The following is a 62,613-nucleotide window of genomic DNA, read 5'->3' on the forward strand; positions in this document are numbered from 1 at the left end:
CTTAACCATTCAGTGCTTTATATGCTAGTAAGAGAATTTTGAAGTCTATTCTCTGAGAGACAGGGAGCCAGTGTAGAGACCTCAGAACTGGACTGATGTGGTCCACTCTCTTGGTCTTAGTGAGGATTCGAGCAGCAGCATTTGACCCTGTTCACACTGCATGTAAAGTGGCCCAAACCTTTTATTATTGATTATTAGTGACTCAGCACAACAGCACGGACTTGATTTTGTCAAATCAGACCCAGGTTCTAAATTGGATCCATATCTAATGTTTTGCAATGTGACTTCAGTCTGAACGGTCATGTCGCATTTCATCTGAATTTTACATCACTGAAATGCAACAGACGTCACAATCCTGTGCTGGAGGAGGTGGGACCTGGAAAGATCCACATTTACTTCTATAAACACGTGATGCTGCGTCTTCTTTGGCACATGCGAGTCACTTCAGGATCATAGACTGTTGTGAAGAATGAACATGAACAGTCAAAAAAAAAAAAAAAAAAAAGGATTTCGTTAGATTGCAGTGTGAACATAGCCTTAGCTGAATTTGATCAGTAATTACCATGGTTATTATTGTTAACAAAAACTAACGAAATGATGAAAACTAGAATTGAAAACAAATTTTCGTTAACTGAAATAAATAAAAACTATAATTAAAAGACAAAACGAGAACTGAAACTGTATTGTGTGCTTACAAAACTAAAACATATAAAAATTATGGATAAAATTTCCTTTGTTTTCGTCTTTGTCAATGTCAGATTGATACAAAATTGATTTATTTCGCTCTAGCAATTTTAGCTAGCGGCACTATACGGAACTTCACAGTCTGTCACTTCTCTTCACTTGTCGTTTAGAGTCGTCTTCTGGTCCCCACTCTACCTGGAAACATGGAGACTAAAGTTGGGCGAAAGCAACAGAGTCCTGTGCGAGATTTCTTTGAATATGATGGCGAGGAAGATAAAAGATACGACAAAACTAAAACTAATACTAAAAACTAAACTAAAACTGAGCATTTAGAAAAAAAAATTTAAAAATATGACGGCGAGGAAGATAAAAGATATGACAAAACTAAAACTAATAGTAAAAACTAAACTAAAACTAAGCATTTAGAAAAAAAAAAATTAAAAATATGACGGCGAGGAAGATAAAAGATATGACAAAACTAAAACTAATACTAAAAACTAAACTAAAACTAAGCATTTAGAAAAAATGTTTTAAAAATATGACGGCGAGGAAGATAAAAGATATGACAAAACTAAAACTAATACTAAAAACTAAACTAAAACTGAGCATTTAGAAAAAAAATTTAAAAATATGACGGCAAGGAAGATAAAGGATATGACAAAACTAAAACTAATACTAAAAACTAAACTAAAACTGAGCATTTAGAAAAAAAATTTAAAAATATGACGGCAAGGAAGATAAAAGATATGACAAAACTAAAACTAATACTAAGACCTAAACTAAAACTGAGCATTTAGAAAAAAAAAATTTAAAATATGACAGCGAGGAAGATAAAAGATATGACAAAACTAAAACTATTACTAAAAACTAAACTAAAACTGAGCATTTAGAAAAAAAAATTAAAAATATGACAGCGAGGAAGATAAAAGATATGACAAAACTAATACTAAAAACTAAACTAAAACTGAGCATTTAGAAACAAAATTTAAAAAATATGACGGTGAGGAAGATAAAAGATATGACAAAACTAAAACTAATACTAAAAACTAAACTAAAACTAAGCATTTAGAAAAATTTTTTTAAAAAATATGACGGCGAGGAAGATAAAAGATACGACAAAACTAAAACTAATACTAAAAACTAAACTAAAACTGAGCATTTAGACAAAAAAATTTAAAAATATGACAGCGAGGAAGATAAAAGATATGACAAAACTAAAACTAATACTAAAAACTAAACTAAAACTGAGCATTTAGAAAAAAAAATTAAAAATATGACAGCGAGGAAGATAAAAGATATGACAAAACTAATACCAAAAACTAAACTAAAACTGAGCATTTAGAAAAAAAAATTTAAAAATATGACAGCGAGGAAGATAAAAGATATGACAAAACTAAAACGAACACTAAAAAATAAACTAAAACTGAGCATTTAGAAAAAAAATTAAAACTAATAAAAAACTAGGAAACCTGCTCTAAAAACTAATTAAAACTAACTGACTTAGAGAAAAAAAGTCAAAACTAAATAAAACTAAACTATAATGAAAAATCCAAAACTATTATAACCTTGGTAATTACAGCTGTCAATCATGTATTTCCGCCTCCTACCTGTCTGATTAGCTTAAGTCTGCATCATAGGGTGATTTTCTACTGCCTAAAACAATCCACAGATGATTTCTTGTTTCCATTCAGACCACTCAAATTACAAAATTCCGAAAGATAATGATGGTACTTTTGCCCAGTGATCCCAAAAATATAAAAAAACCCCTTAACTTTAAATGTTGGAGGGGCCTCTAGCACTTCAATGCTAATGTTTAAAATGATAATGTGACGATTTCATCCACATACACTAATATTATGAGCACAGCTTCGATGAAAAATCCTCCTCAAGGTAAGACGAGATATGTCCTTCACTGTAACCGATTTCAAATGGTGCTAGAAACACAAGAAGACTCTGAACACCAAAAGAAATCAGTCAACCTTGGAAAGAGGACAAAGATCTTGAGCTGTTGCAACATCACTGTGGCCAACGGAGTGACGTTTCATGTAGCGAGGTTTATTTCCAGGTGAAATTGCAACTCCTTCCGACTCCGCAGACACTTCTTCTATTTTACACTTAACTGAAACACACTTCCTACCCCAAGAACACTGATTTCAAATGGTGCTAGATTGATGACAATACTCTAAGCCACCATCTGAAACCAGCTTCCTGAGGAGGCACAAGTGATAAAAGGGCATCCGTCTGTAACATGAACCGCACACAAACCTTGAAACCTAAAAGAAAACAACATTAATTTTTGCTGATTATGCTGTAAAATATGTCTGAATAAAAGTTACACATTTGAAAATAAAAAAAAAGGATAAAATGGATTGTATAGAGAATTAGGTACAGGGAGAACTACACAGTCGACTCTGGGGAATTTCAAAGATATTTCAGCTACAGAAAGCATATTTTAGAGAACAAAAGAGTGGTTCAGATGCAGCGGTAGATACTCGGAGCTCGACAGGAGCATGTGCTCTTATGCAGAAATTGAGAAAGATACTGAAGATGTGAAACAGTTATTCATTTCTTGCTTTTCTCGTCTCATTTTTTTTAGTGGGATATTTTCATTTTCAACACTATCAGGGCACGGACTTTACAGATACACATAGTCTGCTATTTCTGACCAGGTACTTCTGTTGAATTCTACACTCAGAAACATACAGGAAGAGCTTAACTCCTAGGTTACAGTACAGTAAAGAATAATAATATCCTCTTTTGCATGTTAAGCTTACTCATTTGAATTCATTAACCATACACCCACAATAATATGACACAAATATGCATGGCATTTACCACGACATCTCGGTCTTATGGGAAAATTTACTTAGATGTGTTGATTTCTACCATTAACCCTGTAAAGCCTGAACCATTAAATCACTGACATTAAATTCCAGTTCTTTGAAACTGGAGCCTTTATTGGTCCTTCTGAACAACCAAAAAAAACCCAGACTCCACCCTGTTATTGGTGCAGCCATGGCTCAGATGGTAGAGCGGGTCGTTGAATAACCGAGGGGTTGGCGGTTTGAATCCCGCTCTGTCCATGTGCTGTTGTGTCCTTGGGCAAGACACTTCACCCCCCTTGCCTCCAGTGCTGCTACTCACACTGGTGTATGAATGTGTGTGAATGTTCGGTGGTGGTTGGAGGGGCCATAGGCGCAGATTGGCAGCCACGCTTCCGTCAGTCTGCCCCAGGGCAACTGTGGCTACAGATGTAGTTTACCACCACCAGAGGGAGAATGTGAGCGCAAATGAATAATGGATCCTCTGTACGCGCTTTGAGTATGCGTTCATAGAAAAGCGCTATATAAATCTAATCCATTATAATTATTATTATTATTGACGAATCTATTACTGTTTAACCCATAAAGACCCAGTGCTACTTTTGTGGCAGTTTCCAAATTCATTTTTTCTTAACTGATTCATCACCAATTTTTTATTTGAATATTATCCTCTGTATTTTGCATTTTTTGGTGTAAATCATGTATTTTCCTATATTTAACCTTGTAAAGCCTGAACTATTAAATCATTGACAGAAAATTCCAGTTGTTTGAAACTGGAGCCTTTATTGGTCCTTCTGAACAACCAAAAAAAATTTTTTTTCAAATATCAATTTCCATGTATGAGTTTCAATTTTGTACCATACTTGATACATCGGGTCTCAGTGCTCTGCAATTATTATTTTTGAACAAACAAAAACATAATATAATACAAACATGTCTAACAAATTGGCAATTCCATTTCAAAATTAGCTAAGTTCTGCCTCTTGACAATCTTGTAGTGTCACCGGATAGGCCTCTGGTGAATGAATTCCTGCCCCTTGGTGGATTATCCGTGTATTGCATGTATCTAATTGTATACATCAGGTTTTTCAAGACAAAAAACATTACACTGATCATCTAGAAGGCTTCAAAACTCATGTATCAAATATGATACGTTCAGCATTATAGGGTTAAACAGGTGATGGGAAAAGTCAGCAGTAAATCACATTTCTCTACCTTGGTTTAGAAGCCTTGTCTGACCAATATGGGTTTCCAGAGAAGACTCACATCATCACTATGAGGCACATCATACGTAATGGCCTCTGGCGTGATCATGGCTCTCCACCTTATGCCCAAAACAAAGTTTGATTCAGTGCTTTGGCCTGGAGGATGAAAGCTGATGAAGAGAGAATAAGAGAGAGATGAAATGGAAAACCACTGAGAAAGCACCAGAGCACCTCACTCACTTTCTCTCTCTCTCTCTCTCTCTCTCTCTCTCTAACACGCCCACATGACTGATCTGATACTTGATCCAAGCTGCGTGGATGTGCGAAGGGCCAAACAAGAACAGACACATTAAACACTGCCACTGTACATTTTAACACACACTGGCTCACCTGTAGTTCCATGCAGACAAACACATACCCGACTGCCTCGTTCAGTCCTCGCCTCTCCATTGCTTGGTAGAATAGTGAGGATGTTAGTGTGTATGAGTCCAGCCACTGAAAGAAAAAAAAACCAAGGAAGTGGCAGTCAGTGGCTGGCAATGAAAGTCATGACGCAGACACACTCACTGAAAGGGTGGGGCAACGACAGGTAGTGGCCAGTTCACTGACTTGTTGCTAAGTGCTCAAAAGAACTAAACTACCCAACTATTCATAATATCCTTTTATTTTCCTCTGGCTGTTTCTACTTTTTCCATGCAGGTAAAAAAAACAGACCAGTGACAACTTATTATCATGCTCCAAACTGCTCCCATCCCTCCAGAACACACACCCACATGCAATCTTTCTACATGTTTACACTGAAAATTCCCACAAATAAGACCTGTCTTGAAACTGATTAAAGCCAAATCAGAGACGCCAGGCATCTGCTTCAAAGCATCTGATGGAATTTGCTTTGTTTTTCACAAAAAGAGGAAGGACAAAATCTCTTAAGGCTCTTTAGAAGTCCTTATCAGGCTTCAGATGGACCAGACCAAGCCTATTTATGCCAAGGTTGTTTGTGTGTGAGGGAGTGTAAGGCTATATATGCGTGTGTTTGCTAGGTAGCCACAGTTACGGCTCTGATCAGAGGTCCTGTCTGTCCGTAGGTGTCTGGTTCCTTCGCCTGGCTGGCTGGCTCAACCCAACCCCATCAGTTTTCTTTTTCGGGTTGTTTGTTGCTTGTGTGCCCTGGACCTGTTGTGTAACACTTATAAAAGATTTAAAGGGACAGGAGGCGTTTAGAGAATGGTCAATGACAGAATCAGGATGGAACAGTGAAGCACCCTTGGGATACTTATAAACGAAAACATTCTCCATGCAGTCGTTATTTAGAGTGAAATAACAAAACAATCCCAGTAGTAGAAAGCAGAGTGGGTAAACTGGAATGAAACATGCTTGACAAGCAATTTGTAAGCTTACAGTTGCACATTTTCATATTTTTATACAATACTTTAGGTTAAAATACATCTTTCTGACCTTAGTACTAAACAGAATGTTGTTTTGAAGTTTGTGACACTACTGGCTGGACGCCTTATTCTGTTAAACTGGAAGAACAAACATCCTCCAACTCATCAGGCTCTGTTGAAAGACATTACGCAACACTTACATTTGGAGAAAAACAAATTTTCACTAAAAGATATTGTAAAGTTATTTTATTCAATTTGGCAGCCCTTTATAGATTACTTTAATATGAACTAAGTAGACAGACCCCTGCCCCCACCCTTTTTTGTGTGTGTGTACATGTGAGTGCAGGTGTAGTATTCTTGTTTCGACACATATATATTGGATACTACATAAAACGCGCCCAAATTTTAAAATCTTCCTGTTGGAATTTGAAAATTATATTAAATCTTTAGAATTTATCCATAATAATAAAAAAAGCTCTAACACATTGGCTATTTATAAACAATTATTTAATATTGACTGAACTCTCTGTTGTATTTATTTATTTATATTTGCTAGATCTGTTATTTTTATTTATTTATTTACTTTTTTAATACTATTATTTGTATATTACGCTTCGTATCTTTCATTATTTTCTTAAACTTATATGTTCAAATGCATTTTTCCCTTTTGACGTCTTGTTGTTTATTTAAATTTTTGTACTGTATACTTAAATGTTTTCAATAAAGTTGAAAAAAAAATTGGATACAACATATGACTTTTTAAAATATTGTCATTGTTCTAATTTCAATAAAAAGACTTTAAAAACTGAATAAATAAATAAAAAATACATCATTCTAATTTAATACCCATAGTATTGCAGGTCTGCTGAAATACTGTTCTTGTGTCTCGATCTGACTATGCCACACAATTATGCCATGTGTTGATGTGTAGCCCACACCTACACAAACTGGTAGACTTACTAATATTGACTCATTCATAAGGACTGACCCCCTCCCCCCCACGCAGTTGTGAAGCGATGGAAAGAGCACCAGCCACAGCCTTGATGCTTAAGATCTTCTTCCTTCCTCTTTATGACCACCTTTACTAGAGGTAAAACAGGGAGCGGATATATACCATCAGCACATTTACAGGAGAGGGCCAAAGAGAGAGACGCTGAGTGGAGAAGCAGGACCTGCAATGCAGACCACGCTAAACCACACACACTCTTACATCATCTCAGAAATATGACATCTTCAGGGAAACGTTAAAACTTCTATTGTATTTAGTTTTAAATCCCTCCTGTGGTCACTTCCCTCCACATGAACACACAAGCAGGAATACTACGCGCATGATACCGAGCAGCTTGTCACAGTGATAAGGAAGGTCTGGATGTCTTATGGGCCAATAGTTTTCTGTAATTTCACTAGAGAAGAATAGATATGCAGTATGTACGCTCTAGGAAAGCTTTGACACGGACTGTAAAATTTGATATTAATTGAAGGGAAAAAGATGGTTCAGTTAGCACTTTCAATTATTCATTCATTCATTGATTCATTTTCTGTAACAGCTTGATCCTCTGGGGGGTCGTAGGAGGGTTGGAGCCTATCCCATCTAACATCGGTCAAAGGCAGAATACGCCCAGTTTGTCAAAGAGCTGCTCTTAATGAGTTAAACCCAATTAACTGCTATTGTTAGTAACATACAGCTGCATATTAGGTTAGATCAGGGGTGTCCGACCCTGGTTCTCGAGAGCCAGTATCCTGCATGTTTTAGATCAGGGGTCACCAATCCTAGTCCTCGAGGGTCGGAATCCTGCATGTTTTAGATGTATCCCTCTTCCAACACACCTGATTCAAATGCTAAACCTATCATCAAGCTCTGCAGAAGCTCCATAACGACCGTCAGGTGTGCTGGAAGAGGGAAACATCTAAAACATGCAGGATACCGGCCCTCGAGGACCAGGTTTGGTGACCCCTGTTTTAGATGTTTCCCTCTTCCAGCACACCTGATGGTCGTTATGGAGCTTCTGCAGAGCTTGATGATAGGCTTATCATTTGAATCAGGTGTGTTGGAAGAGGGAAGCATCTAAAACAGGGGTGGGCAATCCTGGTCCTCGAGGGCTGGTATCTTGCATGTTTTAGATGTTTCCCTCTTCCAACACACCTGGTTCACATGATAAGCCTATCATCAAGCTCTGCAAAAGCCTGATAATGACCTTCAGGTGTGCTGGAAGAGGAAAACATCTAAAACATGCAGGATACCGGCCCTTGAGGACCAGGATTGCCCACCCCTGGGTTAGACGCTCTTACAAAAATGTGAAACCTGTCAACGGAGAGGAAAATTATTCTACTCTGTTAATTGATTTCCATGAAATACCTGTGAATTCACTTCATCTTTTATCAGTTTTGTTTATCAAGTCTTTAGGATTGAAGAAGTTGTTTGAAATTTAAAAATGATGGGATCTGTAAAGCAAGGAGTTACTAGCACCACCCTCAGAGGTCTAAGCATTGACTGAAAAACTATCCACACATTATTATCCACTTTTTTTTGCACAGAAAATCTATAACGGACAATATTTCATCAGTTAAACCCATAAAAACCTGAACAGTACTCCTAGATAGAATTGTTGCCGCAATGTATGTAAAACCTTTGTATTAGGCATCAGTGCGTTTTAACCAATCAGATGTTGAACTCCAGCTGCTTGCTTATCTTGAGCCAATAAGCACTGCTGTGCTGTTCATTGAGCCAAGGGACCTCCTCCCATCCAATGAAAATCCAGCATTGGCACGATGGCCTGTGATGCAGCAGCTTTAGGAAGTCCAGTGCATGTGAACTGGAGAAAAGCCAAAGCAGAGTCACCAAGAGAGCAAGGTAAACAACTTCTCTCCCCCTCACTCTCACTCTGTGTCTCCATCTCAGTTGATCTCTCCCTTTTTTTCATGTCTTCCTCTCTTTCTGATCCTGAGTCATGACATTTAGCCCTTTCTGTTGCTCTCTTTCTGCAGCAGTGGTAGATAAATAGATTAAGATAGACAAAGACAGGGAGAGAGATACAAGCTGTGAAGTAGTAAAGTCCAGCCCAGAAAGGACTGCGTCACCGTCTCTGTCTCCTAACTACGCAGAAACAAATGTATCTTAGAAAAATTTTTTGACAAATCCCAGTGGCTCTGGGGGGTGAAAATAAATCACATGAGAAAACCACCAATAGCCACAGACTCAGAGCTGATCTTTTGTCTGATAGAAACATTCAGCTGGATCTCAACTAGTCTCTGCCTTTGTACATGGCTGCCTCTCCCTCTTCATCCTCATTCTTTCCTTCATCAGGAGTAACAACAACAAGTAGGCCGACAGTCAGCAGTCAAAGCACAAGAACATATAGGATTATATATAGGTAGGTGGATATATAGCGGCAGAAAACATCTTTATCTTGGCCGAATTCATCGTCAAACTCATCCTGCAACTGCATCCGACGGCTGCTCTAATGTCCACCTGCCTGCATCTATACACATTCCCATGTAATGGTGTATCAGACATAGAATACTGGTTTAGAACGGTCCGATGGCACCGTCCGTGACAGCATTCACCTATTCCAATTAGTGAAATCATATGGATGCTTTGCAGCGAGGATGCAAAAAGCAGTGTTTGAAAAACCTTTATAATTCTGGGCTAAACAATCCTGGCTAAGCTTCACTGTGATATTAAAGAGTCATCCAGAATATTCTTTTAACCCTTTTAGCGCACCTCTGTCCACCCAGCATACACACCTTACCATGCTATCAAAACAAGACCTAGAGAAACTGTGTCACATCTTCAGCATCCATGTTGAAACTCCCGATTGCAGCTCACAGGAACTACACAGCACACACACCGACTCACACACACATAGTAGCAATAGGCAGTGGCGATCAAAACTACCAGGGAGGAAGAGGAAGAGGAGGAGAAAGCCATGGGTGTCCGAAACCACTGTGTCCACTTCAGGTGGAAAACTCGATGACTCTGGGCTTCTGTCATCTCAGCTTCTGTTTCTCCCGACATGAAAAAGTGACGTAGCAACTAATCCAAAATCTCTCTTTCTCTCTCTCTCACTGATTTGCTCTCCCTCCCTCCCTCTCTCTTTTTGCTTGCCTCTAAAATACACAGTCTTTATTTTCATCTTTTTTGAAAAAGCAGAACTGCTACCAGACAGCTACTTCGAACTAACACATATACACAGAAACAGATCAGACCCAACACAAATGCTCAAATACGTGCGCAGTCACGCACACATACGCAGAACCGTGCACACGCGCGCATGAGCACGCTATTCCTCTTCCTGAATGTGACGCAGCACTTAATTCTCTGTGCTTTTACACCACTGTTGTGGCTACATAACGAAGCTTCTTGATCAAACTGAGACAGAAGCACACTTGCTAGCTGCCACACAAGCCGAGAGAGCATGAGCAGACTGCAGTTAAAGGGACCCTGCTACCATGGCTCCTTGTCCCCCCACTGTATGACGCTGCTGTGTCCCCATTTCCCCCCGTGTCCCCATATAATTTGCTCTCTCTCTCTTTCTCCCTCTCTCTCTCTCTCTCTCTCTCCCTCCGCTGCCCTCCTCACTGGCGCTCTCCTCTCTGCTCTCGGCTAGAGACACACTCTGGCTCCTCTGTCTGTGAGACTGAGCTGACTGATCCTCCACGATCACCTGACAACCCACTGGTTTTAAAGGCACATCACCACCACCAATAGATCTTTCTTTTAAGCACTTAAATGGTCCTCCTGGCCTTTTCAAAACTGCCTAATGACTCTACTTGTCTCTGGGTCTGCAATAAAGGAAATATTCACGTAGTACTTCAGTTTATGTCATTCTGTCATCCATTTGTAGTACTTTTACTGTGGTTATTTCTATTTGTATTTCTTTCTTATATTACATTTTACTCTCTTTTTTAACCCACAAATGCCTGTTTGTGGCTGTGAGTGTGTGGTGAATGACTTTCATTTTACTATTATCATCCATATCATACCTACCATATAAACTTCCTCTTTCACGCCTTCTATCACAGCTCTGTGCTTTAGGGAAATGCACTTTTGTCTCCTTTTTAATACTTACTTTTACTTACTTGACACTTACTTTTTAATACTGTCCACTTCAACTAGGATAAATGTCTGAATAATTAAATAATGCTTCAGTAAATTGTACCAATGGTGCGGCTGTATCTTTAAATGGTTTGTCGTCCTGTCTTAAAAATAGTTTTAGTTCAAGCAAACATTAGTAGAGTTTATTTTGAGAAATAAGAGCTTTGCCGTTTTCAGTCTGATTGTTCACGTACCTTGATCAGTTGACACTTGAATCCTAGTGTAAATTATACAACAAAGCTGTGGAAAGACAAAAGGAGGAAAATACTTTTAGTGCGGAACACACGCAGGACAACATGAAAATGGACTTCAAGTTAATATTGTAAGGCATAAACAAACAGGAAACTTCCAAGACGATCAATACTTTTTACAGGCACTTTATGAACATGCAATGGCAGTAGGTCGACAAATGTCAGAATAGTCTATTTGTTTATTGTAGCTACCACTGCAAACTACAAACAATGTGAAGCAGGGCAATATGAGGAACAAGCTTGGTTCTGTCTCTTTTATTAGCTCTTCTGTTCTCAACAAGGCTGTGCCTATTAGGTCTGTCTGCGTTTCCGAGACATAGAGTCTCCTTTATATGCTAAGCTGAAATAAAAGCTTTGTCTCAGTTAACAAAAGGTAAACAGTTTCTGCCTGTGTCAGCTTGCTACCACACCTATTTATGAGAGAGATACTGTATATGACAATGCATGCATTCAACAAGTGCCCTCATAAAAAAAAACTACATATTTTTTAAAACTTGGAAGAATGCTTTCACATGGGAAAATGTTTATTCCTGGCATCAGACATGTTAGCTCGAACTCAAGTCCTGAGCTGCAGTTAACTATGTTTTAGGAGTATTTTGTCATTTGTAAGGCGCAGTGCAGCCTCACTGAATGTTTAATCCGAGTTGTTTTGCTTTATATGTTTAAAAGGCTCGGCTGTTCAACTGAAGTACAAACTATCCCTTTTTTTTTTTTTTTTTTTTTTGTGAAATTTTCCGTTACCCTTCTGTTTAAATTTCATTCTGCAACTCATAAGGCTGTAAATTTTCCTCCAAAACAGAACTCGTAACTTGTGGTGTCCTCATTCCCCACTGGAGCCAGAGGATACGGAGCCCACAGCTTCACCTTACAGGACTGAGAAAGGCGAGCATTGGTAAAAGAATCAGTTTTCACCCTCCAGCTATATGGGAAATGTAAGGGATCTGAGGGATCAAAGCATGTTTGCTCAGAGGAGCCTGGGAGATGCTCGGGGTATTGATCTGAGGATTGAGGTCTATCTGCTTCTCTAGAATAAAGACATCTTCAGTCTATATGTGCATCATGTGCAGGATAGCTGCAAGACGTACTGTATGTATGCACGCTGAATAACTGACTCTTTTTAGTTCTACTCTCCCTGTTACTTGCAGGTACACAGAGTAAACCATTCGCATCCCACATACTGCATTCGCCACTTTTTAAGGAGAATAGGGTTTTACTGTGACACTGGTTTATGTTTGTGCTGACAGAGACATACTACAGATTAAGAGACACATCCAAGCACTGCCCCTTCCTGTCTGCTATTTATGTTCCTCATTCAGTGGGCAGTGTGTTAATTTTAGCCTTGTCATCTATCAGCTATGCCTGTTCCACTTCCTAAACCTTAATCTCTCCCTTGGAAATATGCCCAGTCAGCTCCATTGACATTGTTTTGAACTCTATTGGTAATAATGAGAGCAAAGTCTGAATGTACTCACACGTACACGTATGTTATGATGGAAATTAAGACATATACAGTATATTCTCATCTGATATTACCTGGTTTGCAGTTACCACTTGGTAGTCTGTCTCTGGCATTGTCACCATGCGTTCCGGCGTCAACGTTCTATAATGAAAGTCACAAAAAGCAAACTTAACTATCAATTTAAAGGACTTCTCTGTAGCAAAACACTTCCTGGCAACAGTGTTGACAAGTCAAACAAAGTTACCTGTGTACAGATGCACTTCTATCACCGTACTTGGATACAAAGCGGCAAATATGTACGCGACCAACTGTTAATAAGGCAAATAAATTACTTTGGAAAATAATTTACTATGGGCTGATGCACTTGTGTGTCAATCATCTTAAAGCTCCAAGAGAAAGTGGAAGTATGTCTGTTTGATTCTATTTTGGTACTTGTGGATTTTTTTTGATTAATCGAATTATACACTCACCAAAGTAAACATTTCCTTGTACTGTGTCCCTGAAGCAATCTGCAATTAATAAGCAACAAGTTCACATAACTGTAATAAAGACAATAAATAATAACTGATAGATGTCCCGGATAAGTCTGACGGAAAATAAATAAATAAATAGATAAAAATGTCCCCGGTCTTGCATTAGAATCTGCAAACTGATGCGTGATCTCTGCAGTGTTGCCTCACAATACTGAAATATTTGTTGATGAAATATGACACTGTTATGGACAGCTTCATGTTCCAGCACAAAATCTAAGCCTACAGAAATACGCCATCGTGTGTTCGAGATGGGTTATTGCTTTGAAGGGGTTTGTTTACATCAGGAATAAAAAGTGCGTATGACATAGAAACCTCTGGATGGATGGAGCTGAGTCAAGGCGCTGGCACAGCTTGCGCAAACATAATAAAATTTACAAAAACAAACAAAAGTCAGCTCATATACCATTAAAATAAACCCAGTGAATGAAATCTATCCTGATGAACATCAATGAAAAAAAAAAAAAAAAAAAAAAGTCTTACATAATTTTAACTTTAAGCCTGTACACAAAGGTTCATGAATGAAAGGATGAATATTTTTGCATTTTACGCGTACATATTATGATTAAAATATGTAAATCTGCGAAATATTCATATTCATTAAGAATCCGGTGACAGACCCAATTTTAAGTCTGACAAAATTATGTCAGTAAAAACATTTAGTTTACTTACCACCATGTAAGTTTTTCTTGTGAATGGTGATAATTCAAAGTATTTATCCATTCTTTTCTAGCTTAACCTAGTAACCTGCTACTTGCATTAATTTATCATTACAGGATATTAAACCGAATGGATTAGATGTAAAGTTTCAATCGTGTCTAATAAACTAATAAAGACAGAATCAGTAATAACATTTACCTTATGAAGTGGATCATTACGCAGTACCGCATGGATACACAGACCACTCACTCCTGAGGTAAATTCAAGTGCGCAACATCCTCCCGCATAGGCACCTCTCCATCCCTCCCTGCTCCTCTACGTCCTCTCTCTGGCTCTGAAGAAAATGAGCCTGAAATGCGCACAGCTTTATAAGAGAACAGCCGTGAGCAAATGCCTTTCTTATTTCCGGGTAACGCTGGGAACAACGTTGGAATCTGCGACCTACATAATAATGTTCAAATCACGGTCATGCGTAATTCTCATGGTTAACAGAAGTACACGCAGCAGTTTGTCAGTAATATGCGCATGAAAGATAAATCATATGGAGAGATTATATTTAAAAAAGATATAATGTGAAGTAGGAACACTGGAAGAACCTGCACACTTATGAGGTTAGGTCCATAGATGATGGTATATGACCGCATGTAAATAAATAGTTTATTCTCAAAGTGGAAATCGCTCACCATCGACGCGTCATCCGCAAACACATCCGTCCCCTTTCCTATGATAAGCCCGTCACCGGTACCTTAATCTCCCATCAACCACCTGGTTATTATTTAATTCAGAGTGGTCCCCTTACCCGTAATGTAAAAATCCTTATCCATCGACATTTTCACAGCAACACAAACAAGCCCCGCCCAAGCGCACACACCCCCGCTGTCGGATTGGACGTTGCTCCGAAGTGCGTCGACAGGATCACATGATTTTTGACGCATGTTTACAAAAAGGCACACAGCATACGGCAAGTACAGCATGCAATATTCACAGGACTACAGCACGGACTACAAGCACAAAGAGGTCACTGCTGTCAGCTTCCGGTTTAACAGTAAAATACCGCACCTCCTCATTCTTATGAAACCGGCCTGATTCTTCCTCCTTTCATAATAAGATTAAGAAAGAAGAAGAAGAAGAAGAAGAAGAAGAAGAAGAAGAAGAAGAAGAAGAAGAAGAAGAAGAAGAGGAATTGAATTACTATAGACAGAAATAGTAATAACACCTAAAACTATTATTATTATTATTATTATTATTATTATTATTATTATTATTATTATTATTATTATTATTATTATTATCAGCCCTGCGATGAACTGGCGACTTGTCCAGGGTGTACCCCGCCTTCGCCCCTATGTAGCTGGGATAGGCTCCAAGCCACCCCCGTGACCCTAGTGAGAATAAAGCGGGTTCAGAAAATGAATGAATGAATGAATGAATGAATGAATGAATATTATTATTATTATTATTATTATTATTATTATTATTATTATTATTATTATTATTATTATTAGCAGTAGTAGTAGTAGTAGTAGTAGTAATCATGTTGTTATATGTTCAGTTAGCGCTATTTGGAACCAGGAATGGGTCTGAACATTGAGCTCATAAAATAAAATAAAATAAAATAAAATAAAATAAAATAAAATAAAATAAAATAAGGTATAATATTATTAATAATAATTTCTTCTTCTTCGTCTTCTTCTTCCTTTTCTTCTTCTTCTTCTTGTTATTATTATTATTATTATTATTATTAATAATAATAATAATAATAATAATAATAATAATAATAATAATAATAATAATAGAATTGTATTTTATTTTCAGTGTAATTATTGCTTCTGTTTATATTCACCCTGAATGACCCAGAACTATTCATTTCTAAGTGATTTATTCACCTTCTCTGCATTTTGCATTTTTCAGATATGTTGTTAATGTAAACCCTTGTTGTTATGTTTCGATATGTTCAGTTTGGGTGATTTGCAACCAGGAACTGACTTGAACACTGAAAATGTTGGTTTCATGAAATAAAATAAAATAAAATTAAATTAAATTAAATTAAATTAAATTAAATTAAATTAAATTAAATTAAATAAATAAATAAATAAATAAATAAAATATTGAAACCTATTACAGGTATGGGTTCACAGCTGCCTAAGAAAGTTTTTTTCTTCTTTAAATTAATGCTTGATGAAGGTTTTTAGTGCAAATTTTGTTATGTTGATGTAATTAATTTTCATGTCATGGTCTGTTTCTTATATATCGTATATATAATATTATCATATAGGCCAAACGTGTCTTATGATATCTGAATCTAATACCATATATAGACTTTTTGTGTTTTGTTTTGAAGGTTAACTTTCTAACGCATGCTCTTGCCTGCATCTGAACTGCCTTCTGATTTTCATCCAAAGACTGCAGCACATCAAATAGACTCAACACACCACATTGATGCAATAATTTGGTATTTATATCATCATCCATAATATGGTTTTTGTTTGGTCTTTACTTCATCTTTCTTTGAATTCAACTTGGACGTTTTCAGTTCAGTGTCTGCTTCCACCAGTGGTCACAGCAGGGGGCATCCTAACCCAACAATATGACATTCAAGCTGTTTTCACTCCAGTGGATTTTTCTTTACATTATATTTGTGTTATTTCACTGTGAGTTCGACCATATCTCTCGCATAGTCTTGCATGTTCCGCATTTCCCTTTTTCCAGGTATGTATATTTTACTTTTATATTGAGATTAAAAGTCTTTTGGGGTTAAAACATTTATACCCAAACATCCACTGTCAACCAAAAGCATACTGATCTAAACTGCTGATCCTCTAATCCTATCAATACATGTAAATAATTGTTGTAAAATAATGTTTTTCATCTTTTCACGGTCATCAGATATGACACATTTGCACATTCAGAGGCCTCTGCAGTGAACATGAAAACACTGTCATCTTCTACAGCATTGATTCCCCTGTAAAACCTATGGAGTTTGATCAGTGTCAGTGGATGGACACATTGAGTTTATGTTCAGTTAATGATATATTTTACTAAAAAAAGTCACTATTTCTTCAGTTTTTTTCTGTTTTGATACAAGAACCTTTGACTTTACGCTGAGCTTTTATGAACATCTACAAGATCAGTCAATTAAACATAGGAAAATAGATCATTTACAATGGGAAAAAAAGCAAAATTCAGAGGATTATATTATAATAAATGGTGATAAATCACTTAGGGAAAAATTAAATAGAGAGAAACATTTGTTTGGTAACTGCCACCCCAGGTCCTTGTGGGTTAATAACACTGTTTGTATAAGCTTGATAAATAATGTATTGTCATCATATATGTTGTTATTTTTACAATTTATACAAAGTAATGAGCTCGGCTTTAGTAAATTATCATCAGTACAAGGTCAGTTGTGTCAGTTTATCTACTGTAGGGTGTGAGGTTCAGTTGCATCATTGGAAAAAAAAAAGACAATGCCTTCCAGATTGTTTCCTTTAGCAGATGTTAGATGACAGCACAGAGCAGGAACAGACGGGATATCAATTTAAGTTTCCATTCGCATTTGTTGTTTAGGTGCCCATGGAGACAAAATATGACAATAGGGTTTCGCAATTTACATGAACTGATTAATGGCAGATTAATGTTTTTCTTTCATAATGAAGTGCAGACCCTTCCTTCCTTTAGACGGCAGTTGTAGTAATAGAATGAATACTGGAGAGACACTTTCGAATGAGACTAAACAGTTACTGGAGTGACTTCTCTACATGGGATAAAAGTGTAAGTTGCACAAAAATGACTGAAATCCTGACTGGCTTTGACGTGACTGATGGGACAGTAACATACAGGCTGTGTCTGGTCACTCCCTCATGTGTGCACATGAGTCAGTGGGGCCCCATATACTGTACTTCTTGCAAAAAGGCACCTCCCTTAATGTGGATCCCAGCTTTGAAACAGCATAGTACATTTCCCATGATGCATGCTTTTTTTATGTGAAAGTGTATTGAGTTTCTCTCACGTATTCATGTCCTTTGGATCTTGAGAGAACGTGTGCGAGGGGATGTACACTGTTTTATGCATAGAAGTGTGGTTTCACTGCATATTGCATGAGAATTAATTCAAGTTAATTTTAGAACATGTAAATGTGTTTCAGTTCTCCTCCTTTTGGTTACTTTCTGAGACACTAGAACAGTGTTTTTCAACCTTGGGGTCGGGACCCCACGTGGGGTCACCTGGAATTCAAATGGGGTCACAGGCCATTTCTAGTCATTGATAAAAAAAAAAAAAAATGCTAATAATAAAAGAAATATATGTTGAGTTGAGAGAGACAATCCCAATACATAAAAGACATGACAAACTGTGAAGATGAAACTGAAGCACTGTGGTACTGTTTATCCTACTATATAATGCACGTTTCGGCCCCGCCCTGGTGTCTGTCCCATCGATGTCCGACCGATGTTGCAAACACGGGCGTTTGGGTGCAATGCCGCTGTTGCACCACGGGAGGACGCTATCATACAAGTAACCACGGGTACAATTCTGGTAGTCTTTCAAATGTTCATTGTGGTCAGTTTCAGATGCTGCAGCTCTTTCATAATTCATAGTTTGAGTTATTGTTTGTTCAGTTTTAACTGTCAGCCTTGTAAATCCAAGCTGGACTGACTGTACATATCCTGACCAAGGAAGATAAAATTCTCACTTTATGCAGTAATCTACACCTGGCTTTTCTGCCTCCGTCCATAATAATATACATTATATAAACTAAATGTCGTCTAAAATTAACATTTATTTGCAACATAGTATAGCAAACTATTACATGATCAAAAACAAATTAATTTTAGTAAAATAAATGTCTCTGTTTTGAATGTCTGGGATTGCCAGAAATTTGTGATGTTAAAATGGGGTCACAAGCACAAAAGGTTGGCAACCACTGCACTAGAAACACCAAAACACACAGAACGGCTAAAACAAATTATTAACTGATGTTGGGAGTAAAGGTTAATCATACCATATCATGGTCAGGACAGGGTGGGATCCTTCTCATTCTCAGATAATGCATGAGTTAAAGTGTTCATGAACTTAATATGGTGTTTTTCCATGTCTGAATGAGAAGATACAGCCTGTGATTCTGTCAGGGTGAATTCAAGGCTATTGTTTTGTTGATTTAGAAAAGACTGCAGAGTGATTAAATTGTCCAGAGTAATTATTTCTCCAAAATGTTTTGTTTGTTCTCCTCCACAGTAACAGTAAGTGTGTTTATAGGGTTTGTGTTGCAGACCTCCATTCCAAAACCAGACTTAACCTGCAGATCCATTTAGATTCATCGAACTATTTAATGATTTTCCATTTTATTTACATGTTTGACTCACAGATAATGGAAGGGAATGGGCGGGGTGGGGGGGTATGTTTTCCAGTTGTGTCTGTCTTGTTTTGTCCTCTTCTTGGCATACCCATGTGGTGTCCATGGCAATCCCTCAATTTAATGGACTTTTAAAGTGGAAATACTTGTTAACAGATATAACTGTATCCTGGGAGGTCAGGCTGTTTGACCAGTCCTTTTCACAGTTTCCCACTGACGATGAACATCATGTTCCACTGAGGAAGGAAGCTGGTTAATACTTCTTAGTATACGTTCTTTCACCATAGAAGAGATACAGTTGTGGAAAAAATTATTAGACCACCCCTTGTTTTCTTCTATTTCTTGTTCATTTTAATGCCTGGTACAACTACAGGTACATTTGTTTGGACAAATATAATGATAACAACTAAAAAAGATCATAAGAGTTTAATTTAAGAGCTGATATCTAGACATTTTCCATGTTTTCTTGATAATAACCAAAATCCCTTAAAGGTCAGTTGGGAGATCTTGGCGGCTATGGCTCAGTTACTAGAGTGGATCATCCAATGACCAAAGGGTCGGCGGTTCGAATCCTGGCTCCAACTGTCCACATGTCGAAGCGTCCTTGGGCAAGACACTGAACCCTAAATTGCTCCCAGTAGAACCTAACAGCACCTTGCATGGCAGCAGCCGCCTACTGATGTATGAGTGTGTGTATGAATGAGTGAATGTGAGGAACTGTAAAGCACTTTGGGTACCATGAAGGTGTAGAGAATGCACTATATAAGTTCAGTCCATTTACCATTTACCATCTTGGAAAAACGGTTCGAGCAAGCTACATTTTGAAAATACACAATTCAAAAGTCCAAACCCCTTTTTTCAGACATCCCCCCCAAAGCCACACCTCCAGAGTACTGGGACGCGCAATGCTTGTTCCCAAAGGTTCACGAGCACTGCACAACATCAGTTTGCCCAGCTCCGGCTCTGGCCCTGACTCTGGCTCACAGATCCATGTGTACCTCATTCAGTCTCCTCCAACACCTCCGCTCTTACAGAACAGCCCCAGTTCATAGCTATCTGACTAACGTTACATTTACTACTGATTTATGTTAGTGACAAAACAGTTTGCCGGTGAACTGCATTCATTCATTCATTCATTTTCTGAACCTGCTTTATCCTCACTAGGGTCACGGGGGTCACTTGGAGCCTATCCCAGCTACATATGGGCGAAGGCGGGGTACACCCTGGACAAGTCGCCAGTTCATCGCAGGGGCCGGTGAACTTTCCATGCTAATATAACTAATATAGCCCAGCTCCGGCTCTGGCTTCGTTTCCTATACAAGTGCTCCAAGCCTCTGAAAATGCACTATTCATGCACGAAGAGGGGTAAGCGCCAAGGTTATTATCGTTAACGAAAACGAACGAAATGACGAAAACTAAAATTGAAAAAACATTTTCGTTAACTGAAATAAATAAAAACTCTAATTAAAAGAAAAAAACGATAACTAACTGAAACTGTATTGTGAGCTTACAAAACTAACTAAAACGTATAAAAATTATGGATACAATTCCCTTCGTTTTCGTCTCTGTCAATGTCGGATTGATATGAAATTAATTTATTTCACTTCAGCAGTTTGAGCTGGTGACACCATACGACACTTCACAGTCTGTCATGTCTGGTCATTTGTGGTTTCCAGTCGTCTTCTGGTCCCCACTCTACCTGGAACATACAGACTAAAGCTGGGACACAGCAGCACAGTCCTGTCTGGGGTTTACTGTAGTGATACATGGGTCGGGTTTTTTTTTTTTTTTTTTGGCGTACTGTGTGTGTGCGCGTGAGTGACAGAGCTGAGCTAAAGGACAGTCAGTGTTGAACTAGCATCCAGGTTAAAACTGGAGAGTTTATCACCATGAAAAGGCCTTCCAAGCCCTGAACTGCACAGTTTAGAAGAGGAGAAAAGAGGAGGATGAAAACTAATCCAATTACAGAGGTATGGAACCTGTTAGAATGTTAAAAAACGTTTGATGTTACTTGCTACAGCTAGCTGAACTGAACTGAAGCAAAGTTGGCTAATAATGGAACTGGAGATGATTAAGATATGAGAGATCTGCTAAGGTGTGGTTTACTGATGAGGAACTGGGTTATATATGTTTATAAGTGGTTTATATATGTTTCTGTCTGCTTTAACTGCTGGTTAGCTGGTTTATAATAGGTTCCTATCTGGTTTAACTGCTGGTTAGCTGGTTTATATATGTTTCTATCTGCTTTAACTGCTGGTTAGCTGGTTTATAATATGTTCCTATCTGCTTTAACTGCTGGTTAGCTGGTTTGTAATATGTTCCTATCTGCTTTAACTGCTGGTTAGCTGGTTTGTAATAGGTTCCTATCTGCTTTAACTGCTGGTTAGCTGGTTTATAATAGGTTCCTATCTGCTTTAACTGCTGGTTAGCTGGTTTATATATGTTTCTATCTGCTTTAACTGCTGGTTAGCTGGTTTATATATGTTTCTATCTGCTTTAACTGCTGGCTGCTTTGTGCATCTCCTCTCATGCTTTGCACATCTTCGCATTGTTTCACGTAAGTGACGTTGTGTATGGATTGCACCCCACCTCAACCTGCTATAGGGAATTTAGACATTGTACGGTACATTGTGTCTCTGCTCAGTCCATGAGCCGCCCTAACCCGACCCCCAAATACAGTGTCCAGGGTAACCCATATCCACGCCTCACTAATTTCTTTGAATAGGATGATGAGGAAGATAAAATATATGAAATAACTAAAACTAATACTAAAACTAAACTAAACTAAACTAAACTAAACTAAACTAAAACTAAGCATTCAGAAAAAAACGATAACTAATAAAAACTAACAAACCTGCTCTAAAAACTAATTAAAACTAACTGAATAAGAGAAAAAAAAAGTCAAAACTAATTAAAACTAAACTATAATTAAAAATCCAAAACTATTATAACCTTGGTAAGCGCAGAGGGGGGAGGGGGAAGGGACAAATGGCAGTTGAGTTTGATAGACATGTCGTTTAATCGTTTCGATGGGCTGGTTAAAATGATTGGATGGGGTTTTTTCAGTCCTGTCCATTCCACAGGTGACTAAAATTGTTTATTTTTGTGTTAGAGCATTTAATTAATTGGTTTGTGATCGGGGTGTGAAGGGGATTTAAAGCAATTTAGTAAAAAATGCTCCAGGAAAACATCACCTACCCCACCTTTAAGTTCTTACATCAATATCTATGGCATTGTACTGACAAAAACAGTGCTTTTAGGCATTCCATGTTTTCTTTTCTGTCTGTTTTAGTTACATGATACACACAGGAGTTATTAACTGATTGCATAAGCATTGTTTTTGATGACTTTTGATGGTCTAATACATTTTTCCACGACTGTATTCTGTATCTGTAACTATGAAGTGGTAAATGCAGAGGCTTTATGCAGTGCAGCTGATATTTTGGATAATTTATGAGCAGAGACTTATTGTACTTCGCCAATATTCTTATACTCCTGTTACCTTTTCGTGAACCTCAAGATTTAATCGGCTGTTAATTTTCATCACAGACTCACTCTGCAGACCGCTCCTCTTGACCTTGGGATACTACTAAGTCCCTGGAGTGCTCTCCCTTACCTCCCACCCCTCAAATCGTACCAATATTATCTTACCATCAATGAGTTTAGAAGGGGTGTGTTTTGGCAATGAGAGGGATAACATGACGTATTTGGCAGCTGCGACTACACCGAGGGGGGAGCCACCCCACAATAAAAACAACCAGCTGAGTTTTGTTCATAATCCCAGATTCCACTCCACATACACTGCTCTTGGCTTGAAGAAGGAAAAAAGGGGTGGAGAGACTCAGGGCTGGATGAGATGAAGGATGGGAGGAGAACACAATGGGGTTGGGGGAATTGTGGGACATTGAAGAAAAGCTGTGGAAGACTTGGAGCGTTGGAGGGGTAGAGAGGCCCGTGGGCGGAAAAGTTAAAGGGTCAGTTCGTTCAAATTAGGGGTGGGGTAAAATATTGATAAAGAATTATGATCTATTGTGTGACAGATATGCTAACGAGTATTGGTGCCAAAAGCCAGTATTATTATTATTGTTATTAGAACATGTTGGCAAGCTAAAGTATCACTTCAGTTGTCAAATTCTGTGAAAGTGACACAGCAGTGCAGCGAATCAATGTATAATTGTTACTTTTTGCCTTGTCAGTGATATTTTTCTTCTTCCGTTATAAAGATATCATGATGTAATTGCTTTGAAAAGTATCAAACATCACAGAATCACTGTATCTTCATACTATGATACTATTCTTATTTTGGACAACACATCGTTAACCCTTTCATGCATAGTGGTCACTCCAGTGGACAGCTATTCTACAGCTGTTCTCTTGTATATTCATGGATTTTGTTGTTCTTTTTTTTTTTTTTTTTTTTTTTTTTTTTTACACATATCTTTATTAAAATTTTAAGACACTAAATATCTTTCTGGCATGAATTGGTAACATTATGTAGATCTCTCCTGAGCATAAACGTCCAGAATCACAAGCCCTCCCCCATAGTTTTCACACAATTTATCAGTAAATACATGTTTCTGTGCGTCAAAAATGAAACGTGTGGTGTCCAGCTGGGTGGACATTTTTGCAACTTCATGAAAAATACGCTCATAAGAATTTTTTTTCATTATTATTATTATTATTATTATTATTTTTTTTTTTTTTTAAATTATTTTTCATTTTATTTATTTATTTATTTTTGAATTTATTTTTCAGAAGAAAATGTTCAATTGGATTGTTTTTTTCATGCCTAAACTGGAATAAAAACACTCAGGAAAAAAATTTGATCAACGTAATTTGTGCATGAAAGGGTTAAAATATTGCATAAAGAGATAAGACGAACCAATGTTCTTGAAGTTGTGACTATTGAACGCATAACTCTAAGTATCGCTCAGTATTGGGGTAAAGGCTGCAACATTTATTGGGAAAACAAAACACACTCAGTACATTTTAACCCATAGTGACCCAAACAGCCACAGGTGACACAAACCATCCACAAACATAAACTGTTTAATAACTGTTAATCCACTAATCATATCAATACATGTAAATAATTGGTGTAAAATGCAGTTTGTCATCTTTTCATGGTCATCAGATATGACCTATTTGGACGTTCAGAGGCTCCTTAGTGAACATAGAAAGACCCTCATCTTCTACAACATTGATTCACCAGTAAAACCCATGGAGTTGAATCAACGACAGTGGATGGAGACACTTGTTTTTACATTCAGTTAGCGATATATTTGCTAAAAAAAAAAAGTAACTTTTGCTTCATTTTCTAAGTTATGATATTATCAACTTTGAGTTTACTCTGAGTTTTCATGAACATCAACATGAGCTGTGGATTAACCCTAAAACGCTGAATGTATTATATTTGATACATGAGTTTTAAAGCCCTCTACATGATCAGTGTGATATTTTTTGTCTTGAAAACCTGATGTTTACAATTAGATACATACAATACACGGATAATCCACCGGGGGGAGGAATTTGTTCTCCAGAAAGCTTTCTAGTGACACCACAAGATTGTCAGGAAGCAGAACTTTGCCAGTTTTTAAAAGGAATTACCAATTTGTTATGTTATGTTTTTGTTTGTTCAAAAATAATAATATTTGAGCATTGAGACCCAATGTATCAAATATGATACAAAATTGAAATTCATACATGGAAATTGTTATTTAATTTATATTACTAGCAAAGTAGGCTACTGGTATTATTATTATATATTTTTGTATTATGGCAACAATTATTATTTTCCCTCCCTCTCTTGCTTTCATTCACACTCCCCTCTTCCCCTTTTCCCTGTCACCCCTAACCAAGCTAAATCATTAAGTTGCACTTTACATTTATGATCTTTTTCATTGTAATATGATGTTGTCGTTGTTGTTTGTCATTACTCTGTTGCTGTTGTTATTGTTTTGTTTGTTTATTTGTTTGATTTTCCCTTTGTTTATGTGTTGTTTTTGTTGTTTTTCTGTCCACAATGTCTTGTTAACTGTCACTAATAAAAAAAAAAAATAATAATAATAATAAAAAAAGGATATTGATATTTGAAAAAATAAAATTGTTGTAGTTCAGAGGGACCAATTAATGCTCCAGTTTAAAAGAACTGGAATTTTCTGTCAATTAATCAGTGGTTCAGGCTTTATAGGGTTAAATATAGGAAAATACATGATTTACACCAAAAAATGCTAAATACAGAGGGTAATATTATTATAAAAAATGGTGATAAATCACTTAAGAGAGGTAGCAGTAGAGAAAAATTCATTTGGAAACTGTCACAAAAGTAGCACTGGGTCTTTATGGGTTAAATAGTAATGGATTCATCAGTACAAGGGTGGAGTCTGTTTGTCTTTACGCTGTGTGAAATAAGATGATGTCAGATGAAAACCTCAGTTCAAGGTCAAATGGGTTGTGAATAACAGAGATGCTAGTCTCTATGTGTATATATGTCAATGTTCATATCCACAAGGATTTACACTTTTTATATTTGCACAGCAGTTGGTCATTCCCAGATTGTAGGTGCCTACATTTAACTTGATACATTTCTATCTATGGTATGTGCATGTTGTGGTGGTTTTATGGTTGCGGTATATTGTGACAACAGGACCGTTTTACTGCTTTGCTAAATGGCCTTGAGAAAATATTTTTCCTTGTCGGGTGTGGAAGGAGACAGGGCTGGGTAGGAATCCACATGGGGTTTGATCTTGTGATGAATGACGGGCGTGAATGGATGGGAAATATACCACTCACACTGTCACATACAGTGGATAGTGACAGAGAATAAATTAAGAATACAAATATAAACATGACAGCAGTTTGCACATTGGATGACGGAAAGGTAGTAAACTCTGGACTGACATGATCCTCGTGAACATGTTATATGTGCCATGTTGAAAAGACAGCTGGAGGATGTGTTTGCTGGCCCGCCTAAATAGTGAAAGACAAAACTGTGTGAAGTGATGTCATTACTACTACTTATGCAAACCAGCTGTGAAACCTTGTGGACTGTATGGGTTTTACATTCCAAATGTATTAGAGCACAGATGATATATGTATGTGTGTATGTGCAAGCCTGTCAGTCTAATATTTTTCTGTGGTTGAAAACACCATTACTTTGTTCTACTCAATTCTATCATAGGTTTTAAAAAATAAATGAGGCTGAACAGCAATTCATAAAAAGTTATTTATTTGTCAGTTCATTTATTTCTTCATGTTAAATCCAATTTGGTTTGAGGGTGCTAGTAAAATTAAACACACACATTGGAATGTTAGGAATACAAAAGAAGTCAAAGGAGAGTTGAATGGAAGACATCCCAGTTACATATCTGAGTATCTTTTATCCAATTTGATTAAAAAAAAAACTTTCATTTTTTGAGTGTTAAACCACATTTATGTCAGTAAAGAATCATCTTTCTTTAAAATTTACAAAAAAAAAACCAACAACACAGATTTGGAACAGTCATATCTGTTCTATGTTATATTACCTGGACCAATAAACATAAAGGTGACAGTTTTTATTTCAACATAAGCTAATACAAAAAAAAAAAAAAAAAAAGAAAAAAATCTTTGGCACAGAACATAGTAAATGTTACAAAGAATTAAAAAAAAAAAAAAAAAAAAAAAGTCCCCAAATAGTACATCACTGCAAAAGAATACGGCTATTAAAAAGAGCATATACAGTATAACACTGACACATGTATGGACAGAGCTGACAGTTAGGAGTCCTTTCTCTGCGTCTGAGACCTTTTTAAGTCTGTCTCATTATTTTCAGCACACAGTAAAGAGGCCTGTTGTGTTTGTGATCGATCTCACTGTTGATTGCAGTTATTACAGAGTTCCTTATGGCTATCCCTCTGAAGGAAAAGAGTATTAGAGGTTCAGTACACCGTTTTCCTCCTTGTGGGTGCCAACTGAAACTCTACTCCACCATCACTAGTCGCTTTTCCATTGGACATCTGCGCAAAACTTTACTGATATTTACTAAATGTCGAAAAAAACAGAAGTGCGTAATGTCGTTTTTGTCATTAAATCCCAAATGCGATGATTTGTTTATTTATTATTGTGAGATGACATGAGAAGTCATTCCATAAACATGGCGACGAATGTAAATATGGTGTTGATTTACAGATATATTCATTATTATTACTATATATTAACCCTATATCTCATACTAAATTAAAAAATGATTGGGTTTCCTGGTGTGTCCACACATACCGCGGTATGTTTCTTCTTCTTCTTCGCTTGTTGTAACACACGTCAATATCCGTTTTTTAATTTACCTGACTTTAGTTGCAAAAAAAGGTCTTTCCATTGCAGTTTTGCGTGATATACCATTTGTCTGAAAAACAACCTCTTGCCAGCACAAAAACTTTTAAATGAAAAATGAGACTTTTCCATTAGGTAAATTTTTATGTGCAAGTTATATTGGCGCAATTTGAGGATCAATGGAAAAGCGACTACTTTGTCAACACTGTTTTTTTTTTTTTTTTTTTTAATTATTATTTATTTTTACAAAATTGTACACTTTTCAAGGCTAATATCACATGCACATTCAGACTTATAACTCACTCTCATACTTGAGCCAAATCTACCACTCATCATTAGTTACGCATACATACATTAAGCGAGAAAAGCTTAGATGCATGTATGATATATACAGTCCATGCACAGTACAAATACAAGTATACATTAACACGCTCATGCAGGATCTGAAAGCAACAACATACACATACACTGCGAACAAAAAGTTAAGGATATTTTTAATTTTGGGGCTATTTTTTGAGGATTCTTGCACAGCGCTTTTTACTTTTTTGTATGTGAATTGAATTGAAACACATTTTTTTAATGACCAGACATACTGTAGTTTTATTTACAAATGGCAAAAATGACAAAAAACAAACAAAAAAAATCCTTAACTTTTTGTTTGTAGTGTACATCAAACACACACATTCACACACATACAAGATCTATAGCTCAATCAAACAAACTAGAGAGCCCATTGAATATGTCTCTGAGAAGTTTGTAAACAGATTTCAAGGCAGTGTGATGTGTTTTATTTCTCTTTGTTATGGCTTTACAATAAACTATGGACATCTGTGTGCTTATGCGATGTTTTCTAGTGGAGGGTTTGGTTGGAATTGTAACGCTGATGACAAGCAGAGGAATCAACAACACATTGCATTGACTCCAGAAGCTGCAGTCATTATCCGACCCAGAATTATACGCGTCTCTCCAGCCTGAATGCCGTTAATAACCCTGGGACTGGGCCTTTGTCGTCATCAGCATCATTTCTCAGCACCGTTGCTATCTTAACTACACTAGTTTTCAGGATGTTTGTTGAGGCACGCAGCCAAAGGAGGAGGTAAAGGGGGCCACAACTAGAGGAGTGTTGAAGTAGGAAAGTGTTGGTCATGTCCATTAAGCTGTATAATGACTGTGGGGGGAGTTGATTAAAAAAAGGAGTGAGGCATGTGTGAGTGTGTGTTTGTGTGCGGGTGTATGTTCGTGTGTATAGTGTGGTAATTCTTCGTCTGCAGTTATTTGTGGACTATTTCACAGCTCGGTGTCAGCTGTCTTGGCGGTGGAATGGCCGTTGGTAGGAGGAGGCTGGGTCTTGGCTGCTTCAGGAGACTCTCCATTTACGCTGGGTTTCTCCTGGGTTTCAGGTGGGGGGTTGAGTGGGGCCACAGAGACGAGAGTATTCCCCTGGTTCTCCTGATCCGCCGGATAGGCCTCCTCTGCCTGTAAATACAGCACAACCCAAATTTTATTCCACGGTTCTATATACAGGGTGACACAAAAAAAACGGGAACTTTTTAACAATCCAATAAAACCAAGAGTGATGGAAGAAAAATATTTTATTCATAGTAATTGAAACCTTAAACCATGCCATTTAAGAAACATTCATTCATTCATTCATTTTCTGAACCCGCTTTATCCTCACTAGGGTCACGGGGGTCACTTGGAGCCTATCCCAGCTACACAGGGGCGAAGGCGGGGTACACCCTGGACAAGTCGCCAGTTCATCGCAGGGCTGAACATATAGAGACAAACAATCACTCTCACATTCACACCTATGGGCAATTTAGATTAACCAATTAACCTATTAGTACATGTCTTTGGATGGTGGCAGGAAGCCGGAGTACCCGGAGAGAACCCACGCAGACACGGGGAGAACATGCAAACTCCACACAGAAAGGTCCCACCCCCCGTCGACTGGTGTTAGAATCGAACCCAGGACCTTCTTGCTGTGAGGCACGAGTGCTAACCACTGCACCACCATGTCGCCCATTTAAGAAACAATGATGGAATTTTCATTTTTAAAAAAAATTCCTTCCTGTAGATGGCGTCCTCCTGTACGAATGCATTCTTGAAATCTGCTGTTGAGATTCCTCATTGACCGCTGCAACATCTCAGCTGGGATACTGTGAATTTCATCCTGAATTCTCTGTTTTAACTGATCCAGAGTTCTTGGTCGAGGTGTGTACACTTTACTCTTGAGATAGCCCCACAAGAAAAAATCACAAATGGACAAATCTGGCGATCTAGGGGGCCAGGAGTATGAGCACTTCTTGGTCGTCCTGTTGGTTTCTTCTTTAGGGCAGATCGAGTCTCTTCAAAGTTATTAATCCAACATTTTATCGCGTGTTTTGATGGAACAGCACCATGACATCCTAAGCTGTAAAAACGTCGGAACTCCCTCTGCACAGCTGTCAAACTATCACCGTTTTTATAAAACATTTTTATGGCTAGCGCACGCTGTTGCCTGTTCCACTGATCCATGGTTACTAAAATGGGGGTGTGTTTATTTGCTCAAGGTCACTGTCTCGCAGTGCTGCCACTTGCTCATGTCTGCCAATACGCACTTCAAAAATTCCCGTTTTTTTGGGTCACCCTGTACAAGATGGGTAAAAAGTAACCAGGCACTGGAAATTGCTTATAGAATTTTTAGTATTACTGAAGTCATGATGAAAACATGTTTTAAACAGACAACACTAATGGGGATTTGTTATTTTCTTATTGTCTTATTTCTTATTTCTTACAAGGTTGTTCATTCTATCCCTGACCGCTTATGTTGAAATATGAAGATTTACTTTCATTTTCCCATGTAATAAAGAATATGTATTATTTGTTTCAAAAAATTTGTAATAGGAATATGGATTTTATTACCAATTTTTAAATGTCTAGTTACTTTTTGCCCCGAAAACATCAACACCCACTGACCACACTGCCAAAAATCTAAATCTTACCAAGTGTATTTTTCTCATTTCTAATCATTATATCTCATCATACTTAAAATAAGACATAATCAGTCTGGTGCCTTTCTTTATTACACCAAAGAAGAAAAGTAAGCAGTTAAACAGACAGCAGAAATGTTGGATGGAATGTGGAGAATTTGATGTAGATCACACACATGTCTTTTGGAAATGTGTTTTGGGAGATGGTGTGTGGAGTATTTTAACAAATAATGGGGTATGAGATTCCAATGAGATGTGATGTACTGTATTTGTGTGACTTGTCTGATGGAAATGTAGTGTGAAACGACATGTACGTGGTTAAGGTACTTTTAGTGGCTTGCAAAAAAGCTATTACAAGGAACTGGGGAAAGACAGAACCAACAACAAAGGACGAATGGATCACAATTATTGAAGGAATATATACAATGGAAAAAATAGCTCATAAACTGCGACTACAAGAAGCACCAATGGACAAATAATTGAATAAATGGGATAATTACAGAACTTGGAATGGTGGAAGGACTGAATAAATCTGAAAAAAGGTTTGTTTGTTCATTTCTTTTGGTGTTGTTCTTTTTGCTGATTATGTGTTTGTAAAAGTTCAATAGAAACTTAAGTGAAAAAAAAAATAAATAAATAAAAATAAAAAAATAATAATAATAAGACATAATCACCTAAAGAGTAACTTCTCAGTGAGATAAAATAACTTTTTTTTGGATAATAAATCTTGAAAATCTTATTTCAAGAAATATTGCCAAGATAATTTTCACTTTTTCCACTGGCAGATTTTTTTTGCTTGAATTTAGCAAAAAAAAAAAAAAAAAAAAAAAATCTTGAGATTGGTGAAAAAAAAAAAATCTTGAATTAAGCCAAAAAAAAAAAAAAAATCTGCCAATGAAACAAATGAAAATGATCTTGGTAAGATTTCTTGAAATAAGACTTTCAAGATCTTTTGTCTAAAAATAAGTTCTTATATCTCACTGAAAGTTACTCTTTAGGTGATTATGTCTTATTTTAAGTGTGATGAGATATTTTAACTAGAAATGAGAAAAAAATACACTTGGTAAGATTTAGATTTTTTCCAGTGTAGTAGAGTATCTGAGGTTGAGTGAACTACTTTTGGAGCAGTTTTATGTCATATTTAGGTATCAATGCACATATGTCGGCTGTAAAAATGTATAAAACTGGAATGTGGAACGCATTAAAATTTCCATGACCAACATATTATAGAGTAACAGCCACATGAAAAAAACGCAATTTGTGTCAACACTGATTCATTCTACTGAGAAAAAACAAAAAAAATCCCTGCTACTATGATACAGATGTATGATGCATATAATGTGCATGCAAATCTGTATACATACCCCACACCCTTGAATTATTGCTTGTAAACATCCACACCCTCTTATATGGTTTCTATCATGTCATATTGCCAGTAATGTGGAGAAACAGCTGTGTCTGAACAGGGAATTCTGCAAATGGATAAAGCAGCATAAAGCAGGGCGTAGGTCGCTGGATAACACACTCTCTTTCTTTCTCTGTGTATTTTCTCTCATAGCTAGCCAACAACATTCTCTAATTAAAACATTGGCTGCATCGCTAAGGAAGGAAAACAAGCCTTTTCAATTTCACGTGAAGTCAAACATGAACCTTGTCGAACACTATCTATGCGTTGCTGGATCTGTAATGAGTTATGTGCTCGTACACACTGAAAGTGTATGATAAAATACACCTCATTCAGCTCTGCAATAGGAGTTAAACTGTGTCGGAAAAATAGGTTAACAAATAATCAACTGTAAATGCAATCACAGTCAGTATTCCATTGTCTGCGGTGGAAACAACACATAAATTGTGCAGCATGTAATTATTTTCCATTGTGAACTGTGTGCTGAATAATGCATGACTGACGGGCATCTCCTGGAGAGCCAGCACCAACATATAAGGCTAATCATTAAATACTTTTCCCACTAATAAAATACTGGATTATAAATTCATTGTTGAGTGCAAATGTGTAAAGAAGCTTACCAGCCTTACTCCCTTGGTGTCAGCCTTGCGTTGGCATTTGAAGTAACCAATAGCGATTGCAAGAGCAGCCAGCAGACCGGTGATCAGTATCCCCACAAATACAGAAGAACCCGATGATGATGAGTACTTAATATCTTTCACACCCAGCTGCAAAGAGGATGAAGACAAAAGTTGGAATAAGAAGATATTTTATCATTCTAAGGATATTTAAACTACAAATGAAAGTGTTAATGTCGCCCCTCAGGCATGTCAAAAGGAAATGTCTTGTTTTGTTTTAACCCATAAAGACCCAGTGCTACTTCTGTGTCAGTTCTCAAATGAATTTCTCTCTATTTAACCATTCTTAACCCTGTAGGGTCAAAACACAGTAATGTCCCATCTGTGACGGCCCCACACCTTTCTGGGCACTAGGGGCACTGTCAGTTTCTTTTCCAGGTGGAGATGTCCTGATTGGTTGCACCTGTGACGGGCCTATTTAAGCAGGTCAACATGGACGCTCAGTCTCTCGCTGGTCTGGCCCGGTCTGGTCTGGTTCTGGTTCTGTCCTGCCCTGGTCCACATGCTCCTCTCGACTGGCCTTTTTTGTTGCATATTGTATTTTGTTTATTATTAGTTTATATAATAAATCACTGTTACATCTTTATCACCGCCTCTGTCTCCATTTTTGTCCAACATCAGAGCCAGGTTGTGACAAGTGGGGGCTCATCCGGGATGAACCTGGGACCTCTTGCACAAGTCAGAGAGCGAACTTTAATTGATTGCCATTCCAACATTTATTTCAATATAAAGTAGCTCCTTGCTTTGGATAATCCCTTATGGTCCAACTAAAGCAAAAATTAATTTAAAAGTAAAAATGTAAGTCATTTAGCAACTCTAATCTGTCAAATTGTCTCTAAAAGGTCCCGTCAGAGACATTTTGAATACCGTGTTTTGACCCTGACAGAAAGTTTCGGTTCTTTGAAACTGGAGCCTTTATTGGTCCTTCTGAACAACCCAAAAAAATGTTTTTCAAATATCAGTTTACATGTATGAGTTTCAATTTTGTATCATATTTGATACATCAGGTCTCAATGCTCAAATATTATTATTTTTGAACAAACAAAAACATAATATAACACAAACATGTCTAATAAATTGGTAATTCCTTTTCAAAGTTCAGCCTCCTTCCTCATTAATCTTACAGTGTCACTGAAAAGGCCTCCGGTGGATGAAATCCTCTCCCCTGGTGGATTATCCATGTATTGCATGTATCTAATTGTATACATCAGTTTTTTTCAAGACAAAAATATCACACTGATCATGTAGAGAGCTTCAAAACTTATGAATCAAATATGACACATTTGGCGTTACGGGGTTAAGTGATTTATCACCATTTATTACAATATTATCCTCTGTATTTTGCATTTTTCAGTGTAAATCAGGTATTTCCCTAATGCTTAATTTATTGATCATGTAGATGTTCATAAAAATTCTGAGTAAATTTAAAGGTTATTATTTTACAACAGAAAAAACTGGAGAAAACGGGACTTTTTCAGCTAGGATATCAATGACTGAACATAAAAACAGGCATCTACACCTGTCATTTGTCAAACTCCATGGGTTTTACTGGTGAATCAATGCTGTAGAAGATGGTCGTTTTTCCATGGCAACTATGGAGCCTCTGAACGTCCAAATGGGTCATATCTTTTCTTAATTGATTTATCACCATTTATTATGACATTATTCTTTATATTCTGTATTTTTTCAATGAACATCATGTATTTTGCTATATTTAATTTACTGATCATGTAGATGTTCATAAAAGCTCAGATTAAAGTTGATGTTTATTATATCAGAACCAGTTTTTCAGCAAAAATATATCATTAACTGAACATAAACCAAGTGTCTCCATCCACTGTCATTGATACAACTCCATGGATTTTACAGGTGAATCAATGTTGTAGAAGATGACAGTGTCTCTGTGGTAACTCTCTCTGAAGATCCAAAATGGGTCAAATCTGATGACCATGAAAAGTAGATAAACTGTATTTTACACCAATTATTTACATGTAGTGATAGAATTAGTGGATCAGAAGTTATTAAACATATTAGATCAGTAGATGGTTTTGGTCGCCGGTGGCTGTTTGGATCTTTATGGCTTAAGAAAATAAAACTGGTTGAAGTCCAGATCTACTTCACTAGTTTTGCCTTGAGAATTTTATGATTATTTTACTGCCACAACATCATACTGAAACTGGCACAGTAATAACCTTTCATACAGTACCTTATTTTTCAACTCGTCACTCTGGAGTGCTTCAGCCAAAGTACCCAAGTTTGCTGCAGGGGGAAACAATGTTGGAAATGAATAAATGTTTGTTTTATCAGGTCCGGACACTATTTTGATGACGAACAACAGTGCAAGAGTGTTGGAAACGTGTGATACGTTTGTCAGAAATGAACAAAACCGATGCCTTTAGCCCTTACCATCATCACTGGCCACCAGTACTTTGTCTCCATCCTGGAAGATTTCCAGATTACAGTTTTCCTTATTGCACCAGCCTGCAGGATTTGCCTGGATAACGTTCTTTGTTTCCTCCTGTATGAAACAAATTTGAAATTATTTAACTAAAATCTATATAAACGTGTTAACAACCAACTGATACAGTGAAAAATGAAATTAATTTACTTCCAATTCTCGATTCTTTGGTCATGTAAAACGTGTACAAATCAAAACCATTTGGTTGGTTAGGAATGCTATATTGTAGAATTACATGCAATACTTGTATGCCATGGTCTACACTGGCTCTACAACCCCTTGAGTAGCGTTGATCTGCTGTCTAGACACATTTTAATGGTATTGCACTATGCATTTAATTTTGTAACTTTGTGTATATTTATGTTCTTTATTTTTTATTTATTTATTTATTTATTTATGCATTTACTCTCTCCTCCTTGTAAACCTTGATTGATTGATTGATGTGTTTATTTCATATATGAATGTCAAAACAGAAGAAAATAAATAAACAAAACACTTAAACACAAGACATATAATATATATTTGAAAAGGAGTGAGAAGAAGCATAACTTATAAACTCCCACCCCTTCTCCTTACATAATTAATAACAATAATAATCTTCCTAGTCTAAGCATATCTATACTATATACTATAATATGACTGATACTTATTATTAAATAATTTGTTTTCTGGATTTGTATTATTATGAACAAATATAATATGATTTACATAAACACATAATACAATAAACACATATATGTAAATACATATTCATACACAGATATATACATACATAAACACATATACACATATACATACACATACCACATACTTGTACATCTTTATAACACCCAGTGATACCCAACATCTCCCTCATCCCTGTACCTCTGAAAAATTGTGTCTTTGTACCTCTTAAATTTTGATAGATGAGATGTGGGGCTGGGGGGGTTGGGACTGGGGTTAATATAGTTCATGTTGTATGTCTATGTTCACTTTGTATCTATGCACTGTGATTCTAACATTCAAAATTCTAATAAATATATCTTAAAAGCCAAGGATTTTTTTTAGTAAATTATCCCTCTGATTTGGGAAAAGTGCACGTCAACCAAAGAGCAATACATCTTTTTCTTCGCCCAAACCCAGATGTCAGTTACTGACGTTCTACAGCTGACCGTTGATACACAATTTTGCGTAATGGAGACAAAATGCACCGGGATGGAAAATATACTGACCACACCTTCATTTTCCCACCTTAACCTTAAACTATGATATCATCTCATTGCGCAACATCAGGCTTTGAGATTTGGAAACTCTGTTGATTTTCTGTAATGCAATCCAGACAATTCTCCACTTTCCCAGAGGATCACTATGAGCAAACCCCGAATCCTCAGTTAGTTGGGAGTGGGCCCGCATCTGGACTCTGCTATAACACCCATGTGTTTGAGGCAGGCAGGAAGGAACTCACAAGGGCAGAACACGTACAACAAAAATCACTCCCCTGGAACGTATTATCCCCTACATCTGTCTGTGACCATCACATGTTCATTTCAGCAATCCTTATATTGTCACAACCTGCTGTGTTTGACCTTATGTGTCCTCTTGGACTCATGGGTGGAGTCTCCATGAATTACAATAGACATTCTTTGTACATACCATACAGAACACATGAGTACAAACTATAGAGAACGGAATGTGTTTTTCATACAGTATATTATATTACAATACAAAGCCTTTATAGCAACTTAAACAATTTTAACTTTAACAATTTACAGGGGTATATATCTCTTAGAGTTCACAGCGTCAGATCATTAATGGTTATAAAAATGTCCCTATTGAGAAACTGTTTTTTTGTTTTTTTTTTTCTTTTTATAACTTGACTTGTCCAGCATCATAACAGCAGAATAGTGGTTTGGTTGCCTTTTTGTGCTGAGCAAATTTGCTTTGCTTTACTAAAGTATATGGGGCTCCGCTTGATATTCTACTGTCTTTATTTTAAGTTTTGTTGAATCACATTTTGATGCCGGAGAAACTGTTCTTTTATCATGGTCTGTCACACTGTTCACACACTCTTGCCTGACTCTATTCATATTCTATAAGCCTTCTGGTACTGTACTCCATGTTTAGTTTGAGTTTGAGTCAGACAGATGAGTTCTGCAGATGTTTCTGGCTCTGTGGATGAAACAGTAATGACCCAAACAGAGGAAATGTGTAAAGTGGGAACTGACCTACTGATATGGTTCTGTCGACCTGCACAAATATGTAATCCAACAATCCAAGAATCTAACTGTTCATTGTGCTTTGTGGCATTGATTTGGAAAGTACTATAATGGTGCACAGTATAAAACTACATTTTGAGAAGCTTTGTAAAAGCAAGGCGCCCTTACTGTTAAGACAGTATCTATTATTTTATAACTATGAAACAGAACCACACCCTTGCAACTTTTTATTTTGCCCCGGAGACCACAGAACAAGTGAGGAAAAAATCAGCTCTTGTCCTCATTTGTCTCCTGGCAAGAACACAATCTCAGGATTTACAGCAACTAAGGAATGTCTGCGAAAAGATCCACCTTTATCAGGGCCATATTTTCCTGTTAAAACACATTCATTTTCTTTTACTAAGTTGAATAAGCTGCTTCCTCCAGACCTAAGCTATAGAGCCAAAAAGGTCCTGGTAAAAGGAAATTATTACTGTAAGATAAAAGTGTCCAGTTCTCTGTGGCCTTTAGAGTTACGTACTAAAATCTGAGATGTCGGTAGTTTGATACTGTCTCTGGCATGAGGCAAGGAAGCACTATTGTTACAAGTTGAATGGCATGGATGATAACAGGGTGTACATTATCTGGGTGTTGATTTATGAAAATATTCTACTTTTACATTTAGGAGATAACTCTATTGTACTCACACAGTCACTTGTTGTCACCACCGCCTTGACAGCATTACTTTCGGCGATATCTTTCTCTCCAACACACTTCACGTCAGGCTGTGGAGACAGTACGCCAGGTCAGATAAACAAACGAGGAGAATACAGCGTATATTTACACATATGGTTGCAATTACAACATGAGTCACCTATTGCAAAAAGAGCTCCCTTGAAAACAAAAGGAAAATCTATGAAAGTACGGGCATACATTGATGTGTGATTTTATGATAATGATGTTAAGAAATGGATTAGCACCATTTTAACCCTTTATCGGGCAAATTACTATTTTTGGTCACTTCCACATACATTACAAGACAGTTACAGTGAGGACAATGAGGCAATAATCTCAGGTCAAATGTGGTCTACAGGGTCTGTAAGGTCCACCTCTGCATGAACAGTGTGTGTAACTGCTTTGTTTAGTACCATGAAGAAATGGTACTAATGTAAGGAATGATGTTCAAAGCAATGTTGTATAAAGTACTGAAAAGTTACACTTGAGTAGAAGTACAGGTACCCCAACGAGGAGGAATAAGCATTCAGTTCTGTAAACCTTATAACAGGGTTAATGAGTTCAAATACCTGTAACTGTAATAGGGCATTAAAGTGTGGACAAATGTTCATGGCTGAGAAGTTTGTGATGTGTATGTGTATTATTTGTTTGTAATTGTTGTTTTTTTTTGTTTACAACACTTGTACCACGGCAGGTGCCTTTGTTAGTGAGGCACAGGTCTACATACGTGCTATAATTGTGTGTATATTTACAAGTGTATGTGTGTATAGAAGAAGAAGAAGAAGAAGAAGAAGAAGAAGAAGAAGAAGAAGAAGAAGAAGAAGAAGAAGAAGAACCTCACTAAAAAATGTCTTAGGTAGAAGTTCAAGTCACTAACTGAAACACTACTCAAGTAAAAGTTTTTAAGTATCTAGTATTTACTTTACTTAAGTATATAAAGTAATCTACAATTAAATGTTCTCAAGTAATGAGACCAAAAGTACAAGTAAATGTTAATAACAACCAAAGGCAGTCAGAATTTTGAATATTACACTGCTGTTCACATCCAGACAACAGCAGTACCACAGATTGCTAACAGGTTAAGTGTGGACTGTCGTTTGCACTTGCCCATTAAGCGATTAGACCCAATGACAAATCAGCTTCCTGGCTTTGTTGCAGTCACCGGTAATCTCAGCGGTGAAAACACCAAATTTCCTTTAATATATTTTTTGCAACTTGTAACAGTACTGTGTATTAAAAATGTATCGGAGTAGAAGTATGCAATTGAGTTAGGATATGTATTCAAGTAAAAGTGAAAGTAAACAAAATAAAAAATACTCAGTAAAGTACAAATTCTCCCAAAACATACTTGAGTACAGTAGTGAAGTATTATTACTTCGTTACTACACAACATGTGTCTCTATGGGCACGTCTGTTGTTCTAATGTTCTAAATGTGATGTTATTTTCACCTTACATGTTTTTTCTTGTATTGTTTTACATATACTTCTTGGATTTTTTTGTCACTTATGGATAAGGAACCAAATATGGTAATTTCACTGACCTTGATTTTCTACATAACAATAGTAATAGTAATTTCACAAAAGTAATAAAGTCTTGTTATGTCCTCCAATAACACACTATGGCTGAACATTTAAATATTGAGTATTTCTATGAGTGCCCTGTAAAGGGTTAATATGGTACTATAAAATACTAACCACCACCAGTTTAGGAACGCTGGCGACGTCTGCAGCAGCTCCATCATCCCCTCTGGCAACAGGAGGCCCCGAAGTGCCTGACGTCTTATCGTCTTCTGGGTTGCCACCACCAAGGACAACATTTACAATGGTTGCTGGGAAAGAGGAACCTCCAGGAGCAGGTGAAGGAGCAGAATCAGCACCATCAGCAACAGAGGGAGCAGCACTAGCATCTGGGGCAGAAGTCGGCCCTGAAACTCCAGAGTCTCCAGCATCTGGAGGTGCTAAAAATACAGCACAAACGCAAAAATAAAGCATAGGCACATGCAGGAATGCCCTGGTGGAAGTGATCTCAAGTAGGGGTGTGTGTTGGCAAGAATCTGGTGATACAATACAAATCACAATATTAGGACCACGATACCATATATCGCGACATATATCACGATACTGTTAACAAGGCCATATTTTTTGTTTATTTTTCTAAGAGAATATTTCCTGGAAAAATTTAATTATACCAAAAATATGTACAAATACTAAACAAATTTTTAATTGATCAGAACAGGATTTAATACTATATCACAAAACTTTCCTCTGTAAAAATGAAAATTTGTTATAATAAATAAATAAATAAAATGATGTTTACAGACATTACAGTTTAAGGTCCCGCTCACATGTTCATATATCATATAGTTGTGAAAAGAATGCATTGTGCACAGTCCCTAAATCATCCAACATCATAATATTATTTTTGTGAGATCCTAACAAAGAAATTAACATCTGCCTCTCTCAGACAGTAAAAAGTGCTTTTAGGATGATTGAAATAACCATTATTTAACAAAACAGCGCTATCAATTTAAAAAAAAAAACTACATGTATGATCTGCAATATCACAGTACTACCTTTTTAGAATACAAACAACAGAGCAAAATACAGATGTGAATATAGAAATAAAAGAAACACTAAAAACAAAAACACGAACCTCCGCCATATCTCCATTTGAATAAATACCTAAAAATATTGATACAGTACTTTTTAATATCGACACAGTGTCATGAAATGAAATATCACGATATGTTGCGGAACAGATATTTTCTTTCACCCCTAATCTCAAGTCAGACTCCTCTTCTTCCTCAACATAATACTATCATTATGATTCTTCAAAAGTGCGTGTTTGATGAGGTTCTTACAGTCTGAGGCGCTGACAGCTCCATCTCCAGGTGCATCTGGTGCATCTGTTGCATCGTCTTGACACATCACCCCATCTGTGAAAAAGAACGAAAGAGACAGTCAGTGACAATAACACTTTGAATTCTGTCTAAAACCTTCCTTCGCTGTTGATCACTATGTTTTTTGGGGGTAAAACCCTTCTATTGATGCCAGTTATTACTAATGAAGAAGACTGACAGCCAGTATTTGGAAGTGATATGTATTTGCTGTAAAAATGTAAAATACTGGTAATATACAAGTACTATTCAATAATATTTCAACATTTAACTAGAAGGATACTTAAAAATAAGGACTAGAAATTAATGAATGAATGTCCTTTTCACCCATGATGTGTAACATATCAGATAGTACTATGAATTCTGAACTTATAATAATAAATAATCAGCTGAATGTCTGTTAGTGCTTAAATTTTGCTCATGACGAAGCTTTTGCCCACAGTGAATCTTAAAGTGAAATACTGCAGAAGCATGAATGGGAAAATTAGCCATCATTACATCTCTCATACCATATCTGGGGAAGAGTTTTGAAGGACTTGCCAGGTATAATTTTCTGTGTTTGAGGTCAGAGTAAAGGGTTTGTTTGAACAGCTTGGCCTGGTGGACCAAATTTGACTTGCCAAATGCAAAAAATGCCAAACCATTTTGGCACATGTTCTCAGGCCTACAACTAAGTATGTACTAATTGCCTCTGTTTTGCTTTTTGTGCACATAAACATCTCAGTCAGAAGGTCATGACTTCCTGACTTCACACTGATATGCTGGGAGATGTCCTATTTCATGTTCATGTCCTTGTTTTTTTTTTTTTTTTTTTTTTTTTTTTTTTTTTTTTTTTCAATGGCTTAGTCAAATCATGTTGTGAAGTGAGTCAACAGCTGCAAATTATATAACCACCCATAAACAATAGTAAATAGAAAAAGATTTGATTTTAAGTGCCAAGTTGCTAGGACTACATTGAAACAAATATGTTGTTGGGGTAAAAATACAGAATACCCAATTACAGGATTTAAAAAAACTGCACAGATATTCACCGATTTAAAAAAAAAAAAAAAAAGTACAAATGCAGAAAAAATTGTCAATATACACTCGAAACTTAAATTGGATGATGATCAGTTATTATGAGCTTATGAATTTGTGTTATTTTTTTTGTTTTGTTTTGTTGTTGTTATAATCATAGCGTTATTGGTGTAGGCTGTTGAAAATCAGTTGTCAGTCTTTTTCTTTTAATTGTTCAATTAAGGGGCAGACAAATACAAGAAATGTTTTCTTCATGCTGCTCCTTTCCAGTTATGGAGGTGTTGATTTGAAAATGTACTGTCTACTTTCATGAAAGGAACAAATAAACAAACTAAACTAAACTAAACTAAACTAAACAGCTAATTGGTTTTCTTCTTGTTATTCTTCTTCTTATTATTATTAGTAGTCATAGTCATAGTTGTTGTTATATTCCAAATAACAATTGTATGCTCATTTTTTCACCTGACTCTTGCCCAGTTGCTACAGAGCACATCTCAACCTCACTCACTCACAAAAAACCTCTTCCTGGTTCAGCTGGGTTTATCATCCCCACCCTTAGTGCCACAGACATGTAACGATAGCTAACAAAAATAGTGTCATTGTTTATTCAGCTGCCCAGTGAGGCATGTCACTATTCTCCAATATAACACTTAAAACACACACTAAGAAAGACTATAGAAGAGCAATTCAGTCCATGCTGCACCAAAACGCACAGCTCTGTGGAGAAAGAAACCAACAGAGTGAATAAACTGTTTAAAATCCAACCCAAACTATGCTGCAATCAGAGGAAAATGTGTTTGGTGCACCACTGACATTGCTCAGCTAATTGCCAGATACATTTATATAAATGAGGTGGATTTAGATGTTTAGTGTGTGTTTGCCATGCTATAAACATTGCTGGCTTTAACAAACACTGGAATCGGTTCCAAGCTCCTTGTAGGATTTTACCACCTCAAACAAAAGGTACCGTTACATCATTTTCCCTTGATTAACAGCTGGCAGTTGGCCACCATGATAGTAGTGTCCAGCAGTGTAGCCCAGGCCTTATAAAACAACATGTCTCCCACAGCGCGCTTTATCTCAACAGTGGCGTCAGCTGCCTGAACGATGTCCAAAGTCATAGACTGCATTTTAACTGGTGTAAGTAGGCATAGATCCTAATGTTTTACTGTGCTATTACAAGCTTCACCTAATTGCTTTTGAGTTGAGCTGCTGTGTTTAATGGCGCAGTAATGTAGAACTAAAATGTTTGGTCTTCACATCCCTGAATTAACCTAGTATAACAATTTATGTCTCAGATGATTTGCTCAGGACAAATATAGTAAGAATGGAAATACATCTCAAGAGGTTCATTAAGTAGTAAGAAGAGCTTTAACTGCATGAATACATAAAAAATTAACTGTATTAATGGACTATTATGCACGTAAAAATGCACATTTGCACTCAAATTTTTCACACAGTCAAATATTCAAAGCCAAAGCAATATGTCAGAGGTTTATGCACAGTAAACGCTGATTCCTCAAATAGCTGTGTGAGAAATCTCACCATGTTTCCAGCCAGGCCTCTCAGTTTCAACACAAAGTTGTAGGACCTTTAGTCTCAACACAAACACAGGGAAACATGCATAACACTCCTACTCCATATAAACACTACTTTGGCCTCCCTCCAGAGTGTTTTTGATGAGCTCAGAGAGCACAAGACCAAAGCTGCACACTGTGTAACCCCTGGGTTCAAATAAATCCTCCTCCTAACAGCTTTCTTTTACTACTGGTCTACATCAAGTGGATATCCTGCTTGGCCTGTCCTCCTTGAAGCTCTCGCACTGGGTGTTCTTGATGTTGACATAGTGTGTGGTGTGTAGCCATGCCAGATACAATGAACTAAATCATAGGTTAAAGAGAGGATATGGGCTCGGGATGGTCAACAGCAGCATAAGTCCTGCATTTCTTTTTGCCAGTGGACTAATCAGCATCAATAGATAGAACTGACAGAAAAGGCAGATATCTCGCTGGGAAATTATGTCATCCAGTGGAAGTGTTAAAGGAGTGATATTTTGCTTTTTACCTCTGCCAAGGGGGTTATGTTTTTGCTGGTGTTGGTTTGTCTGTCTGTCTGTCTGTCTGTCCGTGTGCAAGATAACTCAAAAAGTTATGGACAGATTTAGATGAAAATTTCAGGAAATGTTGATACTGGCACAAGGAACAAATGATTAAATTTTGGTGGTGATCGGGGGGGGCACTGATCTGCCTTGGTGGAGGTCTGCGCTCTCCGTGTGCTTTTCTAGTTGAAAAATGTAATTATGCATTTTAAAACAATTCCCTGTGGTCTACATAAACTGTAAATGCTATGATTGGGTTTGAATTCTTCATTAATAAAAGTCCACAGGTCCATTTTCAACCCTATTTCTGAGAAATGACACAAGAAAGGTCATTTTGAGCGCTGGCCCTTTAAATGTACATGAGTCACTTCATGCCCCACCCCCTCCAGGTTGTTGGCTGTGCTGCTCTGTCCCATTTAACCAACAACTGAACATTTTAGGTAATCGGCTCGAAGTTTGGACACATTGTCAGTATGTAGGGGTGCATCGATACCACTTTTTTCCAGACTGAGTACAAGTACAATTACTTACATTTGATTACTTGCCAATACCGAGTACCGATTTGAGTACTTAATAATACCATTACAGTTCTTAGTTACTTTTGAAAATGTACTTTATTGTCGTTGTCATTAGTCTGACTGGAACAAAGTGCTGCTACTGACACTTAATGCGTTGGAATGAGCGTTTCTCAATCAATCCACCAGGGGGCGCTGCTCTCAATTAACCATACTGGCCAAATACCACGAAGAAAAGTAACGTTCTTTAAGAAGAAAGTCAGTAATAATAAACATGGAGACGACAGAGGTAACACTAATGTGAATACTAATATTGATATTGATGAGGGTAGTTTTCATAAATATGTCAGTAGTTTTTCACTAACTCACACAGTCGCTCTTTGAAAAGCTCCGCAACCTCCACGCTGCCATAAGTGGTATCGGTGCGGTTGTATTGGTGTACTTTTACGAGTACAAGTACAAGTACACATGCTGAGTGTCGGACCGATACTGGTATCGGTATTGGTGCATCCCTATCAGTATGGACTACAACTTCTGCTGCTGTCAAACAGTTATGGTGTCTGGACCTTATATGTGCAAATGTCATGATGTAACTAGTTAAAAAACATAACAAATTAAGCAAGAATTGAAACAGGTTGTAGAAATCCACTTGATTTTTGCCAAAATGAATATAAAGATAGCTTTGCAGCACCTGGAGGGTTTAAATTCAAACTTTTGGAACTATTACGGTCCCTAAATACACAAATAAATGTACCAAAGGCTAATAAAAGTGGGTTTAGCAAAATATGACCGCTTTAAGTGATACACAGTGCCATGCATTCAAACATATTTTGCACATGTACCACTTAATGTCAGCATATTACTTCATCTATGGATATTTACGGGATCACAGCAGTTATTACTGACATGGACCATGTGGTAGTATGACACAAGTACACCTACAAACTGAACTTGATACACTGAGGGAATGAAAGTAAAGTCCATTCTAAACATACAGTATTAAATATTATATCCATATCTAAAGCAGTCATAAGCCCTTGGAGGACTGTCAAGAATTCCGCAACTGTCTATGGTGAAGAGTGAAGAGAGACGTATGAAGAAAGGCCATTGGTCAGTTGACAAAATCTGCATTGCACATTATAACCATTTGTGGGTGCTCATGAGTGGAAAACAGGACTGAATAGAGAAGTATATTAGTGTTTTTATTTATTCTCATTTATCTGTATATTTTCTAATGGCCATTGATTATGAAATAAATAAATAAATAAACAAACAAACAAACAAATAAATAAATAAACTTATAATACCTGACAGACCACTTTTTGAATGTGTAATTGAAGTCATGACTAAGGTTTTTTTTTGTTTTTTTCCATGACTTCTTACTACCTGTTTTATTTCTAAGGACTAAGTAAGATTACTTTGTCTTGTTGCATATTCAAAATAATCTAAACAAAACAAAATAAAAAATTGTCAAAAGTGCCAAAATTAAACCCAGATTCTAACGATTCAAGATTCTGATGGTTAATTTTTATTTTGTGCTATTTGACCCTGCAGAGGTGTAAGATAAATGAGCTCAGATAACACCTTTAGCAAAAACAAAGCCTGCTGTATAATGCATGCATGGTTCGTGAGCACAGCATTATCACCCCCGCTATCTTCTGTTACAAGACACTGCAGTCAAGTAAATCATGTACTCTGTATGAGTGCACCAAATTTATATGGGAAAGCATATTTTAAATAGCGTTATCTTTCCCCATACTTTACCACTCACCATGTCACTGCCTTACACATTTTTTTTTTGCCACTTTTCCCATTAATTCCCTGATCTCCTTAACCTGAGACTGTGATAGAGATCTTTGTCCTTCCTGCTATTCCAGGGCTCAAGTTCAGGGTGGAGTAGACTGAGGAAATTTTCAGTAAAAACAAACAGTGTCACGCTTGATTAAATGGGTGCAGTCACAGAGTTTGAGCAGGGGACAGACATCTTTTACGCATGGTATTTGAGGATGAGGCCAGCTTCCTCTCTGGGGAGACTCGGGAGGAGGCCAGAAGATGGGAAGAAGTGGTGCAGCTGCAGCGTATCTCCTTAGGGACCTCTTTCCCTCCCTGTACATGTGCTGCGCTGTCAGAAAGCTGTGCAATCTATGACATCATATTAAAGGGGAAAAAGCCTCAGCTGTAACTCTTGAGACTTACATTGGAGCTCCACCCATGCTATAGAGACACCACCTTGGCTGTCATGATGGACCACGCCTTCATGCGAACATCTGTCTCCAGATGTTCATCTTGGACCTGAAGTTGTATCTGCATTCCTTAAACTATGTTCTTTAATGATGATTTACACCTCCTAATCTAATTACAACTAATATACATATCCTATATTACCTGTATATATCCTAATATGTTGTACATATTATTCATTTGTAGTATAGTTACCTTTTGTGTATTTTAGTAGTTCTACACTGTAACAAATTTCTGTAATTTCTACAGTTAAAAATTACAGTAGCTTCCTGTTCTAACAATTTACAATGTGTAACTGTAAATTGCAATGCATTATGGGTTAAAAAAAAAATTTGCAGTAACTTTAAGCATTTGTTCCCAGTATTACATTGTAAAATTACAGGATGCTTGTGTCTTCAGTTGGTCCTGACTGTAAACGATACAAATGACAATTACACACTGTTATTATTAGAAAGCACGAAAGAGGACATGAAGGTGGACACAGGGAAGCGAACCCCACATCCATCCACTCAATAAAGTGTAAGTAACACATTATTAGCCCACAAAATTAAAATGTGATTCAAGTAGTAACTTCATGCAATATAATCTGACCATGTAGATGTCTATTTTAACTCGGCGTGTAATGTAGATATGTCAAAACCAGAATTTTAGTAAGAATAATGTTTCTTTATTTGTGTGAGTGACTGTATTTCACATTATTTTATTCACCTTAGTCGTGTTTCATACAGAATATACAGGGTGTAGGACTCAGAATGCACCATTTTTGCAAATGTTTGCTAGCAAAAAAGTGGTTAAATTAAGCTAATGCTAGCTGCGTGCATTAGCCTCATTCAGAAATGTCTGATAGTCCAGGCTCCGTTAGCTCTGTTAGCGCTGTTAGCATGGCTACAGTCAAACTGGAGCAGTCAAAACAAAAAAAACTAGATAACCATTAATGATTGTTACTAATGTAAAACAACAATACATTGCTGTAATTTATATACAGCAAAAACCTGTAAAAAGTATCCAGTAATATACTGTAGCTAATTATTTTTACAGTAATTAGCAGACAATGTTACAGCACTTTATTGGCAACTTTTTTGCCTGGTATTTACTGTAAACTCTACAGGAAATTTGTAACAGTGTAGTGGTACTTTAGTAGCATATGTGTATTTAACATTTTATTCTGGAGCTTTTGCACATGCCTACATTTTTCTTTAGTATTTTGTGAGATATTTTTATACTGTCCTTTTTGCACTTAGTGTTTTTGCTGCTAAAATGGAACAGAGCTACTAAACTGATTTTCATTGTTCCTGTGACAGACAGTAAAGATCTATTCTATTCTATTCTATTCTATTCTATTCTATTCTATTCTATTCTATTCTGTAGTACACATAATATTCAGGACTGCACTAAAGAATGAAGGTGAATATTACTTTTGGAATATCTGGAGTAGGTATGGAAACCAAACATTCCTTCTTACTATTTCCTCCTCCAGGGAAACTGGAAAAAAAATTAATCCCCAGTAATTCATCACCCAGGTCCCCAAATGTGAGAACTATTTTTGTTTCTGTACAGATAGGTGGCAGAGGTTTACTTTTCAATTCTGCCCACACCCCTAGTGTTTTTAAACAAAACAAAAGATAGTTCTGAAAAAATGAATGGAATTAACAACAGGTTTGGAATGTTATCCATGCACATCCCAGGAAAGGATGTGGCTGTCACAGCACACGGCATGAACTGACCTCTTTGGGCCACAGAGGTGAACATCCTGCAGGCAACAGATAACACACACCAGCTCCGGAATACAGACCCTCACACTGGAAATGGGATTACATCTGCATTAATGTTCTCACAGAGATACCGCACAGGAATTGTCCTTTGCCTAATAGTAATCACTTTTCCATTGACCCTCAAACTTTGCAAATATAACTTGCGCATAAAAATTTACCAAATGGAAAAATGACAGTTTCGCCAAAAGTCTCATTTTTTGATTAAAAGTTTTTGCTCTGACAAGAAGTGGTTTTTCCGGCGTAGTGCAACTGGTATATCACGCAAAACTGCAATGTAAAGACCTTTTATCGCAACTAGTGTCAGGTGAATTAAAAAACCGGATGTTGACGTATGTTACAACAAGCGAAGAAGAAGAAGAAGAAACATGTCACAGTATGTGTGGACACACCAGGAAACCCAATCATTTTTAAATTTAGTACGAGATAGAGGGGTAATATATAATAATAATGAATATATCTATAAATCAACACCATATTTACGTTTGTCGCCATGTTTATGGAATAACTTCTCATGTCATCTCGCGATAATAAATAAACAAATCATCGCATTTGTGATTTAATGGAAAAACCAACATTACGCACTTCTGTTTTTTCGACATTTAGTAAATATCAGTAAAGTTTTGCGCAGATGTCCAATGGAAAAGCTACTAGTGGCTGGAGGTGATAATTTAAATGTTAATGATAATAACATTATTCACACATTCCTCCTTTCTTTGTGTGACCCTGAGAAAAGACAGGGAGAAAAAAAAAAAGAATAAGAAAGTAACGTAATGATTGATAGCAGCTACTGACCATTGTTTTCATTCAATCCCCAATTTACTCATTAAAATAGTTTCAACAAGGATGTGAAACCTAAAACTTCTATTTCCAAAACAGTCCATCCTTTTGGTTAACAGATTAAAACTGGAAACACCAGCTGCTTTGAGGGGCTGTAGCCGCTTCAAACTGGGCTGCAGCAACAGATGTCCATGGACTGATTCCAGCTGTGGAGATTTTGTGGGGAGAGGTTGTAAAAAGATATGCAAACCTATAGCCCTAAACAATCTGGCTTTGATATGAGTCGGTCTAAGGAGCAGGAGATTGGGAAATAATAGCAATAAACTGACAGACTTCTAGATGTTGCCTAAATCGTGCAGTTTTCTGTCTTAAAAAGAAAAAAAAATCTGGGTTTATTGCAATTGCAAATAATGCCCGTGCATTAACAAATGTTCAGTGTCAAAACATAGGATTTAGGGAACAGCAAAAGGGAATGTCTTGTGTTTTCAATTAAGGAGTATTAAGCATGGCTTCAACAGCATGCCTTTTAGTGAACATTAATAACAAGGAGCAATTATTCTGGCAGTCAAAAGGCCTCAGCTAAGGCTCATTAAGAGCTTTTATTCCCCATGGTGAACAGTATGCCTTGCCATAAAGACAGTCCGGCTCGGCTGTCCAACTCAAAACTACATCATGTGCTACGTCCACCCATTGTATTCCACTGGCGTTTGGTGTGACATCACCCTAAAGTTGGATCGGATCACTGAGCTGTTGCTGAAGTTGAAGTTTTGATCCAGCGTCAAAAGACAGGAATAACTCTGAAGAGCCAGCAATGCTAGGCCTACATGTCTTATTTTGGAATTTGCAGTATAATCTTGGGATTGCTCATTAGCCGAACATGGCGAGTTTTGATCTGAGCAGTGATATCTGAGGTTTCTCGGCTTCACTGTAGCTTGTCCTGCCAAATTTTTAGGGTGAAAATGAAGGAAAAACAGGAGGAGAGTGTTTTTTTTTTCTCCCTTGTGCTGGTAAAACCCAACAGCTGTAAAATTGCAGCGGGGTGCCAGGGGAACAAGGAACAATAAGCTAACCAGAACAGCAGTAATTGGAAGGGGAAGATCTGAATGCTAGCACAACGGCTGCTATTCATTAAGACTGTTTCACTAGGTAAATATTGTTGCTAGACAATGTCTTTCTCTACGTCAACCCCTTTTCCTGGATGATCATTTAGTTGGTAGTGACAGTAATTTTGTTTTTATATCTTTAATATGTTTTTATTGGAAGAGAGTTGGCATCAAATGAAGATGACTACAGATATGAAGTTTTTTCTTTTGGTGATTGTCCAGATAGAAGGTAATAGAATGGACAATGGTAACAGACGGTGTTAGAATATTTCAATGATTTCAGTTGGAGCCTGATCTGGAGCTAATTGGCCATATGACGGCACACAGTCTCCAGGTTTAATTACTTTATGAGCTTACGTTGCCTCTCAGCCATCACTTTGGGTCCTAGTGGACACACACCCTAGCCTGACATAAGACGACTATCTGCCAAAGCTTATATAAAGGACCCACACCCTCGAGCAGATGACGTGAATCAAACCATCACAACATGAGACTGAAGGAATGCTGGTCAGTAGCTGAGGGCCATGAGAAAGAGAGTTACAATATTTTGCCCATGTTTACATTGGCAAGGTGAAGCTGCTGTCTGACAAAGTGGAGGATATAGATGCTGATTTATATACTCTGAAAAGCCTGCTCATGCTGTTTAACTTTTAAACTTTTTCTGCATCCTCACTGATAACATTCAGGTGTATCTTTGGGCCATTCAGCCTTTATTGTTATTCTTATACATCATTAAAGGGGTTCTTTTGAGCTTCTGCAGTGATATCTGAGAACATGCACACACATAAACACATCTCCAAACCACAAGCAAATATCTTGTATAAATGTGGTATACTCCTGCAGCGATTGTCACAACTCATTCTGCTCTGCCTGAGGCCCTAACATAGCAACAGAAACATTCATTGTAGATGACAAGCTGAAAGGAGCAACGCAAGATGTTTTTCCTCTCTTATAAAGCAGATTTAAAGCTTGGGTTTTCCCCCTGAAATCCTGGGAGAGAGACAGCTTATAACATACTTCAGCAGACGTTCAATGACATCACCCAACACTGTAGTCCATGCCCATTTCAGTGTTACATATTTGTGTGCCTGCATAAGTTTCGACTGACAGCCATGTGAAGAAGGAGCAAAAGTGAAATGTGTGTTTGTTGGAGAATCAGTGTGATTGGCCTGTTTTTACATACTGAGGTTGTTTGCTCTGATAAGCACAGTCAAACACATCAAAGATGCAAGTGTATCAAAGAATTTTGCCTGTTGCACACTGTATAAAATGTGTCCACTCATTCTCCCACCTTATTTTTCTGATTTACTGTTTCAAGCAGTCAGATATAAGGGAAATCTCACCTGTAAATGCCATTAGCTGAGTTGCACATGAGTGCTGTTTTTATAGCTGCTGTGTTTAGCATACCAGTATATATGATCCACTCAGGTAATATTCAGTTGCAACATTGCCTTTGATTTATTTCTAGGCAATGAACTTTTTTCAACACAACAGTGGTGGAATTACCTTTACTTAAATATTGTACTGCACAAATTTGAGATGTTTTCATTTGTATTTAATGTATCTATATATTTTTATTCCAGTACATCACAGAGGCAAATATTGTAATTTTTACTTCACTTTACTTGACTCGACTTGACTTGACTTTACAGTCCTTCATACACTTCCCTTTTGAAAACTACCCATCCATTGAGTCCAAAGATCCTTAAAAAGACTTAAATATCTGCAACAGTAAAATGCTCTAATAGTAAAACACTGACAAGGTTCTATTTTATTGCATGATGACAGCTGTTACTTTTTGCACATTAATTGCATTTAGATACACAGCTTTTCTTAAATAAAGCTGAGTAAAGAGTTGTTTTCCTTGTAGTGAAGCATTTTCACAGTCTTTACTTGATGTTAGGACTCCTTCCACCATCACCACCATTACTCACTATCTGACTCCATGCACTCTTGCCTAATGTGGGATTAATTCAAGGCCATGGTGAATACGTTTTCTGGAGTCTATGGTATGGATATGTTGGTCAAACACAGACTGTATTAAATGGCCAGACTCCTAAAAATAGGTATTTTTGTGAAAAAGCTGGAAACTATGTTTTTAGGACCCGCCTACTCACTGCTGTCTCGCCTTTTGCCCTCATGGGGTTAATGACATCACTGCCACCAAATCTGATGCATTAAAATTCCTGATTCACAGTGAGAACAAGACACAAGGCAGGAGCTGAGCAGAGAAGCTCAGAATATCAAAACAGGATGATTTGACAAAGAGTCTTCTTTGACAGCTATAATGAAGCATGAAACATAAAAATTTTCTGTGACTTTGAGTGAATATTGACGTCAGAGGGGTCAAACTTCTGACCCACTGAAGTTGCATAGTCCTACATTGTGAAAAAAATCAGTGAAGAGACAGATTGTCCCTTGTGACTTGTCAGTTGTGCTGGAAAAGTCAGTGTTAAATGTATCAAAACAAAAACAAAAATAGCCACATGATTATGCAGAAAATCAACACAGAACAGAAGAAGTGACTCAAATTAAATATTGTGAGGTTTTCCATTTTTGATTTCAGAGCCATATGTGATCATACTTCTGCAAATTCACACCACAACACTAGTTGAACACTTGTGTCCACTATGTTGCAGGTTTGTGTGAGGGCTACTGATGGATGTGGCGAAGAACTGAGGTGAGGTCAACAGAATGGAGACAACACCCTTCTGAGCTCTCTGAGTAGCATGTTTGATCAGCTTTATGCAAATGTGACAAAAGGCAAAATCAGGATGGTTTATAATTAGGATATTAGAGTCTGCTCTCTTTTTAAAGCCACAGTGATAATAAAAATATAAATGGTGGATATGAGTTGCATCTACTACTATACCCACGTATCGAAGGTTTAATTTCTTGGCAGGGAGCAACCAGAATAATTAGATTTCCATGTAAATCTAATTACCATCTGTTTAGCTGCTGTTGCACATGGTATGTGGTGTGCCTCTTTATTGTGCAAACTACGAACATGTTCCGCCATCTCATGCATTTTCCCCTTTTAAAGTAAACCCCTGGTTATTTTCATCAGTCTGGAATACTCCTTTAAGTGTTCCCAAGGTCACTCCAAACGGTTACTGCCCCTGTGCCCATACACCGGGGGCCTGTAGAAGTTGTTATACTGAACTAAACTAGAACTTGTCCTCCTTTACAACCGACCAGACAGCAACACCATCCAAGCCATACATCACCCTGCAATTAGCATGAGGCCTCAAAGTGATTTGGAGTGGACTGCCCAGTTATGATGATCACACACACACACACACACACACACACACACACACACACACACACCTACACACACACAGACACACACTCTTCTTCTGTTTTCAGACCGCCAGGGAATCAAGTTGAAGGTACTATTTTTGCTCTGTTGGATCCACATGTGTTATGTGGTCATTTTGTTATATGTAGCAGACATGCAACTCTCACACACACGAAATGTCAAAGAGTAACAGTCAAAAATATAGCATGAGGCAACACCCATTAAATGACCAGAGAGTATATTTTTCTACGCTTAAATACTTCATGTGCCTACCAAAGTTATCTCAAATCCTTTTCCACACGTTTAAAATGTATTAGCTCCACCCAGATGCTCAGACAGGATGTAAAGCATAATTATTCTACAACTGCAAATTTCCACTCCTGAGCAGACCTTTGTGTCTGCAGCCACCCCTGAGCCAACCATGCCCCTTTACAACCTCATGCTTGAACACATGAAAGCAAAACCTCAAAGTAAAACACATGGAAGCTGCTGTTGATATACGCATTACACACACAGAAAGAAAAACACAAATTTCAACATGCAACGTAAGATGAGAGGATACATAATTCCAATCAAATAAAAGCTGATGTAGTAACAATAATAATACTCACTGCTCAGCAGCAGAGCGCACACCAGCAGAACACCAGCCATCGTTTTCCAAAGCCCATTCATTCTCCACATGGACGCAGCCATCCTCCCTGGTCAGACTCAGTGCAGATGGGGAGAGTGTTTTGCTGAAGGAGTGTGTGTGAGAGTATGAGTAAGAAGTGTAGTAAGTGATGGTGAGTGAAGTGTGTGAGGGCCAGGGGAGCTGGGAGTTTCCTGTGAGGTCTGAGTGAGCGGGACAGACAAGCAGGATAAAGCCTGGCTTGTGTTCTGGTGCTCTTTATATGGCCCCACTCCTTTGGCCTCTCTCTCTCTCTCTCTCTCTCTCTCTCTCTCTCTCTCTCTCTCTCTTTTTCCACACCCCTTTTCTAACGGTTTGCCTTTAACTGTTTCCCCCAATACTTCCTCCCTCCTCCCAGTGTGTACTTCATAAACTTGGCATTTTGTTAAGCTATTTCAATTGCACAGAAAATATTGGAATTCCTAGTTTTGCACAGTTTTTCCACTGGTGGCATTTTTTTTTTTTAATTTATATTTCTGTGTGTGTCATGTGTCTTCATTTTAAACTTGGTAAACAGGAAACACTCCCTGCCACTGTTACGTGGTCTGTGTGGCTGATAGGTCTGTAAAACCATACCGTCACACAGGCTTGGCGTCAGTTTTTGTATATCCCAGGACAGATTACTAATAGCCTGTAGTGAGTAATTCACTGAACACGCCTATTTCAGATGATGTAATGCACACGCACGAACATTATACACAAAACACACATACTATTTCGTAACCCTATATCAGCAGATTGTACATACTGCTGCAGTGATTTGTTCTGTGATGGTGATGCTGGGCGTTCATTGTTCATGTTCCCACAGAGATGTGCTGTTCAAGAGCTCTAGGCTGGCCACATCTGGAAGCACTGCAGTCCCATTGCTGGTTTTTTGAGGAGTGCCTGGAGACACGCTTGTCAAACAATGCAACCATATGAAGTTGAATGCAGCCAAGATCAGGCTTGTATCTGGGAATGGGAGATCCTGTTGGTCACCATGTATATTTCAGGGCAAAAACTTTTAAGGATTTGTTCATGGACACTTAAAATGCATATAACACAGATCCACAATCCAGTGTAAAGGTTTAAAAAAGCAAAAATAAAAAAAAGCACAAAAAATAGGAACCATATACATATGTTTTTATATGTTTTCAATGACTTTTAATCCATAAAGACCCAGTGTTACTTGTTTTCCTCTATATTTAACTTTTCTTAAGAGATTTATCACCATTTATTATGACATTATCTTCTACATTTTATAGGTTTTTTTCAATCAACATCAGGTATTTTCCTATATTTAATTTACTGATCATGTAGATGTTTGTAAAAGCTCAGATTAATGTTGATGGTGATTATATCAGAACCAGAAAAAAACTGAAGAAAAAGTGAGTTTTTCAGCAAAATTTATCATTAACTGAACATAAACCCAGTGTCTCCATCCACTGTCATTGATCCAACTCCATGAGTTTTACTGGTGAATCAATGTTGGAGAAGATGACGGTGTTTCCACGTTCACTATGGAGCCTCTGAACGTCCAAATGGGTCATATCTGATGACCATGAAAAAATAACAAACTGTATTTTATAACAATTATGTATATGTATTGATTCAGAATTTATTAAACATTTCAGATCAGTAGGTGCTTTTGGTCGTCAGTGGCTGTTTGGGTCTTTATGGGTTAAATCCACTTCTCTCCTTTTAGTAATTGATAATTACCCAACATGCCTAGTGCCTACAATACAAGCCTGTGAGGGGCAGAGTTATAATCTGGGGTTAATTCAGGTGGTCAGATTCAGCAACATTATGTGTCCAATAACCTGAATATACTGAACAGCTAGGTTTTTCTATCAATGCATTTTTTTCTCCTCCTGATGGTAGAGGCATTTTTCCAGACGACCATGCCAGGATTAATCTGACTCAGATTGTGAAAGAATGGTTCAGGGAGTGTGAGACATAATTTTCACCAATGGATTGGCCTCCACAGAGTCCAGAGCTGAACCCTATTAAGAATCTTTGGGATGTGACGGAGAAGACTTTACACATCGGTTCAACTCTAATACAAGATCATGGCGAAAAATTAATGCAACTCTGGATGAAAATAGATGTTGCGATATTTACTGTGACATAGCATATGATTGTATGGCATAAACAAAGCTACAGCAAATGAGTCTCATAGTCAAAATTATAAGTTCTCCCAATGAATTATTGTGTGTGATTTTTATTTACGAATTTATTTATTGTAGTGGGGGCAGTGAATAGGAATCTACACAGTTCAGACATTTTAATCCTTTTCATAAACAGGCTAAAAACAACTAATGAAATCTCCATGAAAACCCTGCCAAAACAAAAGACCAAAAAATGCAAGCTGTTTAAGCAAATTGAACTTAATGGTCTACTAATGGCATTTTCATAGTATACAGCAGTGTTTTTCAACCTTGGGGTCAGGACCATAGGGGGGTCGCCTGGAATTCAAATGGGGTCGCCTGAAATTTCTAGTAATTGTTTAAAATAAAATTACTAATAAAAAAATATATGATGAGTTGAGAGACAATCCCAATACATAACAGACATGACAAACTCTGAAGCTGAAACTGAAGCACTGTGGTACTGTTTATCTGTCAAATGTTCATTGTGGTCGGTTTCAGATGCTGCAGCTCTGTCATAATTCATAGTTTGAGTTATTGTTTGTTCAGTATTAATTGTCAGCCTTGTAAATCCAAGCTGGACTGACTGTACATATCTTGACCAAGGAAAATAAAATTCTTACTTTGTGCAGTAATCTACATCTGGCTTTTCAGCCTCCGTACATAATAATATACATTGTATAGCCTAAATGCTGTTTAAAATTAATGTTTATTTGCAACATAGTGTAGCAAACTATTACATGATCAAAAACAAATTAATTTTAGCAAAAAAATGTCTCCATTTTAAATGTCTGGGGTTGCCAGAAACTACTATATATTATTTTTATTTTTGTTAATTCAGTCAGGTTATTCATTTCTCAGTTATACAGCAGTTCTTTAGGGGGTCCATGGAGAAAAGTGGGGTGACTATAGAGAACATTATGGAATAAAGTAATGGGAGAAGAAAATTGGCCAGAACACACATACTTTTATGCATTTTTGGATATAGTTACAGTCAGGAAAACATTCCTAATAAATACATTCTGGCTTTTAAGACATATCCACTTCAATCTGTTTTGAAAACTTTGCTCAAACTTGTTTGTGAAGGGTTATTTCTGTGCAGTATGTGCAACACAAAACAGGACTATTATCAAAACAAGCTGAGGAGATATGTTTAGCAATGCCTGGTGTAATCTTTTCATCTAAGTATTCATCAAATATTTCATCTTCGAGCCTCTGTGCCTTCTGTATCCTTCGGTCACCCGCTTTGTCTTACCATTTGACTTTTTTGGGGGAAAAAAGCACAAAGAATGTCTGTTCAGTGATGGGGGGGTAAAGCCAGAACATCACGAGAAGCAGCACATGGTAATAGAGAATCTGACCCTAAGGGATCTGGGTTGTTTTTTTGGGGGGGTTTTGGGAGTTTATGATATTTTGTCAAGTCATATCAGGATAGAGTGTGCACCAGAAATAAATATGACTGTACAAGCAAACAGGTATAATCATAAAGGTCCTGTCTGTAAAACTAAGTGCTTATATGTTACTAAAATGGATGGATTCAAAATGTTGCAACAGATCTGCCTGCTGAGCTTTTGCTGTTCTTAATAATAGTCTTGGCTGTGGCCTAATTTTCTCTCTCTTGTTCTTCTGCCAAGGATGTTATGAAGGATATCGCCCCTGTGGACGCCAGTAAAATCTGAAAGTAATTAGTAATAAGTGAATTGTGCCCTTAATTACAGGCATTCTAACTTTGACCAAGTAGCAAACAAAATATAGTGTTGATAGCAGTGTAAAATTTTAGTTATTTTGCACTGGAGAGTAAGCTGATTTTCAGCAACTCATTTTCCTTTGAGGTTCAAAGTGAGGTTATCAAGGACAACTGCATGGTTAAGGATGAGAATATCACTAATGTTCCTGGAAATACAAAGGCTTTCCAGATTCCTTTTTTATTAATGGATTCAGGGTGCGACATGTAGTGGGATGAGTGAAAGAAAGATAGTTTGTGGAATAAAAATACTCTCCATTCGGACTGATGGTAACCTGTTGACATGCCCATCTATCGTTACTTCAGCATCTACTTCCTTTTCTGTTTCCTGCTATTCTCCTTGTGGGTACTGGGTCCAAACAACCAGCTGTCCGGCTGACCCCGCGTGCTCAGAAGTGTGCAGACAGACCCAAAGATGACCCCAAAACCCATAAAAGACAAACATGGAAATGTATTTATATTCACCCCTCACCCTTTGGCTTATCCTATCTTGATGTTCAGTTGCCCTGTCTTCCACGTCGTTTACATAATACCGTGTGAAACTCAACGTCCCGGCCAAGTGTTTCCTGCTCCATAATGACGGGGTAGCACCAGAGTCCACTTTCTCACCGAGGGAGCTGTGTGGAAAGAGCAACACAGGAAACCCCCTGTTCGTAGAGTAACACAGCAGGCAGACCTCTGGCAAAATACTCTGTATAACATATCTGAGCATTCAGGTAACACAAATATGTAAACAATGAAGCTGTTTAGTCAGTTAGAACATACTAACTGGTTTACCCATAAAGACCTGGTGCTACTTTTATGGCAGTTCCCTAATAAATTTTTTCTCTATTTTTAACCTTATTTAACTGATTTATCACTATTTATTGTCATATTATGCTCTGCGTTTTGCATTTTTCAGTATAAATCAGGTATTTTCCTATATTTAAAGGTGCAGGAGACTTTCGTGACCAATTTTTCATCAGATCTGTAAAACCTCAGTCATAGCCTAAGTATCATGAATCTGTAAGTCTTTCTGTGATTACTTACTTTAATCTCTTGCATCACGGTGAACAGTTTCTTAGTGTCGTCCACCATAAACAAACCATGTGTTTACAAACAGAGCCAGTAGGTAACTCAAGCATTTTCCGAATTTTGTCGTGACATGCATTGTGGGAAGCAGGGGTTTGCACAGCCGCCTGGCAGCGGCAGTGACACCATATGATATCCTATGACTGCAACAAACACAACGTGAAAATGGCTGAAACGTGGAAACGGCTGGAGGAATATGTATAGAGGGAAGTGGAGCTCCTGCTGTTCCTGCGTCGTGTCTGTTGCACTGCCACTGCCAGGCGGCTGAGCGAACCTCCGCTTCCCACAATGCACGTTGCGACAAGATTCCGAAGATGCCCGAGTTACTGCCCAGCTCTGTTTGTAAACACATGGTTTGTTTATGGTGGATGACACTTCGAAATTGTTCACCGTGATGCAAGAGATTCAGGTGAGTAATCACAGAAAGACTTACAGATTCATGATACTTAGGCTATGACTGAGGTTTTACAGATTTGATGAAAAATTGGTCACAAAAGTCTCCCGCACTTTTAATTCACTGATCATGTAGATCACAGGTGTCAAAAATACGACCCGGGGGCCAAAATCAGCCCCTCCAAAGGGTCCAGTCCGGCCCGTGAGATGAATCTTTGAAATGCAAAAATTACACTGAAGATACTAACAATCATTTTAGTTCCGGTTCCAAATACAGACGAATATGATCTTAAGTGGATCAGACCAGTAAAATACCATCATAATAACCTCTGAACTAGTGGTGCCAGGCACAACAAACCCCGCCCCTCGCACATATTGTGGCTTATTATAAACCCTTGTGTTGTGATAATGTTCATGAAGTTGAAAAAAATAAATGCACATTATGTTTTCGTGACTTTTTTCTGTTTTGTTATTATTTACTTGATATTATTTCAAGGTCACAGTCTCGAACCTTCACCCCAGAGCTCAAAATATTAACCTACAGTAAGTTTAATCAGTTCCTCAATGGAATTCATTTATTAAAACTTTTTTTTTTCAGAATCAGTTGATTTGAAATGACACATTTTTTTATGGATGCTTTTTTTTTTTTTTGCTGATTTCCCTATCCTTTATAATGCCAGAGTACCATAATGTTAGGTAAATAGTAGGAAAAAAAAAAAAATTACCTAAAATTTGAAAAAATACATATGCCTTAGCTTTACGTCAGAGTGATGTAGAACAACTGCCTTTATATATGTGCCAAGTTTGAAGTAAATTGAAACACTTTGATGTTTTTCAGACATTTGAAATTCCACCCCTTATAAGTAAATGGGAAAAAGAAAGATTTTAAAAATTCATTAAAAATTTTAACTTTGACCTACTTTTCCCAAAATGTAATCAGATCTATTCTGGGTCACTGGCTATCAATAAACCCAATTTGGTATGAATTCAACCAATACTAAACAAACCGAACCAAAAACAATTCCCCTTTCCTCCCCTTCGGGGGGCGGGGTAATAATGACAGCTGGAAGCTTTCCCCTTTGTTTTTGTGTAAAAAGTAAAAATCCATAAAAATATTTGCATTTACAAACAATCGTTTCAACAAAATGTGAACAACCTGAAATATCTTATGAGAAGTCAGTGTAATTGTACCAATATTCTTCCTTTTACTTAAATATTTTGTGTATTTGTAGATCAACTGGGATCTGTAAGTTGTAATGCACATGTGTAAATGATAAACTGAGGTATAATATTGTTAAAATTGCACTTATTTTTGTTAAGAAATTTCAGGATGTTCATGTTATTCACATTTATAGGGAAACTTTGTAGATGTAAAAACACTTTCATAATTCAATTTTACTTTATTCACTGATATTATGTTACTGGTCCAGTCCACTTCAGATCATATTGGGTTGAATTTGGCCCCCGATCTAACTTGAGTTTGACACTCTTGATGTAGATGCTTGTATAAACTCAGATTAAAGTTGAGGGTTATTATAACAAAAACAGAGAAGAGTGAAGAAAATGTGACTTTTTTTTTTTTAGTAAAATCTATCATTACACTGAAGAATGGATCGATATTGTACAGGACATTTACATTCTGGAGAAGCTGACATTGTGTTTTAAGGGTCAAAGGGAATTTTTTTCACTATTTGGTCAAAATGGACGAACTATGTTAAATCTGTAATTGACGTGAATTGAATACATCAGTCATGTGATAACATTTATATGACATACATTTTTGTTTAGGTTAATGCAAACATACACACCTTATTATGTGTTAACATGTTGAGACTTTTTTTTTTTTTTTTTTTTTTTGTTCTACAGGGTGGGGAAGCAAAATTTACAATATTTTGAGGCAGGGATTGAAAGACAGTGTATGACCAGTTAGTTTATTGAAAGTCATGAGAATTTATTTGCCACAAGAAAATTTACATAATAGAAAATGTTTTTATTCTATGTGTCCTCCTTCTTTCTCAATAACTGCCTTCACACGCTTCCTGAAACTTGCGCAAGTGTTCCTCAAATATTGGGGTGACAACTTCTCCCATTCTTCTTTAATAGTATCTTCCAGACTTTCTCCTAATAGTTTTGCTCATAGTCATTCTCTTCTTTCCATTATAAACAGTCTTTATGGACACTCCAACTATTTTTGAAATCTCCTTTGGTGTGACGAGTGCATTCAGCAAATCACACACTCTTTGACATTTGCTTTCCTGATTACTCATATGGGCAAAAGTTTCTGAAAAGGTATGGATAATAGTGTTCGGTATGATTATGACATCAATATATGTTTGGTTTCAAAACAATTGACGTAGTGTCTGCTGAGAAAAAACAACTGAATGTTCATTGTAAATTTTGCTTCCCCACCCTGTATATTGTACTAAAAAACTTGGATTAGCATCTTCGTTCATTTTGATGTGTGGCTACTGAAACATACCTGAAAGGGAAGTTTTGTATGACCTGCTTTTCCAACTAAACAAAGAATGGAGAAAAAAATTTTTAAAAAATCTAAAATTACCTGAACATAAAACAGTGTCTCCATCCACTGTTATTTATCAAACTCCACGGGTTTTACTGATAAATCAATATTGTAGAAGATGACGGTGTTTCCATGGTAACTCCACAGTCACTGAACGTCCATGAAAGGATGACAAACTGTATTTTACACCAATTATTTACA

At 37.2% G+C, this 62,613-nt stretch overlaps 1 protein-coding gene across 1 annotated transcript; it reads right to left on the minus strand.

The window, feature by feature from the left end:
- Positions 1-28,321: 28,321 nt before the first annotated feature.
- Positions 28,322-54,737, minus strand: cd34 (CD34 molecule). Its single transcript, XM_030139941.1, has 8 exons — positions 54,502-54,737; positions 41,031-41,105; positions 39,865-40,127; positions 38,142-38,219; positions 35,209-35,320; positions 35,009-35,061; positions 32,746-32,892; positions 28,322-29,224 (listed from the first exon to the last, which is right to left on the minus strand). Exons 1-8 carry the CDS (start codon positions 54,581-54,583, stop codon positions 29,036-29,038), a joined length of 999 nt encoding a protein of 332 aa, XP_029995801.1. The 5' UTR covers positions 54,584-54,737; the 3' UTR covers positions 28,322-29,035.
- Positions 54,738-62,613: the final 7,876 nt, after the last annotated feature.

The sequence above is a fragment of the Sphaeramia orbicularis genome, chromosome 7, assembly GCF_902148855.1.
Source record: "Sphaeramia orbicularis chromosome 7, fSphaOr1.1, whole genome shotgun sequence".
NCBI classification, from domain to species: domain Eukaryota; kingdom Metazoa; phylum Chordata; class Actinopteri; order Kurtiformes; family Apogonidae; genus Sphaeramia; species Sphaeramia orbicularis.

What these genes read in the sequence shown, in the direction of transcription:
- cd34 (XM_030139941.1), bottom strand. Translation starts at nt 54,583, where the DNA reads ATGGCTGCGTCCATGTGGAGAATGAATGGGCTTTGGAAAACGATGGCT. An exon ending in AGCTGTCAGCGCCTCAGACT is followed by an intron (nt 40,128 to 41,030) that starts GTAAGAACCTCA and finishes CTGTATTTTTAG; the next exon opens with CACCTCCAGATGCTGGAGAC. An exon ending in ACACCAAGGGAGTAAGGCTG is followed by an intron (nt 29,225 to 32,745) that starts GTAAGCTTCTTT and finishes CTGTATTTACAG; the next exon opens with GCAGAGGAGGCCTATCCGGC.